This window comes from Eleutherodactylus coqui, chromosome 9 (assembly GCF_035609145.1).
Source record: "Eleutherodactylus coqui strain aEleCoq1 chromosome 9, aEleCoq1.hap1, whole genome shotgun sequence".
In the NCBI taxonomy this organism is placed as follows: Eukaryota; Metazoa; Chordata; class Amphibia; order Anura; family Eleutherodactylidae; genus Eleutherodactylus; species Eleutherodactylus coqui.
The window spans coordinates 155,989,869-156,061,957 of NC_089845.1; the positions used below are offsets into that span (position 1 = coordinate 155,989,869).

A 72,089-nucleotide genomic window follows, 5' to 3' on the forward strand; every position below is an offset into this window, starting at 1 on the left:
CCGTACCCAACATCCTATCTCCAGAGATATTCCACGTCACTAGATAGAAGTAAAGCAGAGTACGGCCGGCCGGTACCAAATACATACAGTACCGACTCCGTGCTCAGGCCATCGAGGGGCTGCCAGGACTGAGGAGTCCTAGGAATGACCGCATGGGCTGTCACAGTGCACTTTATGGTGGGCAATAGAAGGATAGTAAACGCAGCTCTGGATGTGACTGGAGGAATCATAAATAAAACAAAACGTCTAAACGTTTTCTCTGCAAACAGTAAAAAATAAAATAAATAAAAAGAACATTTCACCAGAAATATTTAAAGACAAGTTGTAGAAGTTGGAGGGCGCAAGAACCGGACTGCAGAACCCAAAACTGATCTGAGGGACGCACGAAGCAATATAAAAAAAATACAGCAGGGAGTAAATAAGCCCCACCCACAACCAGATATAGCCCAACCCACATGAGAAGCCACACCCACTTAGACCGGCCCCATTTCTGGATGTGATCACCGAGGGACCTTTCACAGGAATGTTTCCTTAGAGATGCAGAAAGTTCCGCATGAACACATATGGATTATGGCGTGGCGGATTTAGTGGTGTGTCGCAGAAACAACCCGCTTGCGTGAAAGGTCCCGGAGGTTACTAGCAGGTATAAGGCCGTATCATTCTGAAGTACGAATCTCTGCGCCCGCATGCAACTTTGTTACATTGTTCATAAATCTTTGGCTTTCTTCCCCTAAAACTTTCCACAGGCAATAATAAAATCCACTTGCAAGTAAACTGCAAAGTAGTCGCCGGTCAGTGGGGAGCGGGCGGCCCGACAGCAATGAATGGCTCCGCCTCCTCCGGCAGATATCCAGGCTCTCTCTCTGTTATGAATGCTGCCGTAATATTGGCGGCGTCACATTTCCTAGAGGTCATGTGACTCCACCAGCAGTGCGCAGGCAGCGTTCCGCGAGGGCTTGGCTAATGCTGCTGGGCCTGCGGGTCCACACCCCACTGCCCTGCCACGAAGAGGGCTGATTGGATGCAGGAGTCCGGGAAATCTGGGTGACAACACCTACAGGATTCTATGATCATATTAGTGATTACCCAGCTTTCCAGAATCCTGAATCTACTAAGAGGAGGACCGTGTTATGTTCATCAAATCATGTCCTCCATCTTGGTAAATTCAGTGAAAGCTGGATGATAACCATTATGATCCCAAAGGTGTTGGTCACCCAGCTTTTCCAGGCCTCTGAATTATCGTCAAAATTTGATGATATGCCATTTAGAAATCTGGCAAAGCTGGATGACCACCCCTACGGGATCTCGTCATCACCCAGCTTTCCCAGAATCCTGAATCTACCAAAAAGGAGAGAGTGATCTGATGATATGCCATTCAGAAGTTTAGGAAAGCTATGGCATCTAGTAAATATATTGGTTATTACCCAGCTTTCCCACAATCCTGAGTTTACCAAGAGGGAGAACATAATTTGATGCCCAGATCATGCTCTCCCCTTTGGGAGACTCAGGATTCTGGGAAAGCTTGGTAACAATCAATATGATCATCAAATCCTAAGGGTTACCCAGCTTTCTGAGACTCTGAGTGGATTATCATCTATTTATCCTCTCGCAACCCTGAAGAATTTTTTTCTACCAAATACACATTTTATTAACAAAAAAAAGTCATATGAAGCATTATATATTTTGCTGGGGGGGCGTTTCATTACTTTTGCGATGGGACCCGTGATTTATGTACGCCCCAGCCGCCCGGGACGCCATTATTTCCAATGGGTCACGTCCCGTTACGGCGGGTCACGTCTTTTCTTAAAAACTGAATTCTAAATATTAAAACTTTTAAATATATTTACTACTTTTTATCATTCATATTTAACCGAAATCCCCCAAAACCTCCAGAAAATAAATTATCTAAACATCTCATTAAAGCTCAAAAACCACAACAATCAGCAGCATCACTCCGCTAGGAAAATAGAGACTTTCCATGAAAATAGAAATATCCAAGTGCAACACTGAGGAAACCTCCTGCCACCTCCTTTATGTCACCCGCTGACATCGGTAAAGTGCTACACCTAATTCTTCACAGCCCCACCCCCACTTTCTCGGAAAGCCCCATACCGGCTTTGAGAAAGCCCCACCCCCGCTCTGACATTAAAATTCCCAAGCATGACCAATTAAAGGGGTCGTACAGGGTTAGAAAAGCAAGGCTACTTTCTAGCAAACATAGCACCACCCCTGTCCAGAGGATGTATATGGTACTGCAGCTCCACTAAAGTGAATGGAGCTGCACTGCAATACCAGACACAACCCATGGACAAGGGTGGCGCGATGTTTGCACGCCAGATTTGTATGCCAGATTTCTGCCATATGAGGATGGCGTCACAAGGGTTCCCATCCAAGTTTTGTGCATTGCGAGACCGTAAAAGTAGAGCCCGCAGTTTTTAATGCGTCTATTTACAGGTGCGTATTTCCTGTTGCAACAATACTACTGGACTGAAAAAAATCCAGCAGGTCTTATTTTTCTGCGAGATCGCAAAACACTCGCCCATTATTTGCTATAGGCAAGTTTAAAAAAAAAAAAAAAAAAAAAATCGCATTGCACTTGCATGTACATTCACTCACATGAGAATTGCAAGCTCAGAGATGCGATATTCGATAAAATCGCATCGCAATTGCAGTGAAAAAACACAATTTTAGAAATGGGATATCAGTCCCAGGTTTATAGACCGAAGTTGCACTCGTTTGTGTGAATCGAGCCTACAACTCATAGATTATGGCACACACCATAATTTGCAACTTTTAGCCTTTTTACGCCAGCCTCTGCCACTTTTTTAAAAGTGGGAGGAGCTACGTAGAAGAGGGTGAACGGAAATGCCGACAGATTCACAGAAATGTACAGGAGGCTCGCGGCTCCTAATACATTTGTTGCACTTCTAGCAGCATAAACCTTTCAGGTATTTTTGCGTATTCGGCATTTATACGTCCCTAAGACGGGAGACCGTTTGGGCCTGACCGCGGCGCTCCTGGATTGAACTACAAGCATCATAGACTTCCAGGAGGCTTAAAGTTCGGGTCAAGAGATGATTCTTGACCGACGACGCCATCCGTACCGAAGGCGCAAAAATATGAACGGAATATGCTTGTCTTAAGATTTAAACATAATTCTACAGGCAGGAAATAGGTTAAAACAAAAAAAGCAGTACTCACTTCCCTAAATGGCTTTATCATGGCCGCCTTCGCCGCTCCAACCCCAGAAGAAGCTGCAGCCGTCATGTGATCACTCAGCCAATCACAGACTTCAGCAGTGCTCTTGTCATAAATGGCACATGACCGCTGCAGCTTCTTTTGGGATCAGAGTAGCACGGGCCAGGACAACTATTTAAGCAAGACGCTCGGGGGAAGGGGGAGTGATGGAAAAAAACGTCCAAGATAAAAAAAAAAGAAAATCGGGCTGATGAATATGGTATTAAAAAAGGGGGAAATACCCTTTGTGGGCACCTCAGAGCCCCCTGTCCCCTCTGTGCCACCAGTTCATTAACACTTCTACCATGGGCTAAAGACCTGAGCCAGTCTGGTTGCTATGGGCATGGTGCCTGATAACTTACCTGACTACGGTTGCTCGGCAGTGGATCCCACAGAGGATCCCTAGCAACCAGCATTGACAACAGCAGCAGAAATAAGCAAAAAGTAAAAGTAAAACCAATTTTGTTACCCATCTGGGGCTGCAGAATTTTTTTCCTAGTTTTCAAAAAAATGTAATATGGGTGGAGTTGCCCTTTAAGAAATGTGATACAAAGTATCAGCTGCCACTTTGGACCTTCAAGTAGATCCCCGGGCGTGAGGTGTACGGAGGTGGGAGTGTAACGTGCAGGGATGATTGGGTGGGTACAGGTCCGGGGGGCCCACATGGGGCTACTGGTCGGCGACTAACTCCTCATGCTGTATTATCTATCGCAAAACCTATCAATCAGAACATAAAAATGCTGAAATAGAAGTTCCCTTACGGGGTTTGTGCTCGTGAAGTGGCGGCTGGCGCCAATTTGTGCACCTTAAAATGTGATTCCTGCTGGTCCAGAGTGAACAGAAACTCCATAGTGGTCCAAGGAGACCTTCCATACAGGGTAAAATGATGAAGGTTCACCACATCGGTGGAGGGGGAACGGCTCGACGCCACTCGTATCAGTGCAGGTAGGAATAAGGCAGAAGTCGACCCTCAGTTTAAGGTCTTTAGAAGGTTTGGTGACAATTGGTTTTGAGCTATGGACGTTTTTGTTATCACAAGAGGTCAACGATAACGCACGCGGTACTGACCATCATATTCTACAACTGGGACCAGGTGGGGGACTGGCACCAATATACATACAGTGCCAGTCCTGCTAATGAAGGGGAGCGACAACTCCAGATCTCCATAAAAACACACAGATCTGGTGTTGTCACCTCCCCTCCCCCACACACTTAGGTTGCTGCTGAGCAAAAGGTACTGCTGTTAAGGAGCCCGAAACACTTATTATGGGAGATTAAGATAGAAAAATACAGCTTCCTTTTAGAGAGAAATGGAGTCCCTTTGGAAATACATTACATATTATATTATACTTCAGAGCTGCACTCACTATTCTGCTGGTGGAGTCACTGTGTACATACATTACTTATCCTGTACTGCTCCTGAGTTACATCCTGTATTATGCTCCAGAGCTGTACTCACTATTCTGCTGGTGGAGTCACTGTGTACATACATTACTTATCCTGTACTGATCCTGAGTTACATCTTGTATTATACTCCAGAGCTGCACTCACTATTCGGCTGGTGGAGTCACTGTGTACATACACTACTTATCCTGTACTGATAGTGAGTTACATCCTGTATTATACTCCAGAGCTGTACTCACTATTCTGCTGGTGGAGTCACTGTGTACATACATTACTTATCCTGTACTGATAGTGAGTATAATACAGGATGTAACTCAGGAGCAGTACAGGATAAGTAATGTATGTACACAGTGACTCCACCAGCAGAATAGTGAGTGCAGCTCTGGAGTATAATACAGGATGTAACTCAGGATCAGTACAGGATAAGTAATGTATGTACACAGTGACTCCACCAGCAGAATAGTGAGTGCAGCTCTGGAGTATAATACAGGATGTAACTCAGGATCAGTACAGGATAAGTAATGTATGCACACAGTGACTCCACCAGCAGAATAGTGAGTGCAGCTCTGGAGTATAATACAGGATGTAACTCAGGATCAGTACAGGATAAGTAATGTATGTACACAGTGACTCCACCAGCAGAATAGTGAGTGCAGCTCTGGAGTATAATACAGGATCAGTACAGGGTAAGTAATGTATATAGTGCCTTCACCTTCCCTTATTGTATATATTCTTTACATATTAGACATTTCGCCAGCTCCGCTCCACCTCTTCTTGTCCTTACTGTGAAGTTTGGAATTGCTGATAAAGCAGAGATAATTGCAGGAAATCGCCGGGTGACACTTGGCAGCTCTGATATCAGGCAGTATTAGGCCTCATGTCCACGGGGAAAATCAGGCCTGCTACGGATTCTCCATGTAGAATCCGTAGCAGGTCCCTCCTGCCCCGCGGACATGAGCGCTGAAAAGAAGAATAAACTCACCTCTCGCACCCTCCGGATCTTCCCTTCGCCGTGGCTTCATCTTCTCTCCGTTGCGGCCGGATCTTCTTTTTTCGGCCCGGCGGATGTGCACGGCACGTCGGTTGCGTGCCGCGCGCATGCGCCGGCCCGAAGAAAAAAGATCCGTCCGCGACGGAGAGAAGATGAAGCCGCGGCGAAGGGAACATCCGGAGCGGGTGAGTATATTCTTATTTTAGGTCTCCCGTGGATCTGGACGGCTTCCATAGGCTTCAATAGAAGCCCGCGGGAGCCGTCCCCGCGGGAGACCTGCACGAAAATGGAGCATGGTCCAGATTTTTTCATGCTCCATTTTTTTAAAAATCACTTTTATTGACCATCCGCGAGTATTTATCTACCCGCGGGTGGTCAATGCATCCCTATGGGGTGCGGATCCGCGGGCAGGAGAAGAGTTAAAATCCGCTGCGGACATGAGCCCTTAGTGAGCCATGTACAGTCAAAAAGAATATGCACTAAAATGTATGATGCCGGCTCGATGATTTTGGAGGACTTTGTTCCACAATGAAACAAAGTCTGAGGGCACCCGGCGATTTCCTGCAATTATCTGATTTATCAGCAATCCTGAACTTCACAGCGAGGACAAGAAGCGGGGAGCGGAGCCGGAGAAATGGCCAATAATGGACTCTGTACAGTCAAACCCTGGATTTACAACCAAGACAAATGGTGCAAGACCCGGAGATGTTCCAGAAACCTACAGACTTAAAGTCACAGTCCACCACTGTGCATCCAGATCATGCCAGATCCTGCAGTCACAACCAGAGCTGCATTCATAATTCTACAGCTATATCAAGTTCCAAACTCCAGACACCCCCAGAGCTGTACAAAGTCTTATACTTTAGTGACATCTATAGCCGCAGACAAACATCTAGATTTCAGGTTCTATATTCCAGTCAACTGTATATAACAACTGTTATATATGATGCCTTACACTTCAGCCACCTCCAGGGCTGCATTCAGAATTCTGTTACCTGCCATCCACTTTGCCAACAAAACAACTTTCTGGAAAACATTCTGAAAATTACGTTTTATTTTACGACAGCGGTATAAACAGAACGGCAGCAGAGCAGAGTTTACACAGACACTGAACCAGAAGAGGGCGCCGCACCGGTCCGGCAACCTGGGAGCTGTATGCATAATTCTGCTAGCTGCCACTTGGATTGTTGAGCTGATCTGTTCAGACACTGAAGCAGCAGTGAGAAGTAGAAGTAACAAGATGGTATATCCTGCAACCTGAGAGTTAACAGCAAGGCAGCAAAAATGTAAATGCAGCTCTGGAAGTGACTGGAGTAAAAGACCTGATGGAATTAAACATTGGTATAAGATGGAGTAACATTCTGCAACTCGGTGAGCATACAGTCACTTCTCCTGTGCCAGATGCGGGCTGTATCTTGGACTATGGAGCTTCCTTTCAGGTGGGCATATTCTTTGGTAAAGGGGCTCTCCATTTTGGACACCCCCATTTTTGCTCAGCAGCATCCCTGACAATGAGGGGACGACCTCATATGTAATACGGAGTGGGGTTGTCCCATAAGTCTCCCAGTCCCTGCCTCCATAGATGATGGTGTTACGCCATTCCCTAAACAAGTCTGGCTTTACCTGCCCCCATCATTGACTTCAGCCATAGCCCCAGATAGTAAGAAAACCCTTAAACTTCCATACTGCCCCATTACTGAAAACCCCATTTTTGAATGGGCGTAAGTATGGACGGTCCTCATGTTCTACAGTTACTGCACAGTAGATCTATATACACACACTTGCGTTTCCGCATGCATCGTGACCAAATAAATACACAAATGATCAAAATAAATAAAACGCACAATATAAAATAACACTGAGGACATTCCTTCGTATCGCACCTGAAGACACGCTTCGCTCTTCATTCCTCCCCCCAGTATTGCACAGAACCCCTTAGAAAGCGGACGTCGTTCTACCTGAGGGCCACGGACAGAAATGGTACAGCAGCTATCATACATTTCTGGAGCAGAGGGGCTAACACTCTAGACCTGGGTGACAATCCTAATCCTAATAGTTGCACTGGTCTATGCAGGTGCGGCGTACGGGGGGCAGCTACCCGGCAGCTACGTTACTCGTCCTTAGAGTTGTTGGAGACCCCACTCTCGGCTCGCAGCTTCTGGCTGCTGTTGTCATTGTAGTCGATCCAGTGCATGACCTCATCGGGGAACTCCGGGGATTCCACCTGCGGAAATATCACACATGGGAAGTCAACGAGGATCTACTGCACCCCAGGGAGGAGCCTCCCCAACTGTTCATGGCTGAAAGTGAACCCCACCAGAAAAGTTGTCGATTGTTTTTAACCCCTTCCCATTGCGGCCTCTTTTGTTTTTTCATTTTCTTTTTTTCCTCCTTACTTTCAAAAAAAATCACAGGCCTTTTATTTTTCTGGTGACAAGCCCACATGGGGGAGGGGGGGGGGTTGTTATTTTGGGGGATGAGTTGCAGTTTTCAATGGTACCATTTAACAATATAATGTACTGGAAAACTGTAAAAAAGTGGAGAGAAATGGGAAAAAGTTGCACGATTTTTAGTAAGCATTTGCTTTTACAATGCAGTAAGAATGACGTGAATTTTATTTTGTGACTTCGCGCCATCATGGGGATAATATTTATATAGTTTAGTAAAATACAGAACGACTAAAAAAAAAAAAAAGGCTTTTTCCTGCCATTTTTTTTTAAATACCATGTTGGGGTATATATGACTTTTTCATCACTTTTTATATTTTCTTGAATATGTGGTGACCAAAAAGCGCAATTCTGGTATTGCATATATTATTTTCTGACTGTGTTCAACGTGACGGATTAATATTATTTTAAGAATCAGGACTTTTGCAGGTGTAGAGATACCGAATTTCAATTTTTTCATTTTTTGATGAAGTGACTGTAAATGAAATGAAAGGTTTTCTTTAACCATCAACTTTTATTTTCTAATAAAAACTTTTTTTAAACTTTTTTTTTTGGTGCAAATCATTTGATCGCTCACACAGTATAATGTAATACTACTGCAGTACATTATACTGCCTTTTTACAGGCGGTGTATCAGGGTGTGCCACAGGCAATCATTCACGGCAGCTGTGGGGGCCTTCATAAGCCCCATGCTGCCATGACAACCGAACAGCACCCTGCCATTGCACAGCAGAGGTGCCATTCGGGATCCCGGACACCAATCAGGATGTTTAAATGCCGCTGTCAGAACTGACAGTGACATTTAAAGGGTTAACAGCTGTGCTGAATACAGCCATTGTCAGTGGGTTTCAGCTGTCAAAGATGGCTGACATCCGCCGTGTATGTGGTGGGCTCAACTGTCGAGCCTGTTGCGCACACACACACCCACTAGGGAAAACGCCACATAATTTGCAGCATGTGTGAAGATGGCCTTAGAGAGCGCTCGCACAGCGTTATTTAACACACTAGGAGACTTCTCTCGGAGGGTCCTTGACAGCAGCTGACGGATTCCCCAAACAGAAACAGGGTCCTTCTCTTAGAGGTGTGTCAGTCTTAACTGCAGTTCTAGCATTCTATTCTCAAATTCAGATCTATAGGTCTTTCTTACATTTATGGAGGCCTTTAAGTATATGAATACAAATTATTTCCTCATCTATGCTGTAGCAATGAATTACTGTAACCCCTTCCCACTGGGGCCCTTTTTCATTTTTCCCTTCCAACTTTTCAAAAAATGTCAACCTTTTTTATTTTTCCGATGACGTAGTTGTGAGGGTTTGCTTTTTACAGGAGTACCATATAATGTATTAGAAAAAATTCTAAATGAGGTGAAATGGAAAATCTGTTTTTTTGTTTTCTTTTAGGAGTGTGGGGGGGGGGGGGAGTTTAGGGCCTTCATGAAGCGGTAACGTGGTAACTGAACGGCATTCTGCAATCTCATGGGAGGGGTGCTGTTCAGGGAACAGAGGAGGCCCCCTCCCGACATCGAACCATTTAAATAATGGTGTCAATGCAGCATCTAAGGGGTTCTAGTCCGGGATCTGAATTATCTCCAATCCTGACCGTTACACCGAGGTGTTGACTGTTAAAGACAGCCGACACCTGCCGTGTATGCAGTAGGCTCGGCTCATCACTATAGAATGACACCTGATTAGCGCTGTAAATTTACCTGCTCATTGGTAAGCGGTCAATTTACATCTCTTTTGCGGATCCAGAGTCTTATCCAGCATATCTTATTCTTATGTCCCATCCAGAGCTGAAATCACAATTCAGCCTGCCATACTAGACTTATAGATCCTGGTCTGTGCAGACACTGAACCAGCAGGTCCTGCAACCTGATAAGTTACAACTAGAGATGAGCGAGCGTACTCGGATAAGCACTACTCGCTCGAGTAATGTGCTTTATCCGAGTATCGCTGTGCTCGTCCCTGAAGATTCGGGTGCCGCTGCGGCTGACAGGTGAGTCGCAGCGGGGAGCAGGGGAGAGCGGGTGGGAGAGAGGGAGAGAAAGATCTCCCCTCCGTTCCTCCCCGCTCTCCCCTGCAGCTCCCCGCTCCGTGCCCACAGCCGAATCTTCAGGGACGAGCACAGCGATACTCGGATAAAGCAAATTACTCGAGCGAGTAGTGCTTTTCCGAGTACGCTCGCTCATCTCTATTTACAACTGTAGTATGTGATCCAACTCAAGATGGGTCCAAGAGAAGTAGATGGCCAGATTACAGTAGCATTTTAGGGTCCATATTGCAGTGCTTCACCCATACTACACACAATTTCACCAATATAAACCCTAGGGTTGAGCTGTATCATGTTGGTTTTACCGGTTTCCCGAAAATAATACCCTGTCTTATATTAATTTTTGCCCCAAAAGAGGTGCTAGGTCTTATTATACTTACATAGCAGGCTGAGTCGGGTCCTCCGGCTGCTGTCCGGAGCTCCAGCACGCTTGCTGCAGTCCTCGGCCGCCGACAGATGATCACTTCCTGGTTACAGGATTCATGCCAAATAATGCAGCGCTCGATGAACCAATGTGATGGCTGTGATTGGTTCATCGAGTGCTGCTTAATTGGTTGAGCAGCGCTTGAGAACCAATCACAACCATCACGGTGTGGCGGCAGGATTTATGACGAAGCAGCAACTCAGCCAATTCATAAACCCCGCCTCCATAAAGCAATGGCTGTGATTGGTTCTTTGAGCATTACGCAGCCAATCAATGCAGCGCTCGATGAACCAATCACAGCCATCGCTTACTAGAGGTGGGATTTATGAATCACGTAACCAGGAAGCGATCTTCTATCGGCGGCCGAGGACTGAAGCAAGCACGCCGGAGCTCCGGAGAGCAGCAGCAGGACCTGGACCGTGCCTGCTAGGTAATGTATTGCTTTTATTTTTATAAAAAATGTAATCTTACTAGGGTTTATTTTTGGGCTAGGTCTTATATTTTAAGCGCCCCCTCCCCTGAAACATGTTAGGGCTTATTTTCGGGAAAACACGGTAAATAGGCCTTGCTTTCCCTTTTGGAACTTTGCCATATAATGTGGCCCCCGGCAGAGCATTACACTTCAGCTCACCTTTCTCTTGCACATGGTCTGCACCACTTTGTCGGGGCAGTTCCCTATGATGTGTTGTCGGCTTAGCAGAATAGCGCAGACAAATCCGTCTCTGGGGGCCACGAATCGTTGCTCAACGTAGAAGGCCTTCTCATCCCAGCAGAGTAGACGTGTGCGTATCTCAAAGGCCTCTAGCAAGCGAAGCGAGCGCCGGTACCGGATGGTGCAGGCCGCCATCACCATCCCTGCACCCATGGAGTGAATGGCCCCAAAAAGTCCACTGCGAGTAAAATAGGAGAGCCGGGCGAAGTCTGCCTCCCGGAGGTAGCGAGAGTTGTTCATGTGCAGGAGGAAGTCCAGGTCATGAGGAAGAACCAGACCTGAGAACGAGTGCTCCTTCAGTAGGTCCTTCACCACCGGCTGCAGACGCGCCCTCAACACGGCAAGGAACGCTCGGATAAAATACCAGACGTCCAGCAGGGAGAACAAGACCGTAGTAAGGGCCAGGAACAACACCGCCATCCACATGACCTCAGATTTGTGGTGTTAGAGGCCAAAAAGTACGGAATCGACAATGGAGGACCTGCGGGAGAAGACAGGATATGGAAGCCAATTAGAAGATGTTATTGGCAGTGGTCCATGATCTAGAGCTCCCCTAAGTGGAAGAAAAAGGGGCTCTAATGTGTCACGGAGACCTTGTACAAATTCCCATCACCCCTTATATCAATGGCCACACATATAAAAGATGTAGAGATTGATGAAGATGGTGAACTGGATCTACACAAGGTCTCCATGACAGGGAGCCTGTGCTCATCAGAATGTCTCAGTAGTGCAGCCTCAGGCTTCGGGCCTGTAACCAATTGCTGGGCCCCCCACCAAGAAAGGAAATGCAGTTGGGCTCGAAGTGAATGAAGCGTAGGTTGAACAGGCCTTTTGCTTCTCCATTCATTTCAGTTAAAGCTCCGTAATCTCTGTTGCTGTCCTTGAAGTTAATGAAGAAGCGGCATGCTTGCACAACCTCCATCCCATTCACTCGGGGACCGACCAGACCCTCTTTCTCAGGATTGGTGGTAGTCCCATAAGTCCAAATAAATTTTTTCCCTGTCCTGTGGAAAGGAGATAACTTCATAACTTGGCACAACCCCTTTAATGAATGTATATATACTGTACATATATATTACTACAGTAGAGCCAGGACTCCAATGACTGCTGGACATATTTAAAATGGAGGCAAATAGCAGCTGAAAAACAAAAATAACCCCAACAACAGAAAACACCCAACAACAAGTAAACTATCACTGCAGTTACAAAAACACCAACACAGAATAACCCAGGAACGCCACAACTGCAGTCAAATACATAATTCACAGAGCTCCACTGTAAAGGCACACTCTGCCCCTCGGTGGTGGACGTCCGTAAGACCCGCCCCATCCCCGCTAATAAGCACAAGCCCCTCCTCCCTGGAGTTCGCTCTCTGCTCTGTACATCTACACAGGTCTGATGTGATGGCATGTCCCTAAGCTAAAAAGGACACTGGACCAATTCCAGAAACGTCCAACTGGCCACTCCGGTCACTGAACACCGGGATTTGGCTGTCTGCCCTATATAGTAACTGGGAAAAACAGGATAAAAAAGGATGAAAGTAACAACACAACGTCCATTCTGGGGACAATCGGACCATCAATGCCAACAAGCGATGATCCTAGTGACAGGCCATGACTCGTGAGAGTGGAAAAACACAAGAGCAACAATATGGAGATTAGGCAATCTGCCCTCTTAGATGATCGACCACGGGGCGCAGCACGTGGCCAGAATACCAAGATGGCACCACTCTGGCCTGATTACCAAGATGGCACCACTCTGGCCTGATTTAGACATAGGGCTTATTGGTAAGGAACAGAATCTCCCTGGTGAAGGATGCCGCCATACGTCTCTCTACTAGAAGACACAACCCCTTTTGGCGCACTTCATGGTCAGGAACATGCAATACACTGGCGTCCTTTCTCTAAGGTTCCCGGTTTACTCGGAGTAGAGAATCATGTAGTTGACTCCGCTGTTCGGGACGTCACAGCCCCAGTTGGGGCATCTAAATGCTGTTGTCAATGGCATTTAAAGTGCCAACATCCAGGATGAATAATATCTCCAATCGCATCTGTCAAAGATGGCCGACATCCACTGTGTATGGAGCGGGCCTGGGACCGGAGCCAAAGAATCGAACCCATTCATTTCCTAGAGTTCATTCCCCTAAGCGTTTATTTTCACGTGATATACGATCGCATGAAATAATACGTGGGCTTGCATAAATGTGCACGACATACGCAGAAACCCGCGTGTTCGCTGCATATATACACACAAAGTCAATGTGATTTTGTACGTATTTTTTGTGCGCCCAAACACGCAGTGCAGTTGCGCACATAAACACATGCTGGGGCTGGCGACATACGCGGGCGTAAGCGCATTCTGGCTGTGCAGACACGTGGTGTATTTACATGGCTGAAATGCTAATGACCGTGTCAACAAGCCCCACCTCATATACGGCTTCCTGGAGTGCCACGGGCCCCCGCTCCCCGACAACATGGGGGACCCGGAGAGGGCAGCGTGGTGCACCGCTGGTACTTACCTGAGCCGCTCATCGCAGCATCTATGTGGCATGAAAACCACATGTGAGCAGCAACAGACAGACATTTGTGCCCAGATGGTTCGGGCGGCACACAGCGCCATCACAGCCCGCAAGTGGCCCTCGGGGCCCCAAGCCGAGTACATCTTGTCTAGGCTCTCAAATATCAAGGGGAAGTGAGGAGAATAAGCTGGCCGTGTCTTCTGAGATCGCCGCCGTCCGGATGGAAATCACTTATGACAGAAGAGTTGACTTCACCGCCATCCATCATCTTTATGACGACCCTGGAGACTAAAGATGAATTCCGAGCAGCGGCCTGCGCGGCGGGGCTTACAGCAGACGAGACGCCGGCCGGCAGCACCAGGGGATCGTAATGCCCGGAACAATGGCCGACCGCTCACCTCCCCCCCACAGCGACTCGCCTTACCTCTCCTGTTACACGACTGACTACAGGGGAACGCCAAAATACATTGCAGCCCCCGCAGCACAGAGAATCAGTCTGTAGGGTCCCTACTAGTCACCGGCAGAGGCCTGAGGAGTTGCTAAGCAACAGCAGACATGGCCACTGGGTGACTCCACCACATGCAGCCAGGGCTGTCACTGATAGCGATGGAGGGCAGGAGGGCGTCATACCCACCTCCACCACCTCCAGGAGAGCAAGATGGCGGCCAGCAAACCACTCAGGATGTGGTAATCAGGCAATTCCCTTCAGTGTGAAGAAGGCCGAGGAGGAAGCAGCGCAGAATGGTAATATGGCCGCCAGGAACACTTCTCCTTACATGGGGCGTCCCTGCTACAACATACAGGCGACAGAAGCGAATCCCCCCGACTCTACAGGAACGGTCACACGGCGTGACATTCACGCAGATTCCGCTCTGAAGTCCAAATGAAATCTGTGAAGGGAATTCACGTAGCGATATACATCGGCTTTCTGGCGTTACAAGGGCAAATTCTTTACCTTTTTGCGCTCTGGGTGGAGCTTAGAGAAGGGGGTGGGACTTGGGAGAATTACTATAATTTGTGCTAGAATATGGTGCAAATTATAGTGGAACATTACACACACAGACTGGACAGACGCGCCCAACATTTACTAAGAGGCGTAAGGTCTTAATAACTTTGGCGCAGCTCACTTCCGCTCACGGTGTACTTAGACTGCCATTTAACCCGCCAGGGTCAGTAAATTTCCCCGTGTGTTTTTGGCATCCTGTTTCCTATGGGAGCCCGCGCTGCATAAACAGTGTCAGGCAGGAAAAATACGTGACCTGTAAGGGCGCGCTCACACGCGTGTATCTGTGCAGCGTTTTACACGCACAAATTTGGCACGAGTAACATGCAGTGAATGGAACCCACCGATCTCAATAGGTTGGTTCACAAGAGCGTATATCTTCACACTCTCGCTCCAATGACGTGGGTCATGCGGGCAGAATCTGATCTTCGCCTGGCGGGTCATTGTCTATCAGGGTAATAAAGATACGCCGCCCCCATGTGCCCCGATAACACCTCGTACTCCAGTCACACCCAGAGCTGCAGGGAATCATACAGGCACTCGGCATCACACGGAGTTTAAGAGCTTGTTCACATTGCTTTTTTATGTATGTTTAGCGTGTAAATCAGGAAAGCTCCGGCCAGAAGCGCTAAAGATGCCCGTAGGGCTATAATAGGCGGGGCATCCATGTGGCGCTTGTAGTGCGATCTTACTGCAGCTCTGCCGCGGTTTTCATGTGCGTGTTAACTTCCCTCAAAAGGGGTCTGAAAACTGCGTGCAATGTAGTTTACAACCGCAGCTCCAACGGGTGAAGCGGTGCCTTGCGGTAAAAATGCGCGAGCGCAGGGCTCCCACATGCAGGATGCGACCCGTTCGCGTGCCGCCGGTCTCCGGGTAGAGTCACACGGAGCAGAGAGCGGTGCAGTTTTTCCACAGCGGATTGGAATTTGACGCTTTTTAATGCAGATTTTGGTGCGAATCTTCCGCTGTAGGAAACCCGACCATTTTCGGCCATCCCTCCCCCCCTACCACCGCTTCTCCCCCCCACCTCAGGCCGCTCTCACGTTACCGGTGTTTATCGTGGGTTTTGCGCGCGTAATAACTAGCTTTATCCTACCAGCAATGGCGCTTCCCACGCAGCGCACCGCATTAATTGCACGCATACGTTTTACCGCGGTTTTCTGAGACTGCTTGCGTCTACCGTTTGGCGTACACAGCTCCTCTGCAGACCTCGGAAACCATCTAGAAAAGCCATAATTCTGCAGCCACGTTACTCCACAACTCCGCCCCTTCTACAGGCGGTAGGGGGCGGATGGTTTGGCATCTCGGACCCCATGTTACTGCGATGCGCCCCCTGCAGATCAGCAGACCCCAACTTATTGCAACAACTCTCGGCCATCGCTAGAGCCGCAGGTCGGCGCCACAGCTAGCCCCTCCCACATTACAGGGGCCCCTCACGTCCGGCTCATATCAGGGGCCACAATAAAACTCCCTGCCGATTGGAAAGGATGCAACATTTCCATCCGGCATACAGAAGCGTACGCGAATGCTGCAGCCAGCACTGTAGACCGCTGTCATCCGCAGGGGCCCAGGTAACAGCGGGGCCCCTAACATGACCCCAGCAGGTGCCCAAAGCAGCAGAAAGTATACACCCCCCATAACCTGCAGAGCACTGGGGGGCCCAGGGATCACCATGGCAATAAAAGTCAGACTACAACTCCCAGCATGCACGAGGGTACAGAGACATGCTGGGATTTGTAGTTCTTCAGCTTGCCCACCACTAAGCGCTAACTTGTAGTGCGCAGTGCAGTCAGCGGGTGAAGCCCCCGACCCCGCGCCCCCCATCCGGCCGCACAGTGGAGGCGTCTGACCTGAACCGCAGCGCGTCCTGCCTGATGAATGACAGTCACCGGGGGAATGTACCAACTCAGCCGAGGGGGGAGGGCAGCACAGGAAGTCACCGCCTCAGTACTCCAACAAGACCTTGTCCCTGTGCTGTAATAGCCGTATAATAGACGGGGAGGTGGCGGCGGCTTTAGCTTTATTCTTTTTGATCGCCGTAATGACTTCTATTTCAGTCACCCCTCTCCCGGATACAAATGGAATCTTCCGCTGCCTGTAATTGCCGCTGAGCTCAGAGATCATTAACCCCTGCGTGCCTGCAGATCACTGAGATCAGAGCCAGCTCTAGTGGCTCCACAACAACCCCCACAGTGCCCTGTGACCACCTACCTAATTATTAGCCTGGGTGACCCCACAACAGGAGCAGCCACTAGGGCGAATGCACTCCGGCGGATATAAATTGTGGAATCAGGAGCGATCGTCCGCCTGCGGACCCCACAGCCAATACCGCCATAGAGTGCTATGGAAAAACGCTTTTTCCTCCACATGATCGGAAATCGATTGCGATTTTCCGCTCGCAGAGGAGAAATCAAAGCATGTTCTATTTTTGCGCGGATTCTGCGTGGACGGCTTCTGTCGAAGTCAATGGAAGCCGTCCGATCCGCGGCTCTTCCGCAGTGACATCGCGGATAGGTCACAGATTCCACATCATCGCTAGGCGAGAACGCTGGAAAAGCCGAGGTTCAAAAAAAATCTGTACTGCGCATGTCGGACGGCGAACCGTGCGGACGGTCCGCAGTACAGAGAAGATGAAAGAAGGGCAGATACGTGCGGCCCCATATGGCACTTGTAAACCTGCGATTTTTCCTGCGAGTGCGATGCAATTTGCGAGGGAAACGTATCGCTGCGATTTTCACACATCACATTTCAATAATAAAAATGGAAAAATCGCACCGCGCTGCCATGAAATCACATTTACGTACCAGAGCGATGCTATTATTATTTTATGCCTCTCATAGGTGATTCCTAAATAGAATTGCGCCAGAATAGTCGGCGCGGCGGCGAGAGAAGAATCAGCCATATAAATACACCCACTTAATATAATGGGCTCTTTTAACGTGCAATATCCGTAATTGTCGCAACACGCAGAAATCAGACGTGTTAATATAAGGGCACCGGCGCACGGGCATGGGGCGGCACACTGGCATCCCGTCCGGCGCTGTCCGATGTGCTGAACTGCTCGCTGTCATATACTGTTATACCCTGAGAGCGGGACGCAATACAATACTATTACTCTGACTATCTGTCCAATTAAAAGAGGCCGCGAGTGCGCACAATGATGATCACATGATGGAGCGAGTGCGCACAATGATGATCACATGATGGAGCGAGTGCGCACAATGATGATCACATGATGGAGCGAGTGCGCACAATGATGATCACATGATGGAGTGAGTGCGCACAATGATGATCACATGATGGAGCAAGTGCGCACAATGATGATCACATGATGGAGCGAGTGCGCACAATGATGATCACATGATGGCGGCCATCTCTGTACGATTAATAGAGACCGCGAGTGCGCACAATGATGATCACATGATGGCGGCCATCTCTGTACGATTAATAGAGACCGCGAGTGCGCACAATGATGATCACATGATGGCGGCCATCTCTGTCCGATTAATAGAGACCGCGAGTGCGCACAATGATGATCACATGATGGCGGCCATCTCTGTACGATTAATAGAGACCGCGAGTGCGCACAATGATGATCACATGATGGCGGCCATCTCTGTCCGATTAATAGAGACTGCGAGTGCGCACAATGATGATCACATGATGGTGGCCATCTCTGTCCAATTAAAAGAGACCGCGAGTGCGCACAATGATGATCACATGATGGCGGCCATCTCTGTACGATTAATAGAGACCGCGAGTGCGCACAATGATGATCACATGATGGCGGCCATCTCTGTCCGATTAATAGAGACTGCGAGCGCGCACAATGATGATCACATGATGGCGGCCATCTCTGTACGATTAATAGCGACCGCACAGACTCACACAGCTGAGGGTTTGCTACATTCACGTTGACGGATCAGTACAATCTTTGTACAGCACTGCAGACTATGTTGGCGCCATATAAAGTATGGGAAATAATTCCCACCCTGTCTAAAAATCAATTGTAAACACGGCTGATACATTGTAACAAGTTAGAGCTGTATGAGCAGGTGAAGACCAGAATGCAGTCCAGAGATGTGAAGAAAAATACTTGCATTCACTGACAGCAAGCACAGATCTTGAAAATGATGAGGAAACGCTGTACTAAGTCTATTAGAAAGTTGCAGATCTTTTCATTAAAGGGGTTTTACCAGAATTACAAGTTATCCACACCAGAGGGGGAATGAGCTGCTGATTGGTGGGGGTCTCACCGCCGGAACCCCCACTGATCCTGAGTATGGGGGTCCCGTGTCCCCCTCCTCTCGTCACTTCTCCCACCCACAATCATGTCACATTAAGGCATTCATTTCATTGGGGCTGATGGAAATACCATAGAGCTTGCCACTCAGCAAACTCCGCAGTCCCATCGAAAGGGACCTTGCAGTGAGGAGGATGGGCGACACGGGACCCCCGTTCTCAAGATCAGCGGTGAGCACCCACCCCTGTGTATAGGGTATAACTTATAGTTCTGCTAAACCCCTTTGAGAATTATTTACAGAAGACCGCCCAACCTCTAAACTCATCGGGACCCATCTTTATACCTTAGCTGTTTAGCTGTGGCACAGAAATGGTTAACAATGGCCCGGCTCCTCCGCGTCACGCTCGCTCGCGGTTTGGTCTGTCGGTACCAGCACATAATAAAGCCTACTAAATAATTCACATCCTCTCCATCCTTGTCATGCAATATCCTCAGCTCACAGCGGCGCCACCTGGTGGTCAGTACCTGACAAGACTGTTACTAGGTTACTATTTTTAATCATAAGGTTCTGTTACCATGGCGACATCCATATCGGTGCTGGATAACCGCATTGCCATTTTGAGGAACTTTTGCCGAGTCGAGTGATGATATTGAAAACTCCAAACCCATCCCCGTTAGCGGCCGTCCACGCTGGCACTTCCATGTCTGTTTCACGAATGCGAGAACGTACATGAAAAAAGTGTAAAAACGCAAGCATTTTAAGCATACGGATAGGTTTTTAAAACCGTATACATGGTAAATGTTCGGATTAATTTTGATCCGTTTAACAGAAAATATAGTCAAATGTGCGCATAGTTTGTCTACGTTTTAACCATTATAGATTATGTAAAAACTACGTTATTACCCGTTTTTTGGACAAAAAAAAAGTATGCGTTTCACGGATGAACATAAGCCAGTGTGGGCGGCCCCTTAGTTCATCCCCTCCCTTCAAGCAATGTCGTCGCGGGCAGCTGATGGAGAGATCACTCCGTAGGAGAGCCGGATGAAGCCCTCTAAACACACAACTTGCCATTGGATTAACGGTGTCCTCCGAGGACAATGTCAGTAAAGTTTATTAAAGGACGTGCGGTGGGTGGGAACTTATTCGATGATTCAACCCGAACTGCCAACAACCTGCATAAATTAGCATAAGCCCACCCCTTTAAATGTCTGTTTCAATGGAGAGTCTGACAAAAAAAGCGTCACTTTGTGAGGTTTGTAGACTGTGGTAGAAAAAAATATCTAGAGCTGCATTCACAATTCTGCCAATTTAGCGGTCACTCATATGGTCAATACCTCTGCAGCGCCACCTATTGGATGGCAGCATTCCTGCAAATCAATGTCCGATCCTTTATACAGGTCTATGAAACAATGATTGGTAATTGAAAACCAAAAGCCAGAATCCATCCACAGACAGCTGTTTCGGGGTGTTTGCCCCTCATCAGTGCGCAGTAGGATCCTGGCTTGGCTGGTGAGATACCTGTGATGTGGGTTGGGAGGGGTAACATCACTTCTTAGAGAGAGCACCTAGAAGGTGAGTGAGGAGACTTATAAGGCCATCCATGCTCGGATGAGGGGTAAGCACCCCAAAATAGCTGTCTGTGGATGGATTCTGGCTAAGTTTTCAATTCCCAATCACTGTTACCTAGACCTGTATAAGGCCTCATGTCCACGGGGAAAATCAGGCCCGCTACGGATTCTACATGTAGAATCCGTAGCGGGTCCCTCCTGCCCCGCGGACATGAGCGCTGAAAATAAGAATAAATGAGAATAAACTCACCTCCCACCCGCTCCGTTTCTTCTCTGCGTCGCGGCCGGATCTTCTTTCTTCGGCCGGCGGATGAATTCGTCACGCCGGCGGCACGTCACCGACGTGCCGCGCGCATGCGCCGGGCACATCCGCCGAGCCGAAGCAAGAAAGATCCGGCCGTGAGGAAGAGAAGACCTTCCCGGTCCGCTCCGGATGGGTAAATTCTTTTAAATTCCTATTTTAGGTCTCCCGCGGATCCGGACGGCTTCCATAGGCTTCAATAGAAGCCCGCGGGAGACCCGCACGAAAATGGAGCATGGTCCAGATTTTTTCATGCTCCATTTTTTTTTTAAATCCCTTTTATTGACCATCCGCGGGTATTTATCTACCCGCATCAATGCATCCCTATGGGATGCGGATCCGCGTGCGGGAGATCCGCTGCGGATCTTAAATCATATTTTCCCCGTGGACATGAGGCCTAAAGGGTCCGCGGGTGTCGGCTATAATAAACAGCTGACGTTGGCATTTTTGTAAAGTTTTTTAGTACATTATATTGTGCATTAAATAGTACCAGTGAAAAATACAACTCATCATTTTTTTTTTTTTTAAAACAAGCCTTCATACAGCGACGTTGATGGATAAATAAAGGAGTTACGATTTCTTTAAAGGAGGGAGGAAATAAATGAAAATGGAAAAAAAAAGGGGCCGCGTCCTTAAGGGGTTAAGTTGCTATCTCCGAATGGAGACATCATTTGGAAGATGCCAATCACCCTGTAATTATCCTCACTGACCACAAGAGTCAAGAATGTATTTGTGCAGCTAAGAGCAAGACAAGCACGTTGGGTTTTATTCTTCTCCAGATTTCATTTTACCACCTCTTATCGGCCTGGTCCAAGAAATGACAAGGCCGATGCCTTATCCAGGATCCTGGCTAAGCCAGAAGAAGGGTCCAATACCGACTATACCATCTTGTTCTTAAAAAATATCCTGGGGATTCTTGATTTAAGAGAATTTTTTTGAAGATTCAAAGATGGATACCAAAATGACGCTTTTCTCAAAAATTCTTCTATTGACGTGGCTCTTTCTTTCTAAGAGGGGTTTTGGATGCAGGGGAACAGACTGTATATCCCTGATTCTAGTCGACTTGAGGTTCTTGTCCAAGACTCTAAACTTGCAGGTCATCCTGTAGTCACGAAGACTCTTGAGCAATTGCCTTGTTCTTTCTGGTGGGCTAACTGTTAGAACAATGTGAAAAGATATGTTGCCTCCTACGTAACATGTGCACAAAACAAGATACCACGATCTCCTCTGTTAGGACTTCTTCAACTTCTTCCAGTCCCATCCAGGCATTGGAGATCTATATCAATAGATTTTAATGTGGGTCTTCCCTTTTCGAAAGAAATGACTACCATCCTTGTTGCGGTGAACCGACTCACAAAAATGGACCTTTTTATTCCCATCAAAGAGGTTCCTACTGCTAAACAAACTGCAGAGTTGATGATCAAGGAGATATTGATAATGGAGTTTCTGATAGAGGGGGGACGTTTACCCCGAGATTCTGGAAGAGCTTCTGTACTGCCTTAGGGATTACAGTCAATTTGTCTTCCAACTTTCATCTCCAGTCCAATGACCAGACTGAAAACACCAACTAGACTTTTGTACAATACTTCCGTTGTTTCATTTCCTATCTCCAGTATGATTGGATGGACTACTTGGCAACAGCAAAATTTGCCTAACATAACTCGAAGCATAGTTCCACGTCTTAGAGTCCCTTTTTTGACAACTCTAATCTACATCCGGTCTTCATTCCTGGATACTACTGTTCCTACGGTTGTGCACAGGCTGTCGATATTACGAGAAATTCAGGACAAAGCTAAAGAAGATGCTACATGAAGCCCAGGAACGTTATAAGGGGGCAGGGGATAGACACCACAAAGCTCTCCATACCTTCCAGGCCGGTGATCAGGTTTGGCTATCCATGAAAAACCTGGGGGTGTATTTGCTCTCTCCCAAATTGGACCAAAAGTTTATCAGGCCTTTTCGAGTTTCTGCAAAAGTTGGTCAGGTTTCCTTCCGCTTGGAACGCCATAGCAGGCTGTAGATTGTATGTTTCACGTGATGCTGCTCAAGCCATTCATTGAGAACATCTTTTCAGGAAGAAGCTAGCCACCTTCTCTACCAGTGAGGGTCCAAGGGCAGGAAGAGTTTGTGGTGGACAAAATTTTGGACTCAGGAATGCACAGAGGTAAACTGCAATACTTTGTGAAATGGAAATGGTATGGCCCAGAAGAAAATTCTTGGAAGCCAGACCAGAATGTTCATGTGCAGTGTTCGAGGAGTGGGCCCATAGTTGAAGAGACAACAGGATAGATTTGGGCTTTGTCACAGGGCTCTACCATCTCCTCCCCTGGGGGTAGCATGGGACCTGTCCAAGTTACCGCTGGGGGAACTTTCACGCGGGTCATTGAATATGTAGATTACCTTAAAAGCCCTGTCACTCATGACACCAACGTTCCTTCCTCAGCGGTGGATCCAGTTCAGACACAGGGAAAAAATTTAAAGAGCAAAGCCGGGAATGGTCAGCAGTGCTCGTTTACTTGAAAAATAACTGGGTACAATCCAACAATGGTACAAACTCATGCCAGCAAGGAAATCACAGGATAGCTGAAGAATCCACAGTCCACGTTATCTGTGGGGTTCTGTTCCTGGCCAAACTCCTTCACTCTCTCCAGCTCAGCACTCACATTTGGAATACAGGCACTCCACTTTCTCTCCCTCACAGTGTTAAGGGGTAACACTAAAATCTTCTAGGGCAGGCTGCTAGAAACCTCTCAGCCTCTTCCATTCCGGACCACACAGAGCAGAACTCACTTGCAGAACTCCAGACTGGAAGACACTTGAAGACACCTTGCAAACATATATAAAACACGATCACATGACACACAACATGATACATTTTCCAGACATCTCACATACAATTAACCCATTCAGTGCTGAAGCTATGCAATACACATCATATTTATGCAACATAGAAAACACATTGCACATTATGGAGGGACCCCATTAACTCTGGGTCACTACACATGCTCCAACACTCATGGGGGACTTCCATAGTGGGTACCCAGGAAAGCCAGCCCATAGGATGTCTGGAGGCCATCCTAGAAGGAGGAGGCTACTGTCAGGGATTGAACCCATGACCCCCTGTACTCCAATCGGCAGATCTACCTGCAGAGCTGTCCAATCTTCTGGACAGCTCCCTTGCTGGACCTTAGCATTGTTCTTAGCTCTTGCTATCCTGTTTTATGCTCTGCCCTGTTCCTGATTAGACATGCTATAAAAACCTGGCCTTGTCCCTCCTTCCATTATGTGATCATTGAGCTCCAAGGATACAGTCAAGCTCCACCACTTGGCTGCTCCTCTGAACTGCACTGCTATTACCCGTTATCAACCTCTGGCTTTCTGTGTGACTACGCAACTTGCCCGCTCCTTTGTGCCGCAACAGAAATTATCCATTACTGACCTCTCATTTTACTCTGACCTCTGACTATGCTACATGCCCGCTCCTTTGTGCCGCAACAGATATTACAGGTTACTGACCTCTGGCTTTCTTCTGACTACGCTAAATGCCTGTTTCTTTGTACAGCAACAGATATTACCCATTTCTAGCGGTTTCAGACACTACATTGGAGAGTAATCAGCTTAGGTCTGGAAAGTAGTCAGGGAGGAGCCAGGGATCAGCAATGGGAGGTCTTGTGTTGCGGTACAAATGGAGGAGGTGGGTAGCGTAATGCAAGGGTACTGTCTGCAAACTAGATGGCTCCATAGTGAGAGCTACTGACTGAAGCACAGGAGGCCCCCGATTCGATTCCTGATAGAGTTTGATGGCATTCCCTTGTTTCATCATAGCTAGATGGGTCGTGGTCTTAACGTTGGCCAGGGCATGAGTCCTTTGGAAAATGTTTGGACAGTTTAAGGCATAATGTCCTAGAGGCACAAATTTTCATTATAGTGCCATTCTTTTTAGTGGTGGAAAAGGGTTTGTGGATGATGTCAACCTGCATCGGTTCTGGTGCGGCTTCAGTCCTCGGCTGAGGAACCAACATGGATTGATTGAAGGAGTAAGGAGTGTTGGTGTCTAAACCCCGCAGTCTCACTTTTCACCACTCAGAAAGTGTCTGGTCAATCCAGATGCACAGCTGGATGAAAGCTTTTAAGTTATGAGGGGTCTCCACTAGAGATGAGCGAGCACCAAAATGCTCGGGTGCTCGTTACTCGGGACGAAATTTTCGCGATGCTCGAGGGTTCGTTTCGAGTAACGAACCCCATTGAAGTCAATGGGCGACCCGAGCATTTTTGTATATCGCCGATGCTCGCTAAGGTTTCCATTTGTGAAAATCTGGGCAATTCAAAAAAAGTGGTGGGAACGACACAGCAACAGATACGGCAGGCGAGGGGCTACATGTTGGGCTGCATCTCAAGTTCCCAGGTCCCACTATTAAGCCACAATAGCGGCAAGAGTGCCCCCACCCCTCCCAACAATTTTTACTTCTGAAAAGCCCTCATTAGCAATGCATACCTTAGCTAAGCACCACACTACCTCCAACAAAGCACAATCACTGCCTGCATGACACTCCGCTGCCACTTCTCCTGGGTTACATGCTGCCCAACTCCCCCCCCCCCGCACGACCGAGTGTCCACAGCGCACACCAAAGTGTCCCTGCGCAGCCTTCAGCTGCTCTCATGCCACACCACCCTCATGTCTATTTATAAGTGCGTCTGCCATGAGGAGGAACCGCAGGCACACACTGCAGAGGGTTGGCACGGCTAGGCAGCGACCCTCTTTAAAAGGGGCGGGGCGATAGCCCACAATGCTGTACAGAAGCAATGAGAAATATAATCCTGTGCCACCGCCATCAGGAGCTGCACACGTTGGCATAGCAATGGGGAACCTATGTGCCACACACTATTCATTCTGTCAAGGTGTCTGCATGCCCCAGTCAGACCGCGGTTTTTTATAAATAGTCACAGGCAGGTACAGCTCCGCAATGGGAATTCCGTGTGCACCCACAGCATGGGTGGCTCCCTGGAACCCACCGGCTGTACATAAATGTATCCCATTGCAGTGCCCTGGACAGCAGAACTAACGTTAGATTAAATGCAGGTGGGCTTCGGCCCACACTGCATGCCCCAACCTGACCGGGGTTTTTAATTCATAGGCACAGGCAGGTACAACTCCCTATTGTGAAGTCCCTGTGGACCGACAGCATGGGTGGGTGCCAGGAAGCCACCGGCGGTACATAAATATATCCCATTGCAGTGCCCAGCACAGCTGAGGTAACGTCAGCTTTAATGCAGGTGGGCAAAAAATTAATTGGATTACACTGTAGGCGAGGGCCCCAAAAAATTGGTGTACCAACAGTACTAATGTACGTCAGAAAAATTGCCCATGCCCAACCAAGAGGGCAGGTGAAACCCATTAATCGCTTTGGTTAATGTGGCTTAATTGGTAACTAGGCCTGGAGGCGGCCCAGTTAAAATAAAAATTGGTTCAGGTGAAAGTTTCAACGCTTTAATGAGCATTGAAACTTATAAAAAATGGTTAACAAAAATTATATGACTGAGCCTTGTGGGCCTCAGAAAAATTGCCCGTTCGGCGTGATTACGTGAGGTTTCAGGAGGAGGAGGATGAATATTGTACACAGATTGATGAAGCTAAAAGGTCCACGTTTTTGATGGTGATAGAGAACGATGCTTCCATCCGCGGGTGCAGCCTTCGTATTGTTTAGGTATCGCTGCTGTCCGCTGGTGGAGAAGAGAAGTCTGGGGAAATCCAGGCTTTGTTCATCTTGATGAGTGTAAGCCTGTCGGCACTGTCGGTTGACAGGCGGGTACGCTTATCTGTGATGATTCCCCCAGCCGCACTAAACACCCTGTCTGACAAGACGCTAGCTGCAGGACAAGCAAGCACCTCCAGGGCATACAGCGCGAGTTCAGGCCACGTGTCCAGCTTCGACACCCAGTAGTTGTAGGGAGCAGGGGCGTCACTCCCTCACCATCCTTTTACAGTGCTCCCGCCGACTCAGCCTTGACTAGGGAGCGGTAACACAGTCTTGCTGGGGAGCCAGAAAGCTGTCAAAGGCCTTAGAGAGTTTTCCCCTGCCTGTGCTGTACATGCTGCCTGATCTCCGCGCCTCCTCTGCTACCTGGCCCTTGGAACTGCGCCTTCGGCCACTAGCGCTGTCGGATGGGAATTTTACCATCAGTTTGTCCGCCAGGGTCCTGTGGTATAGCATCACTCTCGAACCCCTTTCCTCTTCGGGTATGAGAGTGGAAAGGTTCTCCTTATACCGTGGGTCGAGCAGTGTGTACACCCAGTAATTCATAGTGGCCAGAATGCGTGTAACGCGAGGGTCACGAGAAAGGCATCCTAACATGAAGTCAGCCATGTGTGCCAGGGTACCTGTACGCAACACTTGGCTGTCCTCACTAGGAAGATCACTTTCAGGATCCTCCTCCTCCTCAGGCCATACACGCTGAAAAGATGACAGGCAAGCAGCATGGGTACCCTCAGCAGTGGGCCAAGCTGTCTATTCCCCCTCCTCCTCATCCTCCTCCCCCTCCTCCTCCTCCTCAACGCGCTGAGATATAGACAGGAGGGTGCTCTGACTATCCAGCGAAATACTGTCTTCCCCCGCCTCTGTTTCCGAGCGCAAAGCGGCTGCCTTTATGCTTTGCAGGGAACTTTTCAAGAGGCATAGCAGAGGAATGGTGATGCTAATGATTGCAGCATCGCCGCTCACCATCTGGGTAGACTCCTCAAAGTTTCCAAGGACCTGGCAGATGTCTGCCAACCAGGCCCACTCTTCTGTAAAGAATTGAGGAGGCTGACTCCCACTGCGCCGCGCAAGTTGGAGTTGGAATTCCACTATAGCTCTACGCTGCTCATAGAGCATGGCCAACATGTGGAGCATAGAGTTCCACCGTGTGGGCACGTCGCACAGCAGTCGGTGCACTGGCAGATGAAACCGATGTTGCAGGGTGCGCAGGGTGGCAGCGTCCATGTGGGACTTGTGGAAATGTGCGCAGAGCCGGCGCACCTTTCCGAGCAGGTCTGACAAGCGTGGGTAGCTTTTCAGAAAGCGCTGAACCACCAAATTAAAGACGTGGGCCAGGCATGGCACGTGCGTGCGGCTGCCGAGCTGCAGAGCCGCCACCAGGTTACGGCCGTTGTCACACAGACCATGCCCGGTTGGAGGCTCAGCAGCGCAAGCCAGCGGTCGGTCTGCTCTGTCAGACCCTGCAGCAGTTCGTGGGCCGTGTGCCTCTTCTCTCCTAAGCTGAGTAGTTTCAGCACGGCCTGCTGACGCTTGCCCACCGTTGTGCTGCCACGCCGCGCGACACCGACTGCTGCCGACGTGCTGCTGCTGACACATCTTGATTGCGAGACAGAGGTTGCGGAGGAGGAGGAGGGTGGTTTAGTGGAGGAAGCATACACCGCTGCAGATACCAGCACCGAGCTGGGGCCCGCAATTCTGGGGGTGGGTAGGACGTGAGCGGTCCCAGGCTCTGACTCTGTCCCAGCCTCCACTAAATTCACCCAATGTGCCGTCAGGGAGATATAGTGGCCCTGCCCGCCTGTGCTTGTTCACGTGTCCGTTGTTAAGTGGACCTAGGCAGTAACCGCGTTGGTGAGGGCGCGTACAATGTTGCGAGAGACGTGGTCGTGCAGGGCTGGGACGGCACATCGGGAAAAGTAGTGGCGACTGGGAACTGAGTAGCGCGGGGCCGCGGCCGCCATCATACCTTTGAAAGCCTCCGTTTCCACAACCCTATACGGCAGCATCTCCAGGCTGATAAATTTGGCTATGTGCACGTTTAACGCTTGAGCGTGCGAGTGCATGGCGGCGTAATTGCGCTTGCGCGGAGGTGAGGGTGTGGTTGCAGGCCAGGAGACGGTAGTGCCTGTGTTCTGAGAGGGGGGTTGGATCTCAGTGGCAGGTTGGGGCACAGGGGGAGAGGCAGCGGTGCAAACCGGAGGCGGTGAACGGCCTTCGTCCCACCTAGTGGGGTGCTTGGCCATCATATGTCTGCGCATGCTGGTGGTGGTGAGGCTGGTGGTGGTGGCTCCCCGGCTGATCTTGGCGCGACAAAGGTTGCACACCACTGTTCGTCGGTCATCTGCACTCTCAGTGAAAAACTGCCAGACCTTTAGGCACCTCGGCCTCTGCAGGGTGGCATGGCGCGAGGGGGCGCTTTGGGAAACAGTTGGTGGATTATTCGGTCTGGCCCTGCCTCAACCCCTGGCCACCGCACTGCCTCTTCCAACCTGCCCTGCTGCTGCACCTGCCTCCCCCTCTGAAGACCTGTCCTCAGTAGGCGTAGCAAACCAGGTGGGGTCAGTCACCTCATCGTCCTGCTGCTCTTCCTCCGAATCCTCTGTGCGCTCCTCCCTCGGACTTACTCCAATTACTACTACCTGAGTGATAGACAACTGTGTCTCATCGTCATCGTCCTCCTCACCCAATGAAAGCTCTTGAGACAGTTGCCGGAAGTCCCCAGCCTCATCCCCCGGACCCCGGGAACTTTCCAAAGGTTGGGCATCGGTCACGACAAACTCCTCCAGTGGGAGAGGATTCTGAACCATTGCTGCCCATTCTGGGCAGGGGCCCGAGAACGGTTCCTGGGAGTCTGCCTGCTCCTCAGAATGTGTCATTGTAATGGAGTGAGGAGGCTGGGAGGAAGGAGGAGCAGCAGCCAGAGGATTCAGAGTTGCAGCAGTGGACGGCGCAGAATTCTGGGTGGTCGATAGATTGCTGGATGCACTTTCTGCCATCCACGACAGGACCTGCTCACACTGCTCATTTTCTAATAAAGGTCTACCGCGTGGACCCATTAATTGTGAGATCAATGTGGGGACGCCAGAAACGTGCCTCTCTCCTAATCCCGCAGCAGTCGGCTGCGATACACCTGGATCAGGAGCTCACCCTGTGCCCACACCCTGACTTGGGCCTCCGCATCCTCGCCCGCGTCCACGTCCTCTAGGCCTACCCCTACCCCCCAGCATGCTGTATTACCAGTAGTGCAGAAACAGAATGCTGTAATTAAATGTGCCGCTTATTGGCCTGTGGTTGGAGGCGGACTTCCCTTACGGAACGCACAGCAGAGCCAGGAAACAATTTTGCGCACGCCTGTAGTGAGACGTAGGTGCGTATGACTGATCTAGTGGAATTCACAGCGCAGAAGCAGTCAAGTGGCCAAAGGCCAGTAGTAGGCCTTAAGTATTTTGCTTCTATTTTTTTAAAATGCTGAGCTGATACAGCAGACAGATACTGTAGGCAGCGTATAATATTATGTATATTGTTTCCCTCTGGCGGGATGACGGCGGTGATGTAACGGAGACAGCAGAGCCAGGAAACAATTTTGCGCAAGCCTGCTGTAACGCTTAGCTGCGTATTAATTAGGACTACTACCCCCAGCAGACAGATACTGTAGGCAGCGTATAATATTATGTATACTGTTTCCCTCTGCCGGGATGACGGCGGTGATGTAACGGAGACAGCAGAGCCAGGAAACAATTTTGCGCAAGCCTGCTGTAACGCTTAGCTGCGTATTAATTAGGACTACTACCCCCAGCAGATAGATACTGTAGGCAGCGTATAATATTATGTATACTGTTTCCCTCTGGCGGGATGACGGCGGTGATGTAACGGAGACAGCAGAGCCAGGAAACAAATTTTACGCAAGCCTACTGAAACGCTTAGCTGCGTATTAATTTGGACTACTACCCCCAGCAGACATACTGTAGGCAGCGTATAATATTATGTATACTGTTTCACTCTGGCGGGATGACGGCGGTGATGTAACGGAGACAACAGAGCCAGGAAACAATTTTGCGCAAGCCTGCTGTAACGCTTAGCTGCGTATTAATTAGGACTACTACCCCCAGCAGACAGATACTGTAGGCAGCGTATAATATTATGTATACTGTTTCCCTCTGCCGGGATGACGGCGGTGATGTAACGGAGACAGCAGAGCCAGGAAACAATTTTGCGCAAGCCTGCTGTAACGCTTAGCTGCGTATTAATTAGGACTACTACCCCCAGCAGACACGCAGTAAACTGAAGACGGTCACAGGCAGCCCAAATATAGTATTTTTCCCCATTTTTTTTTTTAAAAGCCCACTGCCTATATAGCCTGTATATCTCTTTCCCTGCCTCACCAGTACTGGCCCTATACTCTGTACAATGACTGCAGACTGAGGACGCAATGCTCTGCATGCCCGATATACAAAAAAAAAATTGTGCAACACTGCTAAAAGCAGCCTCAACAGTACTGCACACGGTCAGATGTGGCCCTAAGAAGGACCGTTGGGGTTCTTGCAGCCTAAAATCACTCCTAACACTCTCCCTATAGCAGCTCTGGCATCAGCAGCACTTTCCCTGATCTCTGTCAGAATGCATCTGTGGCGAGCCGCGGGAGGGGCCGATTTATATACTCGGGTGACACCTGATCTCGCCAGCCACTCGCTGCAGGGGGGTGGTATAGGGCTTGAACGTCGCAGGGGGAAGTTGTAATGCCTTCCCTGTCTTTCTATTGGCCAGAAAAGCGCGCTAACGTCTCAGAGATGAAAGTGAAAGTAACTCGAACATCGCGTGGTGCTCGCCTCGAGTAACGAGCATCCCGAACACCCTAATACTCGAACGAGCATCAAGCTCGGACGAGTACGTTCGCTCATCTCTAGTCTCCACTCTAGCAAGTGCATCCTATACCTACTCAGATAATCCCCGATGGAATTGGCTTTGTTGTGCAGTTGGGTTCCATGTGGTATCATTCACTCAGCAAAAAAAATTCCACAGTATACTCTGCAATGAAATGTCATCCTTGTCATTGGTTATAAATTGACTATAGGGCGGTGCAGCACTGTGGAGAGCTTTAGGCCTCATGCCCACAGCTGTGTCAGTCTCGGCCAGTGGAATATTGCAGCAGAGCCCGACACTCCAACCTCCCAAAGACCTCATACTCACCTTTCCAGATCCGCCACCAGAGTCCTGTCCGGCGAGCCCATGAACATTGATAGGCAGAATGCTATTAGGTTCAATAGACCCTAATAGCTATGGGATAATATCCGTGGATTTCCACCACGTGAAACGCGGCAGAAATCCATCCGTGGGAATTAACCCCTATGGATGAGCGTGAGAAGTTATATTGTGTTGTATAGTGGATGGACAACCAGTGCAGTGACTGGTACTTGTGCCGTGCGCCATTCTTACTTTTCGTCTAGCATTTTGTGTTGAATCTGCAAAGGAACCTCCGAACGGATGTTTCTGACACAGATGTGAAAGCCACCTTATATCACACAGTATATCTAGATTTGTAAATGTAATCTCTTCTTGTGCCACCTATGGATGAGGCGGAGCTCTGCGCTTATCTTGCTGTAGTCGCAACAGTGTCACTTTTAAGTTTCCCAAGTCACATCATGTCTTCTACTCCATTCACATCCAAAGCTGCTTTCCAACTCTGCAGGCTTTCCTACATCGAAGTGAAATAGGTCCAGAAGTATTCTAAGTAGCAGTCAGCAGAGTTGTGAATACAGCTCTGGATGTGACAGGAGCAGACCTTACAGGTGTGTGTACTTTGGAGGCGATCCCAAGCAGGGACGGAGCAGACACGACTCTTACAATGATCAGTCTGTAATATAAATAAAGCACAATATTTAGGAACAGACAATTATTGATACCACACACCAGAATAGAACCGCAGCCCCAGAAAATAGAGAGATCTGGCGCCAGCTCCGTCTGCAGAGGCTCATGAATGCCGTTCCTGATGCCTGTTAATGTTCAGATGACATCAGTTAGGCTTTGATGTGGAGAAACTTGTATTATTGGTCAGATCTTAATTTTCTGTAATATCAAATGCTTATTTCTATCCTGTATATATACACCGCAGAACGCCACTTCTTTCATAATTATATATATACACACGCACACACATACATATATACACACACTAGCTGATATACCTGGCCTTGCCTGAGTTAATTTGATACAGGTGTTTACATGGAAAATTTTATGAAGTCAAGGTTACTTTACAGTAACCGAACAATAAAATTTGTATACACATAGAGGAGCGATTCTCCTCAGGCTGCATGTACCAATGTCCCTCTGCAGAATATGCCTGCACTCATACTCTCCTCATTTAGGACCTAAAGAATGCTCACGCCAAATTTTACACTTGTACGACACTGAGAAGTTACATTACATAGGGGTGCACTTACTTTTGCAATTAGCATTGAATAATTGATTTGTGACCCCCTTACTTTTCCTATTTAGGACCTAAAGAATGGTCATGCCAAATTTCATGTTTGTACGACATTGGGAAGTTAGAGAATTGGATTAGGTATATTAAATAGGGGTGCACTTTTGCAATTAGCATTGAATGATCAAGTTGTGACCCCTTTACTTTTCCTATTTAGGACTTGAAGAATGGCTGTGCCAAATTTCATGTTTGTACGTCATCGGGAAGTTAGAGAACCTTTATATATATATATATATATATATATATATATATATATATATATATATATATATATAAAACAATGAGGTAAGTAGTAATAGTGTCCCCTACAGCAGCCGCAGAAGTAATAGTGACTCCCCCAGTGGTCTCAGTAGTAATCGTGACCCCCACAGGTGCCTCAATACTAATAGTGTTCTAGTGTAGCCTTGTATCCAGGCTAGAGGCGGTACAACAGGGTACTAGAGCCTCCAGGCCCGCCCATATCACATCTTGTATCCAGGCTAGAGGCGGTACAACAGGGTACTAGAGCCTCCATGCCCCCAGTATCACATCTTGTATCCAAGCTACAGGTGGTATAACAAGGTACTAGAGCCTCCATGCCCTAATTTTAACATCTTGCATCCAAGCTAGAGGCGTACAACAGGGTACTAGAGCCTACTTGCCCAACCGTATCACATCTGGTATCGAAGCTTGAGGCGGTACAACAGGGTACTAGAGCCTCCATGTCCACCCTTATCACATCTTGTATCGAAGCTAGAGGTGGTACATCAGGGTACTAGAGCCTCCATGCCCTAATTTTAACATCTTGCATCCAAGCTAGAGGCATACAACAGGGTACTAGAGCCTCCATGCCCAACCATATCACATCTGGTATCGAAGCTAGAGGTGGTACATCAGGGTACTAGAGCCTCTCTACAATGTGTCAGTTTTCCAGAATAAATAATGCCTTTGCTCTGATATTATATCAAAGTTTCATTTCATCTGACAACTTCTAGGGGGATATTGTATTTGACAGTGAATGGATACAGTGTATGCAATGTACCTAATCTAACTCTCTAAGTTCCCGATGTCGCACAAACATGAAATTTGGCATGACCATTCTTTAGATCCTAAATAGGAAAAGCAAAGGGGTCACAACTCAATTATTAAATGCTAAGTCCAAAAGTAAGTGCACCCCTATGTAATGTAACTTCCCGTTATTGTACAAGCGTGAAATTTGGCACAACAATCTAACTCTGTGTGCATATTCTAAAAGGCTGTAAAGTACATAAGGAAGGGACCATGGACTGCAGAGATGGAGCATGACTTTAAGGGGGAATAAAAGGGTTGTTACTAGAGATGAGCGAACCTACTCGGCCACGCCCCTTTTTCACCCGAGCGCCGCGATTTTAGAGTACTTCCGTACTCGGGTGAAAAGATTCGGGGGGGCGCCGTGGGTGAGTGGGCAGTTGCAGCGGGGAGTGGGGGGGGGGGGGGAGAGGGAGAGAGGGCTCCCCCCTCTTCCCCGCTGCTACCCCCGCTCCGCCACACCTCCCCCCGAATCTTTTCACCCGAATACGGAAGTACTCGAAAATCGCGGTGCTCGATCGAGTAATTACTCGAAATGAGTATATTCGCTCATCTCTAGTTGTTACCTTTAAGGGTAAAAATGCGGAGAGTGGGAGGGTGGTACATTCTGCAGAGGGACATCGGTACATGCAGCCTGAGGAGAATCTAACGCTTCTTTATGTGAATACATATTTTATTTCTCGGTACCTCTGAAGTAACCTTGACTTCATGAAAATTTTCTGTGCAAACAACACATGAACACTTGTATCAAACTAACTCAGGCTAGGCCGTGTATATCGGCTAGCTTTATATATATATATATATATATATATATATATATATATATATATATATATATATATATATATATATATATACTGTATAGTAGCACCTCTTTACCCTGGGTGCAGTTCTCAGTATCCGCTCCCTGTCTATATGAATATCTTGTACACAGGAACACTTACCTGCTCAGCCCCAGGGGTGATGATTCTCAGGGTCAGGAGGCGGCGGCTTGCAATAATCACTCAAGAACTAAAACTGAACAGAAAGAATAGAATGTGGGAGAACCCGTTCACAACACAGCTCTATTCAGCTCCATTTAATCTTTGAGACGGGAAGTTCCAAATGACTCTTTCTGACCAAGATCACATGATTATTTTGTAACTAAATGTATCAATTTACAATGAATCTTGCACTAAAGTCATCCAAACAAAAAAAATACAATAATCTGCGTTTGTCTCCCCCTCCAGTTGAAGTGCAGGTGAAACATATCTGGAAAAACTACTGCTCAGCTTGCAGTGGAGACCGGTGAAGCTCAGCCTAAGGCCCCTCTCACACAGGCACTTTTTGCCGCGATTAGTGCCTCGCTAATCGCAGTACAACGCTCCCATTGTTTTCAATAGGACTGCTTACACAGGCGCAGACAAACGCTCAATCGCAGCACTTTTCAGCGCCTCAATTTTCGAGCGGTGCATGTTCTTTTTCTGGGCATTCCAGCATTTTTAAACGCCGTGTGTCACACATTGAAATGAATGGGCAGAATTTTTAGCGCTGCTGAAAACGCGGCACAACTTGGTGCCGCGTTTTTGACAGTGCTAAACGCCCTAACTACACTACGTGAAATAAAAAAGGAATACTCACCAAGTAGGCACCGTCCGGGTCCCTGCCGCTGCTCTCTGGCGTTCCTGCAGGCTTCAATGAATGCCTGTGATTGGTGCATCAGGCGCTGGCTCTGATTGGCTGAACCAGTGCTCAAAAACCATTGCGATCTCTTGCTAGAGGCGGGATTTTCAACCCTGTTACCAGCAAGAGAGGGTCTGTCGGAGGCTGATAACTTTACCGAAAGCCTGCAGGAACGAGAGGAGCAGCGGCAGGGACCCGGATGGTGCCTGCTAGGTGGATATCCCTTTTTTTTTTCTTTCAGCTGCCTTGGCTGGGTTTTGAGCTGTGCTGAAAATGCAGCCAAAACGCTGGCAAAAAGCATACTAACGCTGCTGAAACCGCAATAAATGCAGCGTTGAAAAACATTGCATTTTTGCAAACACCACTGTAAGTGAGGCCTAAGGTTCACTGTACACAAGCAAGCCAGATTCTGTCTGCGGGATTCCTGCGTACCTGTAAACTCTGTAATGGGGATGACTGAGGAGGCTCACAGGCGATCATGCGCAGTGCAGGTTTTTTTCTTCAATATTTGTATTTCCTGCATCATCACTAGACAATGATGCAGGTACCTGCGGCCCATATAGGCAATGTCAATTGCGTATGGGCTGCAGATCAGACGGCCTCTACTGACTTTAATGAAGGCCGTCAACTTGGAGTCTGCAAAAAAATAGAGCATGCTGCGAGCTTTCCTCCACTTGTGTAATACACAATTCGTTTCCACAAGTGTGAAGGTAAAAGTAAAAGTACATACCTTTCAATGCGTTTGATTTGCTGGGGATCCTCCGTGCGGACGCTGACTGCGCATTCCTCAATAGGAATCCAGTCATGTGATGCCAGCCTAAAGGGTTTATTTACTTTTGCAATATTGATGTTATTATTGTCCCAATGTATCAACGAGAAAAAAAATTAACTTTTTAAATAGTCTTCATTAAAAATCTACCGTTGTGCATATAGAGCTACTATGCAGAACTATGTTCATGAATACTGACTACAAATAAACGTGGTGACAAATCTCAGCTTTTAGTATATTGTAGTTCTCAGAGAAGGAGGGGGACATGTAAGCTTACAGCACTGAGAGACTAAAGATGGGGAGCTGCTTCACAAGTAACACCCACTGAACTCAGAACCTGCAGCTGCACAAGCAGGGAATACACACTGAGCTCTGAACCTGCAGCTCCATAAGCATTATGTTAGAGAAAGCAGCTCTAAAAATTAAAACAAGCAGAACAGATGTTGGCCACCATTACAGGGAGATTTCCTCACCTCTCCCGATTCATATGTAAAAGCATCATAATAAAGGTACATGTTCAGCTTTTAGTACCATGTAGGTCTCAGAGAGGCAGGGTGGCATATAGACCTGGTGCATTGAGAGACTAAACATGGGCAAGCATCTTCACAAGTAACAGACACTCAACTCAGAACCTGCAGCTGCACAAGCAGGAAATACCCATTGAACTCTGAACCGGCAGCTCCATAAGCAAAAAGCAGCTCTAAAATAATTACACAAGCAAATATATGTTGGCCGCCACCACAGTGCACCGCTGCTCCATTTATTTCAGTGGGAGAGCCGGAGTTAGCTGAGTTCTAGGATTAGGACATCTCCGGCGGTCCCACTGAAATGAAGGGAGCGGCAGGAGTATGTATGCGCAAGTACCACTCCGTTCTTTCAGGATGCTCCATATGGACATTCTTGGGATCAACGGGGGCCCGGTGGTCACACTCCCACGATAACTTTTATGCATGATGAAACCCCTTTAGGCTTTATTTGCGTAAGTCTGGATCAGCCTTTTAAATCCCCCCCATCCCCTTGTCACCCGCTTTATCATGATCGGAGGAGTCTAAGAAGCAGCTGGATGTTGTTGTTTCCTGGGTGAGAGGATTTCCTGGTCTTGTATTAATTTTTGGATGCATTCATCTATGAGGTTGTGTCATCTGAGCGTCACACCCAGATACAATCTGTAACCCGGGAGGCTCCAACTCACAGGAGCTGCGTACACCACTGCTATACCTTCCATTGCATTATCCGATTGGCAGCCAAGGCTATGCTCATCTATGTGCCACCATTCCTGGCGCTACTGCTCTGTGGTGAGTATATCTGACCCTGTACTCAGTACTAATGGCTATTGGCTTATTTATAAAGGATCTGGCACAGGAAGACGATTGTATTGTATATCTATGGAGGTGTTGGTGCGGGTCGCTGCAACTTATACACGGTGCCAGAACCCCTGCAGCAACAGTATGGGGCGTTGTACTTAGATACATTCAGGTAAATTTCGATCCCATTAATACCTGTTTGGCTTTCTTGCTAAATTCCCTCCCAAAAATGTAATGAGAGATATGCAAAACATTATATGTGTCCCCCATTAAAAAACACAACTCCTCCCACAAAAAACAAGCCTTCATGCTACAATGCCAATGAGTTATGGATCTTGTACTATGACAGTGAAAATCGCTCTGTCCTTAACGCACAAAACAGGCCGGTCACTAAGGGGTTAAATATAGATGACATGAGACAAAGTAAACGAACTCTGCAGATTGGAGGAACTCACAAGCAAATCCTCTAGAACACATGACAAATTCCTATTAATTTGGAAACCGTGGTTGACGAAAGTATTTACAAAAAAAATATATATATATATATAGAGGACATGTTCGGTATTGGGCAATAAGTATATCTGGTGCCAAGACCGTTCTGTTTGGAGATGTTGTTTCTCCACTTTAACCCCCCCTCCTTTCCGGTGGAGTGCTGACAGCTTTCATTTATGCTATTGCATCCATGGAGTAGTGTTGGTATACCCCAAGCCTTTGACAAAAAAATTAAAACTCCTTCCCTTCTTATTTGAAACTCTCTCGCTGATCCCGACACCCACATACGTGTGTCGCTCCTTCCAGAACGAGGACCGTAACCTTATCCCCCCCCCCCCTCCTCCTCCCCCCATCCTCCCCTAACTCCCAACCCTTTTCCTTCCATCCTCCACCCCCTTACTCCCTTTAATCCTGTGGATTAAGACGCAGCCTTTTTTTCTATCGTTTTTTCCTCCCACTTTCAAAAAAAATCATAACTCCTAGGGCTTATTCACTCGAGCGTATATCGGCTGACCATGAAACTTAGCTGTCTTCCCCTTCCCTCCCCCTCCCCAGCGAGGCAGGACGAGGCAGGAGCTAGTGTGCTGAGCTCCCGCCCCTCAGCAGTCACACTCCCGTAGGAGTCTATGTAGCTGCCACCGCCGACGTACAAGCGCCCGCCCTGGGCGCTTTTACGATGCGTAGATACACCCCTGTGCACTGATACATTGTAAACCAATGCATCAGAGGGCCAGCGTATATTGGTCGGGGCTGATATATACGCCAGTGTGAATAAGCCCTTAAAGGAGATGTCCCGAGGCAGCAAGTGGGTCTATACACTTCTGTATGGCCATAATAATGCACTTTGTAATGTACATTGTGCATTAATTATGAGCCATACAGAAGTTATAAAAAGTTTTATACTTACCTGCTCCGTTGCTGGCGTCCTCGTCTCCATGGTGCCGACTAATTTTCGCCCTCCGATGGCCAAATTAGCCGCGCTTGCGCAGTCCGGGTCTTCTCCTCTTCTCTATGGGGCTCCGTGTAGCTCCGTGTAGCTCCGCCCCGTCACGTGCCGATTCCAGCCAATCAGGAGGCTGGAATCGGCAATGGACCGCACAGAAGCCCTGCGGTCCATGAAGACAGAGGATCCCGGCGGCCATCTTCAGCAGGTGAGTATGAAGACGCCGGACCGCCGGGATTCAGGTAAGCGCTGTGCGGGTGGTTTTTTAAACCCCTGCATCGGGGTTGTCTCGCGCCGAACGGGGGGGGGGGGTTTAAAAAAAAAAAAAACCCGTTTCGGCGCGGGACATCTCCTTTAATTATCCATTGACGTAGATGTCTGAGGGTTGTTTTTCGCGGAACGAGTTGTACTTTTCTGTATTTTTAATGTACTGAAAAATGTAAAAACGTCTAAGTGGAGTGAAATGGGAAAAAAGTATTGGGGGGGGGGTGGGGCGGCTGTCTACGATATACACACTGCAGCAAAAATGCCGATAACTTTATTCAGTGGGTCGGTACAATTACTACGGTACAAATTAACCTGACTTTTTCTTTGCCGTATTACTCTTTAAAATATATATATATATCTTTGGAAAATAATAATTGATTCTTCTCTGCTGCCGTCTTCTGACCCCCAGAACGGTTTTTATTTTTCCATCAACATAGTTGTGTGAGGACTCATTTTTTGTAGGACATCCTGTAGTTTCTATTGACATCATTTTGGTGTACGTACAACATTTTGATAGCTTTTTATAACGTGACCAAATATAGCGCAATTCTGGCATCCTGTATTTATTTCTTACTGACAGCGTTCACTGTGTGGGATAAAAAATGTATTAGGCCGCCTGCAGAGGGGCGGAAATTCCACAGCGAGATCTCCCGCGGAATTTCCGCCTGTGGAAGCTGCCATAGGATTGCGTTAGCAAATGCAATCCTATGCAGACAGCCGCGGTTTGGTCGTGCGAAATCTTGCGTGGCAAACAAACCGCAGCATGTTCTCTGCGAGCCCCGCACAGAAACGTCACTCCCCGGCCGCCGGTTCCACTCTATGCATGCGCCAGCTGCCCGGCAGCCGGCACATGAAAGAGCTGGAGCTGCAGGGCGCGGGTGAGTACGCGCTGCTCTCTGCAGGCGCTCGGGTCGGGTCCCGCTACGAGAATCCTGGCCGTCTACTTACTTTAACTTTTTTTTTGTCTCCGGACAGGACTTGAACTTTGTTCACTACTACAGTATAATATAATGCGATAGTATTTCATTACATCGTGATGTGACAGGCAGTCTATCAAGCCATGCCATAGGCTGGCATGGCAACCGAACGGCCGGCCCCCTGCAATCTCATCATGGGACTCTGATCGAGGCATTTAAATGCCGCTGTCAGATTTTGACTGCAGCGTTTAAAGAGTTAACAGCCGTAATCAGCGTGATTATTGATTGCGGGTGGGCTGTCAGAAACAGCTGACACCCGAAGTGTAAGCAGTGGGAAAGATGCCCAATCTCACTCCCTACAAACCTTGTTAAGGCGTTAAAAGTGCTGTGCCAGGTTAGAAAATTAGTCCCTGCCTTGGTAACTTTATGATGGGTGGGAATCTGACCAATGGGATCCTCACTGATCTCAAGAACGCCGGTCCTGAAGGTCCCTACATGAATGAAGCGGCGGTTGTACATGTGCACTGCTGCTCCATTCACTCCCATAGAAGTATGAGCACTTGGTAATCTCTGTAATGAATGGCGCTGTGGGCAGCATTCACTTACTTCAATGTTATAGCATGGAGTAGTTTTCACTTCACAAAGACAGTTGCCCATTGGCTGAGACCTGTCCCTCAGCTAGGCACCTACTAAGCTCATCTCTCCCTGTGGTGCAGCTCAAAAATCTTTTAATATGAGGTGTCAAGAAAGGTCCCGAATGTTCAGAAAGGGTGAGGGGAAGGGGGGGGGGGTATCCCCTATCCATTTCCCTATTGAAGAAGCTGTTCTTTACAGCAATGACGCACTAGCCACTTTATTGCTCACATCAGGCAGAGAGTGGGGCTACCACCGAGCGCTTCACACTGCCTGTATCTCCTCTCTGCTCTCCTTATGGTCGTATTACTCGCCAAACAGGGTTGGGCTTAACATGGCCACTGGCACCACATGTGAGAGCGACAGACACTACTAAGAGGGGAGCAGGGCACCGCTCACCCCTCTTCTACAGGACCGGAGCATCGCTTTAACTCTACCCTCTAAAACCTACAAACCTCCTGACACGTTTTATATGCCAGCTGTTGGCCATCCTATGCCAGGTGAAACCTCTGTAGAAGGGTTTTTCTTATGAAGCAAAATGTTACAGAAGTAATCTTTTGTATAGTTTGCAACATTTGCGCCTAGGAATATGTTCACACATTAGATTTTGGCACAAATTCCAAGCCAAAATCTGCGCTAACTCTTCGTATCATTCATTTGAACATATCAATTCTTAACAAGGAACAACATGGAATCTGCTTTGGAAATTCCTCCCATGGATTGTGCCCATTCCAGGGGTTAAATCCACATGTGGCTCCTTGGCAAAATACATGCCAGAAATTTGCGACTCAACTGCAGATTTTTGTGCCACAGTTTATAGGCCGACTCTGTGCTAAAAAATCCATGTCAGGTTCCGCCGTGTGAACATACCCATAAATCCCCTGTACCTGCACGCTGCTTACTTACTCAATGTTTTTTTTATTTAGTCCCTACAGGAGCAATTAGTAATGGAAGCTACCTGAACAGTGGGGCCACCTCCGCACCTCCGATAAGGGGCACCTTAACAAGTAACATTGGTGCAGGGTCAGTAGACGTCGCCGTCTCTCCAACCAGTGCTGTTTTTTTTATTGTTTCCATGACTTATCAGAAAAGTATCATGGAGTCAAGTCCATCACCAACGAGAATTTCAAAATCTCCACCCAGCAAAGGTATGAGGGAAATAACCGAGACTCATCTTATTCCAAAAGAGTCAACACCCTTAATCACCGCAGAAGAAACAGAGGAAGAAACAACTGATCCCATAGATTATAGTGTATCTAACACCTCACCACCATCAACAGTTACACCAGCATTTTCGACTATGGTTGGCACAATGACATCACCACTGAGTACAACTGCATCAACATCTTCGCCCACGACAAGCATTGTATCACCACCATCATCTCCAGCAACATCTTCGCCCACGACAAGCATTGTATCACCACCATCATCTCCAGCTACATCTTTGACCATGATTGTCACCATGACAGCACCATCAACTACAACGGCACCAACATCTTCAGCCATGGCTGGCACAATGTCATATCCATCAACTAAAACTGCACTAACATCTAGCACCAGCACTACAGTGATGACAGGACCAGCACCTCTTAGCATGACCAACACTGAAACACCACCCAGCACTGCACCAACTTCCACATCTGCATCAATGTCATCAGACCTGGTTACCATCACACCAAGAGGTATCATAGGTGCAGCCATGCCCTCTAGTGTGATGCCAAGGACTTCACCAACTCTAAAGAATTATACGAAGGCAAGTATGGCGGCAAATACGTCAACAGCAGCCACTGCCATGGAGACAACAGAAGCATTCACAGTTGTAAGAGTCAAATATACGAAACCTCCCCAAAACATGGCAAGTAACTACAAAGGTGAGTTTTGAAAAGTAACTATAAACAGACTGTAAGTGTCTTCATTGTCAGTTGTGGCCAATAATCAGAACCATAATGTGTCCAGTGCAATTATCAGTACAGTATGCAACTTATCACCAATCAGTAATACCAGAAGTAATAATAACTAATACTACTTTGTACAGTATTATAGTAGTTATCTTCTTGTACATAGGGGGCAGTATTATAGTAGTTATATTCTTGTACATGGGGGGCAGTATTATAGTAGTTATATTCTTGTACATATGAGCAGTGTTATAGTAGTTATATTCTTGTACCTAGAGGGCAGTATTATAGTAGTTATATTCTTGTACACAGGGGGCAGTATTATAGTAGTTATATTCTTGTACATAGGAGCAGTATTATAGTAGTTATATTCTTGTACATAGGAGGCAGTATTATAGTAGTTATATTCTTGTACATAGGAGCAGTATTATACTAGTTATATTCTTGTACATAGGAGGCAGTATTATAGTAGTTATATTCTTCTACATAGGAGGCAGTATTATACTAGTTATATTCTTGTACATAGGGGGCAGTATTATACTAGTTATATTCTTGTACATAGGAGGCAGTATTATAGTAGTTATATTCTTGTACATAGAAGGCGGTATTATAGTGGTTATATTCTTGTACATAGGGGGCAGTATTATAGTAGTTATATTCTTGTAAATAGGAGCAGTATTATAGTAGTTGTATTCTTGTACATAGAGGGTAGTATTATAGTAGTTATATTCTTGTACATAGGGGGCAGTATTATAGTAGTTATATTCTTGTACATAGTGGGCAGTATTATAGTAGTTATATTCTTGAACATAGGAGGCAGTATTATAGTAGTTATATTTTTGTACACAGGAGGCAGTATTATAGTAGTTATATTCTTGTACATAGGGGCAGTATTATAGTAGTTATATTCTTGTTTATAGTGGGGCAGTATTATAGTAGTTATATTCTTGTACATAGGGGGCAGTATTATAGTAGTTATATTCTTGTACATATGGGCAGTATTATAGTAGTGATATTCTTGTACATAGGGAGCAGTATTATAGTAGTTATATTCTTGTACATAGGGGGGCAGTATTATAGTAGTTATATTCTTGTACATAGGGGGCAGTATTACAGTAGTTATATTCTTGTACATAGGGGGCAGTATTACAGTAGTTATATTCTTGTACACAGGGCGCAGTATTATAGTAGTTATATTCTTGTACATAGGGAGCAGTATTATAGTAGTTATATTCTTGTACATAGGGTGCAGTATTATAGTAGTTATATTCTTGTACATAGGCGCAGTATTATAGTACTTATATTCTTGTACACAGGGCGCAGTATTATAGTAGTTATATTCTTGTACAAAGGAGGCAGTAATATAGTAGTTATATTCTTGTACATAGGAGGCAGTATTATAGTAGTTATATTCTTGTACATTGGAGGCAGTATTATAGTAGTTATATTCTTGTACATAGGGGGCAGTATTATAGTAGTTATATTCTAGTACATAGGAGGTAGTATTATAGTAGTTATATGCTTGTACATAGGGGGCAGTATTATAGTAGTTATATTCTTGTACATAGGGAGCAGTATTATAGTAGTTATATTCTTGTACATAGTGGGCAGTATTGTAGTCGTTATATTCTTGTACATAGAGGGCAGTATTATAGTAGTTATATTTTTGTACATAGGAGGCAGTATTATGGTAGTTATATCCTTGTACATAGGGAGCAGTATTATAGTAGTTGTATTCTTGTAGATAGGGGGCAGTATTATAGTAGTTATATTTTTGTACATAGGAGGCAGTATTATAGTAGTTATATCCTTGTACATAGGAGGCAGTATTATAGTAGTTATATTCTTGTACATAGGGGGCAGTATTATAGTAGTTATATTCTAGTTCATAGGGGGTAGTATTATAGTAGTTATATGCTTGTACATAGGGGGCAGTATTATAGTAGTTATATTATTGTACATAGGGAGCAGTATTATAGTAGTTATTTTCTTGTACATAGTAGGCAGTATTGTAGTAGTTATATTCTTGTACATAGAGGGCAGTATTATAGTAGTTATATTTTTGTACATAGGAGGCAGTATTATAGTAGTTATATCCTTGTACATAGGGAGCAGTATTATAGTAGTTGTATTCTTGTACATAGGGGGCATTATTATAGTAGTTATATTTTTGTACATAGGAGGCAGTATTATAGTAGTTATATCCTTGTACATAGGAGGCAGTATTATAGTAGTTATATTCTTGTACATAGGGGGCAGTATTATAGTAGTTATATTCTAGTTCATAGGGGGTAGTATTATAGTAGTTATATGCTTGTACATAGGGGGCAGTATTATAGTAGTTATATTATTGTACATAGGGAGCAGTATTATAGTAGTTATTTTCTTGTACATAGTAGGCAGTATTGTAGTAGTTATATTCTTGAACATAGAGGGCAGTATTATAGTAGTTATATTCTTGTACATAGGAGGCAGTATTATAGTAGTTATATTCTTGTACATAGGGGGCAGTATTATAGTAGTTATATTCTAGTTCATAGGGGGTAGTATTATAGTAGTTATATGCTTGTACATAGGGGGCAGTATTATAGTAGTTATATTATTGTACATAGGGAGCAGTATTATAGTAGTTATTTTCTTGTACATAGTAGGCAGTATTGTAGTAGTTATATTCTTGAACATAGAGGGCAGTATTATAGTAGTTATATTCTTGTACATAGGAGGCAGTATTATAGTAGTTATATTCTTGTACATATGAGCAGTGTTATAGTAGTTATATTCTTGTACCTAGAGGGCAGTATTATAGTAGTTATATTCTTGTACACAGGGGGCAGTATTATAGTAGTTATATTCTTGTACATAGGAGCAGTATTATAGTAGTTATATTCTTGTACATAGGGGGCAGTATTATAGTAGTTATATTCTTGTACATAGGAGCAGTATTATACTAGTTATATTCTTGTACATAGGAGGCAGTATTATAGTAGTTATATTCTTCTACATAGGAGGCAGTATTATACTAGTTATATTCTTGTACATAGGGGGCAGTATTATACTAGTTATATTCTTGTACATAGGAGGCAGTATTATAGTAGTTATATTCTTGTACATAGAAGGCGGTATTATAGTGGTTATATTCTTGTACATAGGGGGCAGTATTATAGTAGTTATATTCTTGTAAATAGGAGCAGCATTATAGTAGTTGTATTCTTGTTCATAGAGGGTAGTATTATAGTAGTTATATTCTTGTACATAGGGGGCAGTATTATAGTAGTTATATTCTGGTACATAGTGGGCAGTATTATAGTAGTTATATTTTTGTACACAGGAGGCAGCATTATAGTAGTTATATTCTTGTACATAGGGGCAGTATTATAGTAGTTATATTCTTGTTTATAGGGGGGCAGTATTATAGTAGTTATATTCTTGTACATAGGGGGCAGTATTATAGTAGTTATATTCTTGTACATATGGGCAGTATTATAGTAGTGATATTCTTGTACATAGGGAGCAGTATTATAGTAGTTATATTCTTGTACATAGGGGGACAGTATTATAGTAGTTATATTCTTGTACATAGGGGGCAGTATTACAGTAGTTATATTCTTGTACATAGGGGGCAGTATTATAGTAGTTATATTCTTGTACACAGGGCGCAGTATTATAGTAGTTATATTCTTGTACATAGGGAGCAGTATTATAGTAGTTATATTCTTGTACATAGGGCGCAGTATTATAGTAGTTATATTCTTGTACAAAGGAGGCAGTAATATAGTAGTTATATTCTTGTACATAGGAGGCAGTATTATAGTAGTTATATTCTTGTACATTAGAGGCAGTATTATAGTAGTTATATTCTTGTACATAGGGGGCAGTATTATAGTAGTTATATTCTAGTACATAGGAGGTAGTATTATAGTAGTTATATGCTTGTACCTAGGGGGCAGTATTATAGTAGTTATATTCTTGTACATAGGGAGCAGTATTATAGTAGTTATATTCTTGTACATAGTAGGCAGTATTGTAGTCGTTATATTCTTGTACATAGAGGGCAGTATTATAGTAGTTATATTTTTGTACATAGGAGGCAGTATTATGGTAGTTATATCCTTGTACATAGGGAGCAGTATTATAGTAGTTGTATTCTTGTAGATAGGGGGCAGTATTATAGTAGTTATATTTTTGTACATAGGAGGCAGTATTATAGTAGTTATATCCTTGTACATAGGAGGCAGTATTATAGTAGTTATATTCTTGTACATAGGGGGCAGTATTATAGTAGTTATATTCTAGTTCATAGGGGGTAGTATTATAGTAGTTATATGCTTGTACATAGGGGGCAGTATTATAGTAGTTATATTCTTATACATAGCAGCAGTATTATAGTAGTTATATTATTGTACATAGGGAGCAGTATTATAGTAGTTATTTTCTTGTACATAGTAGGCAGTATTGTAGTCGTTATATTCTTGTACATAGAGGGCAGTATTATAGTAGTTATATTTTTGTACATAGGAGGCAGTATTATGGTAGTTATATCCTTGTACATAGGGAGCAGTATTATAGTAGTTGTATTCTTGTAGATAGGGGGGCAGTATTATAGTAGTTATATTTTTGTACATAGGAGGCAGTATTATAGTAGTTATATCCTTGTACATAGGAGGCAGTATTATAGTAGTTATATTCTTGTACATAGGGGGCAGTATTATAGTAGTTATATTCTAGTTCATAGGGGGTAGTATTATAGTAGTTATATGCTTGTACATAGGGGGCAGTATTATAGTAGTTATATTCTTATACATAGCAGCAGTATTATAGTAGTTATATTATTGTACATAGGGAGCAGTATTATAGTAGTTATTTTCTTGTACATAGTAGGCAGTATTGTAGTAGTTATATTCTTGTACATAGAGGGCAGTATTATAGTAGTTATATTTTTGTACATAGGAGGCAGTATTATAGTAGTTATATCCTTGTACATAGGGAGCAGTATTATAGTAGTTGTATTCTTGTAGATAGGGGGCATTATTATAGTAGTTATATTTTTGTACATAGGAGGCAGTATTATAGTAGTTATATCCTTGTACATAGGAGGCAGTATTATAGTAGTTATATTCTTGTACATAGGGGGCAGTATTATAGTAGTTATATTCTAGTTCATAGGGGGTAGTATTATAGTAGTTATATGCTTGTACATAGGGGGCAGTATTATAGTAGTTATAATATTGTACATAGGGAGCAGTATTATAGTAGTTATTTTCTTGTACATAGTAGGCAGTATTGTAGTAGTTATATTCTTGAACATAGAGGGCAGTATTATAGTAGTTATATTCTTGTACATAGGAGGCAGTATTATAGTAGTTATATTCTTGTACATAGGGAGCAGTATTATAGTAGTTATAGTCTTGCACATAGGAGGCAGTATTATAGTAGTTATATCCTTGTACATAGGGAGCAGTATTATAGTAGTTGTATTCTTGTAGATAGGGGGCAGTATTATAGTAGTTATATTTTTGTACATAGGAGGCAGTATTATAGTAGTTATATCCTTGTACATAAGGAGCAGTATTATAGTAGTTATATTCTTGTACATAGGGGGCAGTGTTTTATTAGTTGTATTTAGAGATGAGCGAACGTACTCGTCCGAGATTGATACTCGTTCGAGTATTAGCGTGTTCGAGATGCTCGTTACTAGAGGCGAGTACCACGCGATGTTCGAGTTACTTTCACTTTCATCTCTGAGACGTTAGCACGCTTTTCTGGCCAATAGAAAGACAGGGAAGGCATTACAACTTCCCCCTGCGACGTTCAAGCCCTATACCACCCCCCTGCAGTGAGTGGCTGGCGAGATCAGGTGTCACCCGAGTATATAAATCGGCCCCTCGCGCGGCTCACCACAGATGCATTCTGACAGAGATCAGGGACAGTGCTGCTGGTGCCGGAGCTGCTATAGGGAGAGTGTTAGGAGTTATTTTAGGCTTCAAGAACCCCAACGGTCCTTCTTAGGGCCACATCTGACCGTGTGCAGTACTGTGGAGGCTGCTTTTAGCAGTGTTGCACAATTTTTTTTTTTTTTGTATATCGGCCGTGCAGAGCATTGCGTCCGCAGTCTGCAGTCATTGTACAGAGTATAGGGGCAGTACTTGTGAGGCAGGGAAAGAGATATTCAGGCTATATACGCAGTGGGCTTTTTCCAAAAAATTGATCGCCGTCATCCCGCCAGAGGGAAACAGTATACATAATATTATACGCTGCCTACAGTATCTATCTGCTGGGGGTTGTAGTCCTAATTAATACGCAGCTAAGTGTTACAGCAGGCTTGCGCAAAATTGTTTCCTGGATCTGCTGTCTCTGTTACATGATCGCCGTCATCCCGCCAGAGGGAAACAGTATACATAATATTATATGCTGCCTACAGTATCTATCTGCTGGGGGTTGTAGTCCTAATTAATACGCAGCTAAGCGTTACAGCAGGCTTGCGCAAAATTGTTTCCTGGATCTGCTGTCTCTGTTACATGATCGCCGTCATCCCGCCAGAGGGAAACAGTATACATAATATTATATGCTGCCTACAGTATCTATCTGCTGGGGGTTGTAGTCCTAATTAATACGCAGCTAAGCATTACAGCAGGCTTGCGCAAAATTGTTTCCTGGATCTGCTGTCTCTGTTACATCAGCGCTGTCATCCCGCCAGAGGGAAACAGTATACATAATATTATACGCTGCCTACAGTATCTATCTGCTGGGGGTTGTAGTCCTAATTAATACGCAGCTAAGCGTTACAGCAGGCTTGCGCAAAATTGTTTCCTGGATCTGCTGTCTCTGTTACATGATCGCCGTCATCCCGCCAGAGGGAAACCGTATACATAATATTATACGCTGCCTACAGTATCTATATGCTGGGGGTTGTAGTCCTAATTAATACGCAGCTAAGCGTTACAGCAGGCTTGCACAAAATTGTTTCCTGGATCTGCTGTCTCTGTTACATGATCGCCGTCATCCCGCCAGAGGGAAACAGTATACATAATATTATACGCTGCCTACAGTATCTATCTGCTGGGGGTTGTAGTCCTAATTAATACGCAGCTGAGCGTTACAGCAGGCTTGCGCAAAATTATTTCCTAGATCTGCTGTCTCTGTTACATGATCGCCGTTATGCCGCCAGAGGGAAACAGTATACATAATATTATACGCTGCCTACAGTATCTATCTGCTGGGGGTTGTAGTCCTAATTAATACGCAGCTAAGCGTTACAGCAGGCTTGCGCAAAATTGTATCCTGGATCTGCTGTCTCTGTTACATCAGCGCTGTCATCCCGCCAGAGGGAAACAGTATTCATAATATTATACTCTGCCTACAGTATCTATCTGCTGGGGGTTGTAGTCCTAATTAATATGCAGCTAAGCGTTACAGCAGGCTTGCACAAAATTGTTTCCTGGATCTGCTGTCTCTGTTACATGATCGCCGTCATCCCGCCAGAGGGAAAGAGTATACATAATATTATATGCTGCCTACAGTATCTGTCTGCTGTATCAGCTCAGCATTTTAAAAAAATAGAAGCAAAATACTTAAGGCCTACTACTGGCCTTTGGCCACTTGACTGCTTCTGCGCTGTGAATTCCACTAGCTCAGTCATACGCACCTACGTCTCACTACAGGTGTGCGCAAAATTGTTTCCTGGCTCTGCTGTGCGTTCCGTAAGGGAAGTCAGCCTCCAACCACAGGCCAATAAGCGGCACATTTAATTACAGTGTTCTGTTTCTGCACTACTGGTAATACAGCATGCTGAGGGGTAGGGGTAGGCCTAGAGGACGTGGACGCGGGCGAGGACGCGGAGGCCCAAGTCAGGGTGTGGGCACAGGCCGAGCTCCTGATCCAGGTGTATCGCAGCCGACTGCTGCGGGATTAGGAGAGAGGCACGTTTCTGGCGTCCCCACATTCATCTCACAATTAATGGGTCCACGCGGTAGACCTTTATTAGAAAATGAGCAGTGTGAGCAGGTCCTGTCGTGGATGGCAGAAAGTGCATCCAGCAATCTATCGACCACCCAGAGTTCTGCGCCGTCCACTGCTGCAACTCTGAATCCTCTGGCTGCTGCTCCTCCTTCCTCCCAGCCTCCTCACTCCATTACAATGACACATTCTGAGGAGCAGGCAGACTCCCAGGAACTGTTCCCGGGCCCCTGCCCAGAATGGCCAGCAATGGTTCCTCTCCCACCGGAGGAGTTTGTCGTGACCGATGCCCAACCTTTGGAAAGTTCCCGGGGTCCGGGGGATGAGGCTGGGGACTTCCGGCAACTGTCTCAAGAGCTTTCAGTCGGTGAGGAGGACGATGACGATGAGACACAGTTGTCTATCACTCAGGTAGTAGTAATTGGAGTAAGTCCGAGGGAGGAGCGCACAGAGGATTCGGAGGAAGAGCAGCAGGACGATGAGGTGACTGACCCCACCTGGTTTGCTACGCCTACTGAGGACAGGTCTTCAGAGGGGGAGGCAAGTGCAGCAGCAGGGCAGGTTGGAAGAGGCAGTGCGGTGGCCAGGGGTAGAGGCAGGGCCAGACCGAATAATCCACCAACTGTTTCCCAAAGCGCCCCCTCGCACCATGCCACCCTGCAGAGGCCGAGGTGCTCAAAGGTCTGGCAGCTTTTCACTGAGAGTGCAGACGACCGACGAACAGTGGTGTGCAACCTTTGTCGCGCCAAGATCAGCCGGGGAGCCACCACCACCAGCCTCACCACCACCAGCATGCGCAGACATATGATGGCCAAGCACCCCACAAGGTGGGACGAAGGTCGTTCACCGCCTCCGGTTTGCACTGCTGCCTCTCCCCCTGTGCCCCAACCTGCCAATGAATTCCAACCCCCCTCTCAGGACACAGGCACTACCGTCTCCTGGCCTGCACCCACACCCTCACCTCCGCTGTGTTCGGCCCCATCCACCAATGTCTCTCAGCGCACCGTCCAGCCGTCGCTAGCGCAAGTGTTGGAGCGCAAGCGCAAGTACGCCGCCACGCACCCGCACGCTCAAGCGTTAAGCGTGCACATAGCCAAATTTATCAGCCTGGAGATGCTGCCGTATAGGGTTGTGGAAACGGAGGCTTTCAAAGGTATGATGGCGGCGGCGGCCCTGCGCTACTCAGTTCCCAGTCGCCACTACTTTTCCCGATGTGCCGTCCCAGCCCTGCACGACCACGTCTCCCGCAACATTGTACGCGCCCTCACCAACGCGGTTACTGCCAAGGTCCACTTAACAACGGACACGTGGACAAGCACAGGCAGGTAGGGCCACTATATCTCCCTGACGGCACATTGGGTGAATTTAGTGGAGGCTGGGACAGAGTCAGAGCCTGGGACCGCTCCGTCCTACCCACCCCCAGAATTTCGGGCCCCAGCTCGGTGGTGGTATCTGCGGTGGTGTATGCTTCCTCCACTAAACCACCCTCCTCCTCCTCCAACGCAACCTCTGTCTCGCAATCAAGATGTGTCAGCAGCAGCAGCATGTCGCCAGCAGTCGGTGTCGCGCGGCACGGCAGCACAGCGGTGGGCAAGCGTCAGCAGGCCATGCTGGAACTACTCAGCTTAGGAGAGAAGAGGCACACGGCCCACGAACTGCTGCAGGGTCTGACAGAGCAGACCAACCGCTGGCTTGCGCCGCTGAGCCTCCAACCGGGCATGGTCGTGTGTGACAACGGCCGAAACCTGGTGGTGGCTCTGCAGCTCGGCAGCCTCATGCACGTGCCATGCCTGGCCCACGTCTTTAATTTGGTGGTTCAGCGCTTTCTGAGAAGCTACCCACGCTTGTCAGACCTGCTCGGAAAGGTGCGCCGGGTCAGCGCACATTTCCGCAAGTCCCACACGGACGCTGCCACCCTGCGCACCCTGCAACATCGGTTTCATATGCCAGTGCACCGACTGCTGTGCGACGTGCCCACACGGTGGAACTCTACACTCCACATGTTGGCCAGGCTCTATGAGCAGCGTAGAGCTATAGTGGAATACCAACTCCAACATGGGCGGCGCAGTGGGAGTCAGCCTCCTCAATTCTTTACAGAAGAGTGGGCCTGGTTGGCAGACATCTTCCAGGTCAGATGCAATCAGAGGTAATCATTAGCGTCACCATTCCTCTGCTATGCTTCTTGAGAAGTTCCCTGCAAAGCATAAAGGCAGACGCTTTGCGCTCGGAAACAGAGGCGGGGGAAGACAGTATGTCGCTGGATAGTCAGAGCACCCTCCTGTCTATATCTCAGCGCGTTGAGGAGGAGGAGGAGGAGCATGAGGAGGATGAGGAGGAGGGGGAAGAGACAGCTTGGCCCGCTGCTGAGGGTACCCATGTTGCTTGCCTGTCATCCTTTCAGCGTGTATGGCCGGAGGAGGAGGAGGAGGAGGAGGATCCTGAAAGTGATCTTCCTAGTGAGGACAGTCATGTGTTGCGTACAGGTACCCTGGCACACATGGCTGACTTCATGTTAGGATGCCTTTTTTCGTGACCCTCGCGTTACACGCATTCTGGCCACTACGGATTACTGGGTGTACACACTGCTCGACCCACGGTATAAGGAGAACCTTTCCACTCTCATACCCAAAGAGGAAAGGGGTTCGAGAGTGATGCTATACCAGAGGACCCTGGCGGACAAACTGATGGTAAAATTCCCATCCGACAGCGCTAGTGGCCGAAGGCGCAGTTCCGAGGGCCAGGTAGCAGGGGAGGCGCAGAGATCAGGCAGCATGTACAGCATAGGCAGGGGAATACTCTCTAAGGCCTTTGACAGATTTCTGGCTCCCCAGCAAGACTGTGTCACCGCTCCCCAGTCAAGGCTGAGTCGGCGGGAGCACTGTAAAAGGATGGTGAGGGAGTACGTAGCCGATCGCACGACCGTCCTCCGTGACACCTCTGCCCCCTACAACTACTGAGTGTCGAAGCTGGTCACGTGGCCTGAACTCACGCTGTATGCCCTGGAGGTGCTTGCTTGTCCTGCGGCTAGCGTCTTGTCAGAGAGGGTGTTTAGTGTGGCTGGGGGAATCATCACAGATAAGCGTACCCGCCTGTCAACCGACAGTGCCGACAGGCTTACACGCATCAAGATGAACAAAGCCTGGATTTCCCCAGACTTCTCTTCTCCACCAGCGGACAGCAGCGATACCTAAGCAATACGTAGGCTGCACCCGCGGATGGAAGCATTGTTCTCTATCACCATCAAAAACGTGGACCTTTTAGCTTCATCAATCTGTGTATAATATTTATCCTCCTCCTCCTGCTCCTCCTCCTGAAACCTGACGTAATCACGCTGAATGGGCAATTTTCTTAGGCCCACAAGGCTCAGTCATATAATTTTTGTAAACAATTTTTATACGTTTCAATGCTCATTAAAGCTTTGAAACTTTCACCTGAACCAATTTTTATTTTAACTGGGCTGCCTCCAGGCCTAGTTACCAATTAAGCCACATTAACCAAAGCGATTAATGGGTTTCACCCGCCCTCTTGGTTGGGCATGGGCAATTTTTCTGAGGTACATTAGTACTGTTGGTACACCAATTCTTTGGGGCCCTCGGCTACAGTGTAATCCAATTAATTTTTTGCCCACCTGCATTAAAGCTGACGTTACATCAGCTGTGCTGGGCACTGCAATGGGATATATTTATGTACCGCCGGTGGGTTCCAGGGAGCCACCCATGCTGTGGGTCCACAGGGAGTTGTAACTGCATGTGTCCACTTCTAAAGAACCCCAGTCTGACTGGGGCATGCAGTGTGGGTCGAAGCCCACCTGCATTTAATCGGACGTTACCTGAGCTGTGATGGGCACTGCAATGGGATACATTTATGTACCGCCGGTGGGTTCCAGGGAGCCACCCATGCTGTGGGTGCACACGGAATTCCCATTGCGGAGTTGTACCTGCCTGTGACTATTTATAAAAAAACGCGGTCTGACTGGGGCATGCAGACACCTTGACAGAATGAATAGTGTGTGGCACATAGGTTCCCCATTGCTATGCCCACGTGTGCAGCTCCTGATGACGGTGGCACAGGATAATATTTCTCATTGCTTCTGTACAGCATTGTGGGCTATCGCCCCGCCCCTTTTAAAGAGGGTCGCTGCCTAGCCGTGCCAACCCTCTGCAGTGTGTGCCTGCGGTTCCTCCTCATGGCAGACGCACTTATAAATAGACATGAGGGTGGTGTGGCATGAGGGCAGCTGAAGGCTGCGCAGGGACAATTCGGTGTGCGCTGTGGACACTGGGTCGTGGGGGGGGGGGGGGGGGGGTTGGGCAGCATGTTACCCAGGAGAAGTGGCAGCGGAGTGTCATGCAGGCAGTGATTGTGCTTTGTTGGAGGTAGTGTGGTGCTTAGCTAAGGTATGCATTGCTAATGAGGGCTTTTCAGAAGTAAAAGTTGTTGGGAGGGGGGGGGCCCACTCTTGCCGCTATTGTGGCTTAATAGTGGGACTTGGGAACTTGAGATGCAGCCCAACATGTAGCCCCTCACCTGCCCTATCTGTTGCTGTGTTGTTCCCATCACTTTCTTGAATTGCCCAGATTTTCACAAATGAAAACCTTAGCGGAGCATAGGTCCCATACAAAAATGCTCGGGTCGCCCATTGACTTCAATGGGGTTCGTTACTCGAAACGAACCCTCGAGCATCGCGATAATTTCGTCCCGAGAAACGAGCACCCGAGCATTTTGGTGCTCGCTCATCTCAAGTTGTATTCTTGTACGTAAGGGGTAGTATTGTAGTAGGTATATCCTTGTACATAGGGGGCACACATTTCAAGAGTTTGAACCATTTTATTAGTTATTATTTGCTGATGTTATACCACGTTTTCTCAGATTTTATGTTCATATCGGTTGTTTCTCTGCAGGAAGAATAATGTTGAGGGTTACACTAGCGATTTCTCCCACCGGAAACTTTGCTGTTGCAATGCGAGAACTGTTAAAAAAGGTAATTACTGTAATGATAAATTTATGTGTTATAGAAGTCTACGAAGTGACTGCTTTATTTTTACCTTTATGGTAGTCATTTTATTAAATCGACCCTCCGGGTCCAGAGAAACAAACATGGCCTCACTGCTTCTCTGACTACCTGATGCGCATTGTGCATTAGTATCCATCACTGGTGTAAGACCCTAAATGCCACTCTGACTGGCCAGCCCTGGGTAATCCAAGCAGGCCTGGTGTCTTTACTAATGACCCATCAGGTTGTCAGAGAGGCTGAATGCCATGTTGTTTGTCTGGGACCTGACGGTTGCTTAATGGCCATGTCCGCAAGGCAGTTGATAAACCGTCTTGACATCCGCAAGACATAAACTTGCGTTTGTTTTCGGCTAATGGTGCGTTTCTTCTGCACGGATTTTAGTGTGATTTTGATTCCCGTTCTTTTTTGTGGATTTTCCTTTATGTCACTGTGTTCCTCTTAATTACCTCTGCATTAGGTTCTACTGTGGAAACGTGCAGAAAAAGCAGCTGCTTTTTCGTAATTATGCAGCGGACATTTTTTTCACTCCGTGTAGACGAAAAATCACTAAAACTCATTCATTCAGCTGGGATTTCATTCAGCTGCGCATTATATGCCAATAATTCCACAGCGGATATTCTGCAGTGTGTTCGTGCTGTGTGAGCGTAGCCCAATAATCCGTAGCTACCATAATCGGGCTGACCACTAGGAGGCAGCATAAGCCCCCGGATGAGAATACCTAAACCTGTGGAGAGTGCATTCTGAAGCGGATGGCACATTCAGTAATAGCCCATTACAGGATCTGTGTAAAGACCTAATTCAGTATGTTTTTTCCTCAGACTTGCCTCCTGCTGGCTCAGAATATCTCAGCGAAGGAACTGACTGTGTCCTGGAAATCCAATAATATGTTCCTGCCGTGCGCCAACATCATAAAGATTACATAGCAGACCGGTCCCACATTCTGTTCACTCTTCACTGGATTCTCTTCTCCTTTTCTAGATGCAGACCTGAACTGACACGGACTTAGAGAGTTAAAAGTAGTCACTGTGGGCATTAAAGGGGTTTCCTAGGCAGAGCCGGGTATCAATGCCAGGATGCACAGAGGTGGGAGTGAAAGCCGCTGCTCTGACCCCGTGTAGTGGCCAGTACTCGTAACTGCAGGCATAGCTCTGTTGAAATTAGTTGCACCCCAGCCTGCAATTACAAGCAGTGGTCACTACACGGGGGTCGGATTAGTGGCTTCTGCTCCAACCCTGGTATATCCTGGCACTGATAGCCGGCGCTGCTGAAAAAACCCTTTTAAGGAACCTTCACTTTTTATGGTTTTATGTATCTCTGCTTGATTTATGGGGGTCTGACCGACGGGGGGGGGGGCACCTATCCTGTGGACAAGGGTCACCGCCCCTCTTTATGATAGAGAAGGGGTTAAGTATGGGCTCATTCTCTTTTGAAAGGGTTTCGCTATGTAATCAGTGAGACTCTGACTCTCAGGACTCCGACCACTCATCAGCTGTACGGGGCCACAGCAACATGTGAGAAGTAGAAATCCACTTTCCACGTCTCTGAGTCCCGTGAGACCGCCGCTATGCCTGAAGTAAGGGAAGAGCACTAGACGTGGCCTCCTTCTGCCACAATGCATCCATGGAGCCGTTCGACAGTGCAGTCCAGGGCTGACGCCATCATTGGGGGACCGTGTTAGTGAACGCCAAAGCGCCAATTCAGTGCAGAGTATGAAGAGCACGAGCCAATGAGAAGGCAATACAAATCTCAGCAAGAACATGTGGGTTGGAATTTGGCGCGATCGCCTCGTTGGACCTGTGTTTATTCCAAGGGCTCTCAATGGGGATCAGTACCTGAATCTCATGCAGACAAGAGGGGATGACTTCATGGAGGATCTGCCGCTATCGTAGTGGAAGGAGGACACTTCGGGAACGCTTCCCTTACTTCAGTCATAGCGGCCGTCCCACGGGACTTAGAGAGATGCGGAAAGAGGATTTCTGCTTCTCATGTGCTATTTAATCAAATTTCCAATTGGGTTTCACTCTCTATCTATTAGGGCGCGTTCCTGCCGACAGGGACCGCATATGGCTGTGTATGGCACTGCGCATCCTGCCAATCACACGGACACAGACATGTGCAGCGTGTTTTTTTCTTTAAATTCCCCCCATGTTCAGAGCGGAGATGCGTATGGAAACGCAATGTATTGTGTATGGGCAGCGTATCCTATCCGGTCCATACAAGTGTAAAGGGCTCACACTGCGTGCAGGGAAATAGAGCACGCTGCGATTTATTACTTTGCGTATCAATACACAGTATCCACACGGCGTTGTGCGCAGATCAATCAAAGTCCATTGACTCCATTCACTGCGTTGCATGCATAATACGCAGTGAAAACAGTCATGGACATTACTGGGGCCAGAACACAAAACTGAAATCAATGTTCCGGGCCCCCCGGGGCCCATGCGCCATATCATCCTACAGTGCATTCATGCCTTCTTATTCCAGTACACTATTGTTATTTCAGTAATGAGATATGGCGCTGGGTCCGGCCTTTTGACTGCACCCTGTATTAGGCTGCCTTCACATCGTGTGAGATTTGTGCGATGCAGGAAACGAATCGCGGCATGTTCTATCTCGGTGCGTGCTCTCACATCGCAGCCCCATTGTCTTCATCACGCCACGTACTGGGTGCACACGATGTGAGGTCTCCCATCGAAAACAACGGGGTACCCTCCGCAATCCTCCACCGCGGCTGACAGCCGGGCGGAGGATCGCTTCTTCCTCAAAGTACTGCAGGCGGTTTTGACATGAAAACACCTCGCATCCTCGGGGAATTCACATGGTGGGAGGCGCGATATGGGTGAGAGGCGCGATATGGGTGGGTGGGGGGCGTGATATGGGTAGGTGGGAGGCGCGATATGGGTGGGAGGCGTGATATGGGTAGGTGGGAGGCGCGATATGGGTGGGTGGGAGGCGCGATATGGGTGGGGGGGAGGGTTCACGCCGTCATATTGCACTCGTCCGTGTGAAGGCAGCCGAAGAACAAGACTTCACAAATGTTAATAAAATGGAAATAATGTCAAATCTTCAGTTGTTATTTTCTGAGCTCAAAGTAGTAAAATGATGAGTGATTAAATAAATGATATAATGACCGACACTAACCGGGTCTTTCCATGAACTCCCGACCGGCAGCCATCTTTATGGGTCTTATCTACAGGTCAGCAGAGCCCTGAGCTTGTCTGGTCTACACAGATGGGAAGTGTTGGCTTCTTGTGGCTCGTAGCTCAAAGCCCCCAATACTATCAGGTGGGCGCGTTCTCATAATTGTTTGGGTGTGAAATTCCCGTGTGATATCCTTGCGCGATGTTACTATGCACAAGAAAATATATATCTTTTGCCCCATCATTTTGATACATGCAAGAAGAGATTGGGCAGGACTCATCCTTCTTCTGAGCGCAAAGTTTGTAGAAGCCTTCAGACTGTGACCCTCCTAGAGCTGCATTCTCCCCACATACAGCCCTGTGCTAATCACTATCATCACATGAAGAGATAAGTTACTGCCCTCACAACAGAACAGCAAATTACTCCTCAGGCTTCTCCCACTATCTTGGTAAAAATGAATTCATGTGAATATACGTTCCGTACGGGCCAACGTATATAAGCATATGCCCGTGTGAATAAGCCCTCAGACTTCTACAAGCTCCTGAAATACTCTGCGCTGCGGGGTCCTGCTCCTCCCACTGCAGTGGTTGACTTCCCACAGGATAAGTACATCCCCATCCCAGGACAGGGCTGACTCGTATTTTTCGCATGCGTGATACACGGTGCTAACAGCCTACTGGTTTCTGTTGGGCACTCACAGATGCCGTTTCTATTTTCACGTGTGTAATTCACACGTCAAAAAAACCCGTGAAAACAGCATGTCCTATTTTGGCGCATACTACACACTAAGGCCTCGGTCAGACAAGCGTGTTTTTTTTTGTGTGCCTCTCTGTGCAAAAAAAATTGCGCCTGTTATAACCATTGGCCTCCTATGAGGTGTGCACAATACTCGCACCGGCAGACGATAGGACATGCGTGCCTGCTGGGTCCGTGCTGCACGGATGTTACAGAGGTGACCGGCTGAGGAGACTCCTGGGGGCTTCTGTTAGCACTGGGGGGCAGGGAACACGGGACCACCATTCTGTTGAGATCGGCGGGGCTCTCAATAGGAAGATCAGCAAGTTATTCCCTATCCTGTGGATATTTAGTGCAGAGGGGATAACTTGTAATTTTGGTACAACCCCTTTAACCCCTTAATGACATGGCCTATTTTGGCCCGAAGGGTGCAACGATTTTTTGGGGATGTTGATCTCCACTTTCCCCAAAGCCATAGCATTCCTGTTTTCCTGCCGACACGGCCGTCGGACGGCTTGCTGTTTGTGTGACAAACTGTAGTTTTCATTGGCATCATTTTTGGGTGCAAAAAATGTATTGTAAAACTTTTATTCATTTTTTCCGAGAGGGAAGAAAAACACATCAATTCTGTCATTATTTTTAACAGTATTAGTCATGTAACATAAATGACATGATGCATTTTTTCTGCAGCTTAGTGCGATTACAACAATACCAAAATTGTAATTTTTTTTTAGGTTTTTCCACTTTTACACAATAAAATCCTTTTTTTTTTTACATCACTAAATTCAAAGTCCCTGAACTTTTTTATTTTTTCATGGGCGGAGCTCTGTGGGGCTTGCTTTTGTGTGATGAGCTGTAGTTTTTATTGGTGCCTTTTTGGGGTACATACAGCTTTGTTTAGCGTATTTTTGGAAACAAAATGAGCAAAATAAGCATTGTTAGTTTTTTGGGGGTTTATTTAACAGTTTTTGTGGTGCAGGATAAACAATGTGTTCAATTTATTTTAGGGATTGTTATTGATAAGATGATACCAAATATTTGGGATTTTTAAATTTTTTTTCTTTTTTTATACAGATAGGGCAAATGTCCAACAAATTGTTTTTTTTGTTATTTTTTACATATTGTTTTGCACTATTCTTATTTATTTTTTACGTTCCTGTAGGGGATTTAAATAGAGATGAGCGAGCACCAAAATGCTCGGGTGCTTGTTGCTCAAAACGAACTTTTTGCGATGCTCGAGAGTTCGTTTCGAGTAACGAACCCCATCGAAGTCAACGGGGGACTCGAGCATTTTTGTATATCACCGATGCTCTGGATAGGTCTTCACTTGTGAAAAAACAGAAAACATCCGAAATCAATGGAAACACCACAGAAACGGATAGGGCAGGGCAGGAGCAGCATGCAGGGCTGCATCTCAGGCTCTCAGGTCCCGTTATTAAGTCACAATAGCGGCAAGAGTCTGCCCCCCCCCTAACAATTTTTACTTCGGACAAACCCTCATTAGCAAGGCACACCTTAGCTAAGCACCACACTACCTGCAACCAAGGACAATCACTGCCTGCGGGTGACACCACTGCCTCTTCTCCTGGGTTACATGCTGCCCAACCCCCCCCCCCCCCCGCACGACCCTGTGTCCGCAGCGCACACAAAAGTGTCCCTGCGCAGCCTTCAGCTGCCCTCATGCCACACGCTGGCCTCATAGCCACACCACCCTCGTGTCTATTTCTCAAGTGCGTCTGCCATGAGGAGGAACAGCAGGCACACACTGCAGAGGGTTGGCAGGGCCAGGCAGCGACCCTCTTTAAAAGGGGGGGCGACAGCCCACAATTCTGCAGAGAATTGATGAGAAATTGACGTTCGATCTTCATGTGAGCGGGCCCAGGGTCAAGCTCGTTCCCAGCCTCCATCTTGTGTGACCCAAGGTGCCGCGGGTTACATAGCAATAGGAAAATCCATGTGCCCACACACGATTCATTCTGTGTTGGTGTCGGATAGCTCAATCGACACCACAAGGGGAAAGCCATCTGCACTATGCACCCTACCCAAGTCAGTCAGTGTTTTTGTGCCAGACAGGTAAATCACCACAATGGGAAGTCTGTGTGTACCCACTGCATAGATGGGTCCAAAGAACCCAAAGATATTAAACATGAAGAAATCAGAGTGCCCCAACAAGGCAGACTTTCACTGCGCCGAGGACATAGGCCTCAGCCCACACCCTCAGCAATCGCGGGCATGAAGCAGACTTCGATGCTAGTTCATCTGCGACTGGCTCAGTAAATCAGTTACGTTTTCTTTCACCGCTCCAAAGACTGGATTAGCCAGGAAAAAGTTCCACAGGCCCAACCTGGCGCAGTTGCAGTTCCCCCGGGACATAGGCCTCAGCCCACACCCTCAGCAATCGCGGGCATGAAGCGGACTTCGATGCTACTACAGCATTGAACGTCTCATTAATGCAGTAACGCTCCTCTTCTTTGGCCCAAACCAGTGTATCAGATAACTGTGGTAACACGAGAGCAAATACATGATGCCCAGTGCTGATCCCCTGACCCCAAGCAGGAGGAGGAGGTGGCCATACAAGGCCAAGAAACCATGATCAGGACTCACACTACCCTGTGTGGGAAATATGTGAGCAGGCCCTTGGTACGGCTCGTCCCAGCAAACACACTGTGGTACCCAAAATGCTGCGAGTTACATAGCAATTGGCAATTCGGGTCCCCTCACACTATTCATTTTGTGTTGGTGTTGGATAGCTTAATCGACACCGCAAGGGGAAAGCCATCTGCACTCTGCACCCTACCCAAGTCAGTCAGTGACTTTGTGCCAGACAGGTAAAACACCGCTATGGGAAGTCTGTGTGCACCCACAGCATAGATGGGTCCTAGGCAACCCAAGACATGAACCATGAAGAAATTAGAGTGCCCAAACATGGCAGACTTTCACTGTGCCGCGGACATAGACCTCTGCACAAACCCTCAGCAATCGCGGGCATAGAGCGGACTCTGATTCTAGTACAGCTGTGAATGTCTCATTAAGGCAGTAACGCTCCTCTTTTGTGGCCCAAACGAGCTTCTCAGATAACTGTGGTAATACAAGAGAAAATACATATTGGCCTCGGCCGACAATTCATGCCCTAGTCAGTGAGTGTTTTTATGCCCAGATAGGTAAAACACTGCGATGGGAAGTCTGTGTGCACCCATAGTTAAAACGGACCCCTGTAACATTCCAGTAGCAAAGGTATAAGCAGACCCCAGTAACATTTCTGTAGTAGAAGTATAGGCAGACCCCTGTAACATTTCGGTAGCAGGAGTATAGGTTAAGTCGACCTTCCCAGTAACCGCGTAGGTGAGGGCACGATTGATGTTGCGGGAGACGTGCTGGTGTAGGGCTGGGACGGCACACCGGGAAAAATAGTGGCGACTGGGGACCGAGTAGCGTGGGACCGCCCCCGCCATCATGTTTTTGAAAGCCTCCGTTTCCACAAGCCTGTACGGCAGCATCTCCAGGCTGATCAATTTGGCAATGTGCACGTTTAAAGCTTGAGCATGCGGGTGAGTGGCGGCGTATTTCCGCTTTCGCTCCAAAGCTTTCTCTAGCGACAGCTAAACGCTGCGCTGAGAGACGTTGCTGGATGGGGTCGGGGACAGCGGAGCTGAGGGTGTGGGTGCAGGCCGGGAGGCGCTCGTGCCTGTGTCCTGAGAGGGGGGTTGGATCTGAGTGGCAAGTTGGGGCACAGGGGAAGAGGCAGTGATGTGACCCGGAGGCGGTGAACGGCCTTCATCCCACCTTGTGGGGTACTTGGCCATCATATGTCTGCGCATGCTGGTGGTGGTGAGGCTGGTGGTGGTGGCTCCCCGGCTGGTCTTGGTGCGACACAGGTTGCACACCACTGTTCGTCGGTCGTCTGCGCTCTCACTAAAAAACATCCACACCTTTGAGCACCTAGGCCTCTGCACAGAGGCTTGGTGCGAGGGGGTGCTTTAGGAAACAGTTGGGGGATTTTTCGCTGTGGCTCTGCCTCTACCCCTGGCCACCCAACTGAATCTTCCAACCTGTCCTGCTGCTGCACTTGCCTCCCCCTCTGAAGACCTGTCCTCAGTTGGCTTAGCAAACCAGGTGGGGTCAGTCACCTCATCATCCAGCTGCTCTTTCTCCGAATCCTCTGTGCACTTCTCCCTTGGACTTACTGCCCTTACTAGTACCTCACTGATAGACAACTGTGTCTCATCATCATTGTCCTCCTCACCCACTGAAAGCTCTTGAGACAGTTGCCGGAAGTCCCCAGCCTGGGCATCGGTCACGACAAACTCCTCAGGTGAGAGAGGAACCATTTTTTTCCCAATCAAGGCAGGGACCCGAGAACAGGTCCTGGGAGTCTGCCTGCTCCTCAGAATGTGTCATTTTCATGGAGTGAAGAGGCTGGGAGGAAGGAGGAGCAGCAGCCAGAGGATTCAGAGTTGCAGCAGTGGACGGCGTAGAAGACTGTTTGGTCGATACATTGCTGGATGCATTTTCTGCCATCCACGACAGGACCTGCTCACACTGCTCTGTTTGTAATAAAGGTCTACCACGCGGACCCATAAATTGTGATATGAAGCTGGGGACCCCAGAAACTTGCCTCTCCCCTAATCCCGCAGCAGCCGGCTGTGATTCACCTGGACCAGGAGCTCGGCCTGTGCCCACACCCTCACTTGGACCTCCGCGTCCTCGCCCGCGTCCACGTCCTTGACCCCTACCCCTCAGCATGGTGGATTACAAATAGAGCAGACACAGAGCGGTGTAAATAATTATGGAATTATTTGCGTACACTTTCACGCTGAGAGCAGTATTGTAATGCAAACTCCTTTCACAGGTATAGACTAAAAAAATATATCTTTATTGAAAACCTTTAAAAACGTTTATGGGCTGACTGGACATGTAATGCAAACTCCAGGCAGAAAAAAAATTGTAAGGAAGGCCGCAAACAGGCCTAGCTGTGCAATAGTGATGCACTACAACTCCCACCAGACACCCTGTAAAAGTCAGACGGTCAGAGGTAGCCCAACGAAGGAGCTTTTTTTAAAAAAAAAAGAATAGAGGCTATATAGTGTGTATATGACTTTCACCTCTATCAGTGACTGTGGCCGTACGCTGTGCGTGAAGTTCACGGCAGACACAGGCCGGTGTAAATAATTATGGAATTATGGCGTACACTTTAAAATACAGACGGTCAGAGGTAGCCCAAAAAGGACTGTTGGGGTTCTTGTAGGCAGGATCCTACACTACCACTGTCCCTTTCTCAGCAGCACTTTCCCTATACTCTATTACAGACTGCAGACTCAGAACGCTATAGCTGTAATAGCCTGCACAGCCCGAGATGAAAAAAAAAAAATTTGTGCAAAACTGCTCCCAGCCAGCCATAACAGTTATGCACACTGTCACAGGTAGCCCTAAAAAGGACTGTTGGGGTTCTTGTAGACAGGATCCTAAACTACCACTTTCCCTATCTCGTCAGCAGCACTTTCCCTATACTCTCCCAGTGTGTGTCTGAGGCGAGCCATGGGTGGGACCACTTTAAGTACTCAGCGGTCACTTGATCTCACCAGCCACTCACTGCAGGGGGGTGGGGTAGGGCTGGCATGTCACAGGAGGAAGTTGTAATGCCTTCCCTGCATGTCTATTGGCTAAAAAATGGCACTAAAGATGCAGGGAAGGAAATGGAATTGACTCGAGTACCACGTGGTGCTCGGCTCGAGTAACGAGCATCTCGAATACCCTAATGCTCGAACGAGCATCAAGCTGGGACGAGTGTGCTCGCTCATCTCTAGACTTAAACCATAGCACCTATGATCGCTATGATAATGCATTGTAGGACTTCTGTACTGCAATGCGTTATCGCTTACAAGAGCAATCGACAATGGCAAGCCGGGACATTAATATCTGGTCTCGTATTGCCATCGCAACCCATCAGCCCTCTGTGATGACATCGTGGAGGGCTGATGATGTCATAAAGAGGGTGCGCTATCAGTAACACCTGGCATCCTGGCACTGGCTCAGCTTCTGAACCCGTGCCATCCGCAATATTTAAGTTTACGTCCTGTTGCATTAAGTACCCTGCCGTCAGGACATAAACTTACATCCCAAGAGGTTAATGGGTCTACCATACTGAGCAGAGTTGCCAAGAGCACAGTGTGTTTAGTGATTGGTGCAGGTCACAGTGGTTTGACATTAATTGCATGTCCTACCAATACGTCAACCATTTCTACCCCGAGATTCCCCCTGTGGCTCTGTTCCCATGTTGCCAAAAATAACACATTTTCACCAAAAACACTTTTTAGCACCACATTGTGAAAAGTGCAGAATTGGAGGAAAACCCACCATGGAACCAGAACGTTGCGCAGCCATGAAAACTTTAGAAAGGAGAACCTCCTAGACTTCAACAAGCTCAGAACACGCTGGATAGAACGGGCAGGATCCCTGACTACTGCAGTAAGACATTTCACCATCATCCCTGACTGAAGGGCCAATAATACGACAGGCGGCGGCTGCGGATTTTGGCTTCAGTTCAACAGGAAGAAGCAACGAATTACAAGTCATTTATGTTTCCGTCTAATTCATGGTTTATCTCCAGAAAAACAACAATCACTTGTCATAAAACGAACCACACAGTGTGATGAGCCCATGTTCACGTTTGCATCATCGCACGTTCCATCAGACACCGCAACGGACCCCAGTTTAACCCCTTGGTGTCACATGACATAAGTTTATGTCCTGGCTGGGGGACACTTAAGGCAACAGGAGGTAAATCCTGCAGCAGGAGCCAGCCTCCTGATGTAATGGCGGGGATCGTGAGAACAGCAATAGCCACTATTAACCCCTTATACGCCACGATCAATGTAGATTGTGGCATGTAAGGTGTTCACAGAGGGATGGTATTTCCTTCATGACATCATCGGCCCTTCACTATATATTCGCAGAGGGCCAATGGATTGCCATGGCAACCGGGCTCCAGAAACTGTATGACCCAAGTGTGATGGTTAAGCCCTGCCTTCTTTTCCAACACATGTATGCGGTGAAGGGCTTCATAAACATGAGAGTTCAATCTAAAGAACAATTTTCAAGGTATTTACGCCATAAAACATACATATACACACTAACAAAAATCTGTCCTATCAACTGTGAGATCAAAAACCTGCTTCAACCCAAAACTTCTCACAGCTGATTCCATTGTGACAAACCCTCAGCTGTCAAACATATTAGGTTAAGATTGTTTTTCAACATCTGATAAAAAAAAATTTAACTTAAAAACTGCCACAATAAAAACGTATTGTTCAAAAAAACTCTAAAAAAACTGATCGGTTCAGCAGTAGGAAATAATCTAAACTGCCATTGATGCAACAAAATAGAAACACAATATTCTTGTATCCTTTTTTTTAAGACAGGATGACCCTTGTTCCAGTCCATTAAAAATAAAAAATTACATTATCATTATATTAGTTTTTTTTGGAATGTGTATGAGGGTAATCAGTAGAGTTAGACTCTTTTAGCTTCAGAAACATGGAAAGACCTATCAGATGGCTGCCTGAAATGTTGCTGAGACTTCCCGCTGGGAAAGGAGGAGGAAGAGCTGCTTCATGCAAAATCTGGACACAGAGCTGTTTACAGCGTGAAATACTGGTAAGAATACATCCTGTGTGACATAAAGAGGTTTAAGCATTTACAGTTATGTCTGTGGTGCTTTCTGGTTTTACTTCTTGCTCAGGTATGTGGATATTTTTACAACAAATGACTCATCTTGTCATTTTATTTTTTTACCTCTTTAGATCCTGCTCAGGAGTGATTTGAGTTTAATCCTATCATTGATGTTGAATGACATTTTCCTCCACTCCCTAAGTTTCAGCGTGAGGCAATGATCACCTATTTCCGAAATGCAGTGAAGGAGGGACACATTACTAAACAGAGCATCTCATTCTGTGTCCTACATTCCAACACTAAGAGTGGACACAGTTGTTTTTTGGATTCTGCTTTCTGCTTTTCTATTATAAATTATGATGTTAAGACACAAGTCCCAAAACATATGTCTGCCCCCCAACCCTAATACACACATTATATATATATATATATATATATATATATATATATATATATATATATATATATATATATATATATATATATATATATGGAGTTGGCACATTAAGAAGACAACTTTTATAACATGACAGGTTTAAATATAAGAGCTCCTAGTATAGTTCACAGGTGGCATTATCTCTGATTTGAGTCATTCACTTTCCCTTTTCTTCTCTATCCAGGCCAGACCACCACGATGACTTCTTCCAGTCACAACTCATCTCTGTACACTCTCCTCATCCTGCTGCTATCACCAATGCCACTCTCAGTGACTCTGGCACAATAGTAGCACCTTTATTTTGCCCCCACAAAGTACTAGTGTCCTCATACAGTAATAATATCCACTTTGTGACCCCACATAGTGAAAGCTGCCCCTTTGCACATTGTGCTTCTACATAGTAAAATCCTCCCTTTGTACCTAACAGTAATAGTTGCCCCTTTTTTGTTCCACACAAAACTATAATACCCTATATATATGGTACCCTCTCCAACAGGTGCTAGTGGCCTCCAAAGTTATAATTCCCCTTTGTGCCCCCACAAAGTAATAATTGTCCTTCTGTACTCATCAAATAATAGTGGTCAATCTGTGATTTCAGAAAGTAACAGTAGTCCCTCTGTGACCCCCAAAGTAATAGTGATCAATCTGTGCTCCCTGACATACTGGTAGTCCCTCTGTGCCCTCATCAATAATTGTGGTCCCTAAATACACCAACAAAATAATAATGGACCCTTTGTACTCCCAAAAAGTAATAGTGGTCCCTTCATACCACTGAAGTGATTGCAGTCCATCTCTGCCACCCAAAGTAATAACAATTCCCCGAAGTAACAGTACAACCTGCAGTCTGCACAATGGGGGTATGGTCAGTCCCTAATGGATTTAACTTCTACAATATGCATCCTTACAAGTCTATGAGAGATCGTGCGCAGAGCAATCTGAAAAGAGTCTGCTTTTGTGCATAGTGTGATCTTCAGAGGGTGACGCTGCGAGAACCAGGAAGCGGGTGAGTAATAAAAATATATCACCTGGCTCCCTGTCACCTCCCCTAATAGCACTATAACTTAGATTATGGTGTTGTAGGTAGGTGATAGGTTCCCTTTAATTAGTTCACAGAGTATTATCTAGCATCTGTGCTGGATACATTGTAACATACCCTCACTGGTGACAGACAGTTAGAGATGAGCGAACACCAAAATGTTCGGGTGTTCGTTATTCGTAACGAACTTCCCGTGATGCTCGAGGGTTCGTTTCGAACAACGAACCCCATTGAAGTCAATGGGCGACCAGAACATTTTTGTATTTCGCCGATGCTCGCTAAGGTTTTCATGTGTGAAAATCTGGGCAATTCAGGAAAGTGATGGGAATGACACAGTGACGGATAGGGCAGGCGAGGGGCTACATGTTGGGCTGCATCCTAAGTTCACAGGTCCCACTATTAAGCCACAATAGCGGCAAGAGTGGGCCCCCCCCCCCCCTCCCAACAACTTTTACTTCTGAAAAGCGCTCATTAGCATGGCATACCTTTGCTAAGCACCACACTACCTCCAACAAAGCACAATCACTGCCTGCATGACACTCCACTGCCACTTCTCCTGAGTTACATGCTGCCCAACCGCACCCCCTCCCCCCCACAGCGCACACCAAAGTGTCCCTGCGCAGCCTTCAGCTGCCCTCATGCCACACCACGCTCATGTCTATTTAGAATTGCGTCTGCCATGACGAGGGACCGCAGGCACACACTGCAGAGGTTGGCACGGCTAGGCAGCGACCCTCTTTAAAAGTGGCGGAGCGATAGCCCACAATGCTGTACAGAAGCAATGAGAAATAGAATCCTGTGCCACCGCCATCAGGAGCTGCACACGTGGGCATAGCAATGGGGAACCTATGTGCCACACACTATTCATTCTGTCAAGGTGTCTGCATGCCCCAGTCAGACCGGGCTTTTTAATTCATAGACACAGGCAGGTACAACTCCCTATTGTGAAGTCCCTGTCGACCCACAGCATGGGTGGCTCCCTGGAACCCACCGGCGGTACACAGAAATATCCCATTGCATTGCCCAACACAGCTGAGGTAGTAATGTCGTGCTTAATGCAGGTGGGCTTCGGCCCACACTGCATGCCCCAGTCAGACTGGGGTTCTTTACAAGTGGACACATGTAGGTTTAACTCCCTGTGGACCCACTGCCTGGGTGGGTGCCAGGAAGCCACCGGCGGTACATAGAAATATCCCATTGCATTGCCCAACACAGCTGAGGTAGTAATGTCGTGCGTAATACAGGTGGGCTTCGGCCCACACTGCATGCCCCAGTCAGACGGGTTCTTTAGAAGTGTACAGATGTATTAAAAACTCAGTGTGCACCTACAGCATGGGTGGCTCCCTGGAACCCACCGGCGGTACACAAAAATATCCCATTGCATTGCCCAACACAGCTGAGGTAGTAATGTCGTGCGTAATACAGGTGGGCTTCGGCCCACACTGCATGCCCCAGTCAGACTGGGATTCTTTACAAGTGGACACATGTAGGTTTAACTCCCTGTGGACCCACTGCCTGGGTGGGTGCCAGGAAGCCACCGGCGGTACATAGAAATATCCCATTGCATTGCCCAACACAGCTGAGGTAACGTCAGCTGGAATGCAGGTGGGCTAAAAATTAATTTGATTACACTGTAGGCGAGGGCCCACAAAAATTGCTGTATCAACAGTACTAATGTACATCCCAAAAATTGGCCATGGCCAGCCAAGAGGGCAGGTGAAACCCATTAATCGCTTTGGTTAATGTGGCTTAAGTGGTAACTAGGCCTGGAGGCAGCCCAGTGTAACGAAAAATTGGTTCAAGTTAAAGTTCCAATGCTTTTAAGCGCATTGAAACTTATAAAAATTGTTCTGAAAAATTATTTGAGTGAGCCTTGTGGCCCTAAGAAAAATTGCCCGTTCAGCGTGATTACGTGAGGTTTCAGGAGGTGGAGCAGGAGGAGGAGGAGGAGGAATATTAGACACAGATTGATGAAGCAGAAATGTCCCCGTTTTGGATGGTGAGAGAGAACGTAGCTTCCATCCGCGGGTGCAGCCTACGTATTGCTTACGTATCGCTGCTGTCCGCTGGTGGAGAACAGAAGTCTGGGGAAATCCAGCCTTTGTTCATCTTGATGAGTGTAAGCCTGTCGGCACTGTCGGTTGACAAGCGGCTACGCTTATCTGTGATGATTCCCCCAGCCGCACTAAACACCCTCTCCGACAAGACGCTAGCCGCAGGACAAGCAAGCACCTCAAGGGCATACAGGGCTAGTTCAGGCCACGTGTCCAGCTTCGACACCCAGTAGTTGTAGGGGGCAGAGGCGTCACCAAGGATGGTCGTGCGATCCGCTACGTACTCCCTCACCATCCTTTTGCAGTGCTCCCGCCGACTCAGCCTTGACTGGGGAGCGGTGACACAGTCTTGGTGGGGAGCCATAAAGCTGGCCAGGCCCTTAAAGACTGTTGCACTGCCTGGGATGTACATGCTGCTCGATCTACGCACATCCCCTGCAACATGGCCCTCGGAACTGCGCCTTCTGCCACTAGCGCTGTCGGCTGGGAATTTTACCATCAGCTTGTCCGCAAGGGTCCTGTGGTATAGCAACACTCTCGAACCCCTTTCCTCTTCGGGAATCAGAGTGGGCAGGTTCTCCTTATACCGTGGATCGAGCAGTGTGTACACCCAGTAATCCGTAGTGGCCAGAATGCGTGCAACGCGAGGGTCACGAGAAAGGCATCCTAACATGAAGTCAGCCATGTGTGCCAGGGTACCTGTACGCAACACATGGCTGTCTTCACTAGGAAGATCACTATCAGGATCCTCCTCCTCCTCCTCCTCCTCCTCCTCAGGCCATACACGCTGAAAGGATGACAGGCAATCAGCCGGTGTACCGTCAGCAGCGGGCCAAGCTGTCTCTTCCCCCTCCTCCTCATCCTCCTCATGCTCCTCCTCCTCCTCCTGTACGCGCTGAGAAATAGACAGGAGGGTGCCCTGACTATCCAGCGGCATACTGTCTTCCCCAGCCCCCGTTTCCGAGCGCAAAGCAGCTGCCTTTATGGTTTG

General features: G+C 47.2%; 2 protein-coding genes across 2 annotated transcripts; one reads left to right on the forward strand and one right to left on the reverse strand.

The window, feature by feature from the left end:
• Window positions 1–5,986: 5,986 nt before the first annotated feature.
• THEM6 (thioesterase superfamily member 6) lies at window positions 5,987–16,675 on the reverse strand. The gene is made up of 3 exons (XM_066578719.1): window positions 16,636–16,675; window positions 11,184–11,745; window positions 5,987–7,856 (listed from the first exon to the last, which is right to left on the reverse strand). The coding sequence occupies exons 2-3, from the start codon at window positions 11,688–11,690 to the stop codon at window positions 7,743–7,745; spliced, it is 621 nt and encodes a 206-aa protein (XP_066434816.1). The 5' UTR covers window positions 11,691–11,745; window positions 16,636–16,675; the 3' UTR covers window positions 5,987–7,742.
• A 21,104-nt stretch (window positions 16,676–37,779) lies between these two features.
• LOC136578578 (uncharacterized) lies at window positions 37,780–58,864 on the forward strand. Its single transcript, XM_066578720.1, has 4 exons — window positions 37,780–37,905; window positions 42,093–43,037; window positions 55,916–55,995; window positions 56,847–58,864. The coding sequence occupies exons 1-4, from the start codon at window positions 37,863–37,865 to the stop codon at window positions 56,949–56,951; spliced, it is 1,173 nt and encodes a 390-aa protein (XP_066434817.1). The 5' UTR covers window positions 37,780–37,862; the 3' UTR covers window positions 56,952–58,864.
• Window positions 58,865–72,089: the final 13,225 nt, after the last annotated feature.

What these genes read in the sequence shown, in the direction of transcription:
- THEM6 (XM_066578719.1), bottom strand. Translation starts at nt 11,690, where the DNA reads ATGTGGATGGCGGTGTTGTTCCTGGCCCTTACTACGGTCTTGTTCTCC. An exon ending in AGACCATGTGCAAGAGAAAG is followed by an intron (nt 7,857 to 11,183) that starts GTGAGCTGAAGT and finishes ATATTTCCGCAG; the next exon opens with GTGGAATCCCCGGAGTTCCC.
- LOC136578578 (XM_066578720.1), top strand. Translation starts at nt 37,863, where the DNA reads ATGCTCATCTATGTGCCACCATTCCTGGCGCTACTGCTCTGTG. An exon ending in CATGGCAAGTAACTACAAAG is followed by an intron (nt 43,038 to 55,915) that starts GTGAGTTTTGAA and finishes GTTTCTCTGCAG; the next exon opens with GAAGAATAATGTTGAGGGTT. An exon ending in TGCGAGAACTGTTAAAAAAG is followed by an intron (nt 55,996 to 56,846) that starts GTAATTACTGTA and finishes TTTTTTCCTCAG; the next exon opens with ACTTGCCTCCTGCTGGCTCA.